Source organism: Nicotiana tomentosiformis, chromosome 2 (assembly GCF_000390325.3).
Source record: "Nicotiana tomentosiformis chromosome 2, ASM39032v3, whole genome shotgun sequence".
Taxonomy (NCBI): Eukaryota; Viridiplantae; Streptophyta; class Magnoliopsida; order Solanales; family Solanaceae; genus Nicotiana; species Nicotiana tomentosiformis.
This window is the reverse complement of record NC_090813.1, coordinates 174230008-174299111: the sequence shown is the minus strand read 5'-3', so window position 1 is coordinate 174299111 and position 69104 is coordinate 174230008. Positions and strand designations below refer to the sequence as shown.

Below are 69104 nucleotides of genomic sequence, written 5' to 3'. Positions count from 1 at the left end.
TATTTCGGTTACTTCTATCTATACAGAAAGAAATTGTTCATTGTTTTTTTCTTGGAATTAGGATTTTGTGTAAGAATCGATCAATCAGTCGACTCACCTCGGTAGTTCGTTTTTGCTGACAACGATTTCAACTTTGTTGAACCAAAGCATGGCTAGAAATAAAGAAATTTCGACAATAGATAAGACAACCCTAGATTCTACGAGTCCGCTATACATGCATCCGTCGGAGAGTGCCACATCTATGTTAGTGCTGGTGGCTTTTGACGTAACTAGCTACAGATCCTGGAGAAGATGAGTCCTCAGAGCACTCTCCGTAAAGAACAAAGTAGGCTTCATTATCGGAAAGTATAAGAAACTATATCCCAATTCTGTTACCCTCGACTAATGGGAACGATGCAATGACATGGTGACCTCATGGATCCTAAACTCACTATCTAAAGACCTAGCAGACAGTCTACAACATATGCCTTCTCCATTCTCAGTCAGGTGGAAAAGCAATGGGAAGTTAAGTCAAGTACTCATTTTTCGATGGATTTTGCTTCCTTGAATGCAAATGGTTCAGGAAGCAATAGTTTTAGGACAAACTACACTCAGCAGGGGAACAACAACACAAATAATGGATATAGGGGAAATCAGTTCACTAACAGACCCCGATTGTTCTGTAAGTATTGCAAAAGGCCAGGGCACACTAAGGGAAAGTGTTATAAGCTTCACGAATTCCCACAAAACTTCAAATTCAATAAAGGAAAAAGGATTGCATGAAATGTGCTTGGGTTATCAAGTGAAGGAGCTGCATCAATAGATGATGAAAATAATTCTCAGAGTCAGGAGCAAGGTCGAAGTATGCACAACCTAACTAAGGAGTAATATGGACAGCTACTCAGCATCTTGGAGAGCTTTCAAAGAGGAGGAGACAAATCTGGAAACACTACCATAAATGGAGGAGCTGTGAACTTTGCAGGTATCTCAGCTTGCTCTACTCATTTTGATTCTAGTGATCAATTGTGTGAGAATTCAAATTCAAGTGCTAATTCTTGGATACTTGACTCTAGAGCCACACACCATATGACATATATTAAGTCATTACTAACCAACATCAGAACCTTAGTCTATCTTTATCCAGTTACCCTACCTAATGGTTACAAAGTAAAGGTGACATTAATTGGTGATGTAATCCTTAGCCATAGGTTCAGTCTCAGAAAGGTTCATTTTGTGCCCAGTTTCAAGCTCAATTTGATATCAGTCCATTCCTTGGCAGTCCAAGTTGATTGTATTGTGATATTTACTAAGTTTGTTTGCATCCTTCTACAGGGCCCTTCACTGAAGAGGTCACTGGAGATTGGTAAAGACAAGACTGCTTTATACTTCCATTGTTCAGACAACTACAACACTGGTTCTACTCCCCCCGATTCATCTAGTGCATCTTTTCCATGTCATACTACTAATAAGGATGGGGCATACTTTGCAGTTAACACGCCTAGTTCAGTTTTTTCCTCCTCATTTAGCTAGCACAAATAAGTCACATTCACTTTCACATCTGCATCATTTTATAAATAACTCCAGCAATAAAGTGATTCTTATGTGTCTGATGACTCCTAAGCTACAAAGAACTTGCTTGATATCTTGTGGCATAACATATTAGGACATGTACCTTTTGTAAAAATGAAAAGAATTTCTTCTATACTTGTTACTTTTGCACCTAAACAGCCTTTCCTTTGCCTTATTTATCCAATGGCAAGACAAATCAGATTTCCTTTCCCAGAAAGATCAACATTAACCACTAAGATCTTTGAGTTGTTATACATTGAACTATGGGGTCCCTATCATGTTACAATTCATGACAAATATAAATACTTCATCACACGTATGGATGATTACAGTAGGTCCACATGGACTCATTTGCTAAGCTATAAAAGCAATGCCCTACATACTATCAACGCATTTTCTGCCATGATAGAGAATCAATTCAACATTAGTATCAAAACTATATGAACTGACAATGGCCTTGAATTTACCAGTTTTGAAGCCATCTCATTTTTTCACTCAAAAGGCATCATACATTAGAAAATATAGCCATATACACCACAACAAAATGGCGTGGTGGAAAAAAAATATAAATATCTGCTAGAAACAGTCAGGGCACTCTTGTATCAATCTAAATTGCCCATACAATATTGGGAAGAGTGTATCTTGACCTCTACCTACTTGATAAACAGATTACCCACATCATCACATAAGACTAAATGCCCATTTGAACTATTGTACCTGAAGAAACCAAATTATTCCCATCTTAGAAGCTTTGGGTGCCTATGTTTTCCTACTACCCTCAAAACTCACAAGGATAAATTTGAACCAAAATTCACTCCCCATATTTTTGTGGGATATCCCTTTGGAACAAAAGGTTACAAGGTACTAAATCTGGCCACAAAGAAAATAAGTGTTTCAAGAGATGTAGTATTCTATGAGAATGTGTTCCCATTTGCTTTGTCTACTAGTCCTAGTAAAGTATTCTTTTCATTTCCTCAAATGAGATCACATCTATCAGATGAGCTCTTCCCTGCCAATGATATAGGAATCACTCCACATTAAGTAACTGAAAATCACCATGAAGTATCACCAAGAACTTTGTCTAGTAATGAGCAATTGTCTGAATTAGATCCAATCTCACCTCAACCCCTCTCTTTTGGTAATAACTCAACATTTTCTCAATCACCTTTGGACAGTCAGACATTAGGAACTTTTCTTATTGCTGATAGTCCAACTATCTCAAATCCAGACCAAAACGTTTTAGTTTCAGATCGGAGTAGACCTTTTAGAACTTTGAAAATGCCTACTTACCTTAAAGATTATGAGTACACAATTCCTAAACTACAACATGCTCACCATGACCACTCTCCATCTTCCAGTGATAGCCAAAGCACATCATCCTTTTCTTTTACTACTTCTACACCTAGACTTCATTACAATTCCCTTAATGCCTTAAGTTCTAACAATCAACACTTGATGGGAACTGCCTCACATGAATGTGAACCTAGTTCATATGAGGAAGCTGTTGTGAAGCCTGCTCGGAAAGCAATAATGAATCAGGAATTCCAAGCATTATATGCAAATAAGACCTCGAATTTAGTTCCTCTTTCAGCTGGAAAGAAGGCAATAGGGTGTAAGTGGGTGTATAAATCAAACATAAAGCAGATGGTAGCATAGAAAGGTTTAAGGAAAAATTAGTGGTAAAGGGTTACACACAACATGTTGGGATAGATTATACAGAGACCTTCTCACCAGTAGTAAAGATGATAATTGTGAGAGCTTTGATTGCAATAACAGTCAAGAAAGGATGGCAAGTTTTACAATTGGATGTCAACAATGCATTCCTCCATGAAAATTTCCATGAAGAGGTATACATGGAGGTGCCACCAGGGTTGGTTGTGGAGAGGCCAGGCGTGGTGTGCAAATTAAATAAGTCTGTGTATGGACTCAAGCAAGCAAGCAGACATTGGTATGCGAAACTAACTGAAGCATTATGTTCTGTGGGGTACACTCGTTCAATGCTTGACTACTCCTTATTTTATAAGAAGGTTGAAGGATGAGTAGTGTTTGTGGATGTATATGTAGATGATGTTCTTGTCACAGGTACTCACTTGCAAGAGATTGAGTCCCTGAAAGACTTTCTGCACAACACATTCAAAATTAAAAGTTCTGGGGAGGCTTCACTACTTCATAGGCTTAGAGGTCCAATACACATACAAATGAGTGTTGATGTCACAGAAGAAGTTCATTGTGGATCTTTTGAAATAATTTGGTTGTATAGATTTTCCTCCTATCACTTCTCCTCTGGATTCATATGTGAAGCTGAAAGCTGATGAAGGAGCCTTGCTTACAGACCCTTCCTACTACATGAAGTTGATTGGGAAGATCAACTTCCTCACTAACACTAGGTTGGACATTGCTTATAGTGTACATCATCTCAGTCAATTCATGCAAAGTCACAGGGAGCCACATTTGAAGGTTGCATATCATGTTCTAAGGTACTTGAAAGATTACCCAACCTTGGGAATTTTTCTTACTAATAATGCAGACTACACAGTCAAAGCTTTTTGTGATTCAGATTGGACAACCTGTCCCCAATCTAGAAAATCAGCCAGTGGATATATTTTTCTACTTGGGGACAACCCTATTAGTTGGAAATCAAAGAAGCAGTCTACTATCTCTTTATCTTTTGTAGAAGTTGAGTACAGCTAAGCTAGGATGGTTGTTGGAAAGCTTGTTTGGCTTGCTAGGCTTCTCACTGAACTAACTCCGGTCGTTTTGAGCTTGGCATTTTGTTCTGTGATTCGAGACTTTGAGTATATAATGATCCGGTCAGTCGTTTTGAGAATTAGTATCATGTTCGGTGGCTTTAGGTCTCGAGCAGCTTCGTAATATGTATTATGGATTGCGTGTGCGGCGAAGTTCGGGTTTCAGAGGATTCGGGGTCAATTTAGAAGAATGATTCTTATTTTTGAAGCTTAAGCGGTAAGAGTTGACCGGATTTTGACTTTTGTGTAGACGACTCCGGAATGACGTTTTTATGATTCCAATAGTTTCGTATGGTGATTTTGAAATTAGACATGCGTACGGATTTGGATTTGGAGGTCCGTATGGTAATTTGAAGTATTTCGGCGAAAATTAGAAAGTTGAAGATTTGGAAGGTTGAGAGGTTTTACCGAGAGTTGACTTTGGTGATATCGGGGTCGGAATGTAATTCCGAGAGTTGAATTAGCTCTGTTATGTCACTTGAAATTTGTATGCAAAATTTGGTGTCCATTTTTTATCTTTTGAGCTAGAAACCTCGGATTTGAGCGATTTTTGAGGGGTTCTTCATGTGGTTGATTGGGGTAAGTGATCTTTACCCGGGTTTGATTTTATTTCATGGTTTTATCTTTGTTTTCATCGATAAATTATAGAATTAAGTTGGAAATTTGTAAAATCTTTCAAAAGTGTAAAATGATGATTTGAACGATGAATTCATATCGAAAGTTGATAATTTTGGTATGGTTGAACTCGTATCGGAATGAGTGTTCGGGTTTTATGAATTTTATTGGGTTTCGAGGTACGGGCACGGAGGTTGACTTTTTAGTTCTTGTTAAAGATTGAAGCCTTATTATCCGGAATTATTTTTTATGAGTTTTATTTATGATTTGAAGTTATTTTGGCTAGATTTGAGTCGTCCGAAGGTTGTTTCATTCTAGAAGATCATTTTAAAGTAACAGTCTAGCTTCCTTGAGGTAAATAGCTTGCCTAAATTTGTGGGGGGAACTACCCCTTAGGATTTAAGTCATTTGTGCTAATTGTGTCATGTGAAAGCTGTGTACGCGAGGTGACGAGTACGTGCTCAGGCTTATTTGTGGAAATTTGACCGTTAGAGCTCTTAGTTTCATATGTTCATTAGATATGAAGGTGTTTGCATGTCATGTTAAATCCCCCATTTACTAAATTCACCCTTACGTGTCTTAATTGGAATTAATTGCTTCATGTTCTACCCTTATTGCCGATTAAACTCTTATGTGCCTTAACTCAGGTTGTTGCCTCTTTTATCGTCATGCTATCCTTTCCGTAATTACTTAACCTTAATTGAAATCATTATTATCTCTTCTATAATTGCTTAGCCTTAATTGAAGTTTGTTATCTCTTTCATTGTTGACATATTCTTATTTGGGGTCATTAATTCATGCTATCTCTCTTGATGTCGAATTGCACTTTCGTGAAATCATTGTTACACATTACCTCTCCCTTGTTGAACTATTCTTGTTGAGACTATTATTTCCTTGTTGTGTCTTTCTTTGTGAGTTCGTTCTTCCGTCTCTTTGTGTTTTGAAGTTCCTGAGTTGATTTACTTATCGTATTCTCGTATTATTGTTACATCCCGTACTTTAATATTAGGATAAGTCGTAGTAATCCATATGAGCTTGAAGGGATTAAGACCATTCATGATATTATAGAGGATTTGTCACTATGTTATTATAAGACCCCGTAAGTTTAGCAACCTTGATACCGTTATATACATTTTGATATGGTATTTTGAGTGAAATATTTTTGTAAAGGAAAAAAAATGGTTTGAAAAATATAATTTTATATAATTATTAATATTACTACTTTCGAATATGTTTTAAATTATACACATAATATAAGAAAGTTTATGAGATTTTCTTTATTTTAAAGATAGAAATTATTATTTTTCACAAGAAAAGGAGGTTATCTTTTTACCATTTTAAGAATTAAGCATACGAAAATTTATAATCTTTATATGAGATTAGAAAAAAAAAATAGAAGTTGAGAAAATATATGTATTTTTACATGGATGTTTTGATAAAATAATAATGTGTGTATTAATTTTATATGGTACTATAAATTATTAATATTTTAATAGTAGTATTTTATATAAGTTGAGATAATTCTTAATTATGCGAATAATTGAGTAATTAATAATTTTTAGTGGGAGATTAATTAAAATCTTTGGATAATTATTAGGGGTGGAAAATAATCCACGTGGGATTATGAGAAAATGGCAGCAAAGTGCCAATCATCCTTACGTTTAAGGAGGTGGTGACCTCCATGCACACTTTTTGTTTGAAAGATATGATTAACAATGCATTGCAAAAGTCACAAATTAAAATTCTTGCCAAACAATATTCTCTTGCCACTTGAGACAGACAGGTATTTTTCTCTCTCTTTATTATTTGTTCCCTATAAATATTTGTTCATTCATAAGAAAACTATTAACGAAGCCTTAATAGAAGGAAACATCATTAATTTCAACTTATGTTGCTGCTCTTCTGGAACAAGAGCCATGCTATTTGGAATATTTTCTCAATCCATCTCCCTTTTATTGCCATCTTTTATGCCAGCACAATTCTATTTTGAGATGACTTGACCAAAGTAGCACTCGAAAGTTGAGATTGTAAAGAAGTATTTTAGGATAATTAAAGATGAAGAAGTAAGATAGAAACATGCATGCACCACAAGCTTAATCCTACAAGAAGGATGAATTAAAAATCAAGATTTAACACAAAGCAAAGGCATGTCCCGTAGAATGGTGACTATTATGTGTCGGGTGAAGCTTCAACAAGAAACTCACATGAAACTATCGCATAATACCAACGGGAGTAGTAATTTTAAGAGAATCGGATCAGGTATGTTAAGGCTAATCCTTCTTTCTTTTGGCATGATCTAAGTAACGATACGTAAACGTAATGGTATTTCATAAGTATTTCTACTCTTAGCAGTTAAGGATGTCTATGTTAGTTATTCCTGTAAAATGATATTCAAGCATGTCTAAGTATGTCCCTAAGTCCCTAATGAGGTATATGATAGAGATGTTAATGTTTATAATATAGTGATATATGTACATGCATCTTCATGCATTTACCACCGTGCTACGGCCAGTCGGGCAGTTGCCACCGGTTGAGCAGTTATGTATCATTATTTACCACCGGTTGGGCAGTCATGCATACACATTTACCATCGAGCTACGGTCGGTCGGGCAGTCATGCATTTACCACCAAGATACAGCCGGTTGGGCAGTTACACATTTACCACTGAGCTACGGTCGGTCGGTCAGTTATGCATTTACCATCGCGCTACGGCCGGTCGGGCAGTTACCATTGATCAGTTGAGCAGTCATGCATCATACGATATGGATAATAGTCTCAAAGACAAGCATATATATATATATATATATATATATATATATATATATATATATATATATATATATATATATATATATAGTATATATATATGAGTATAATAAGTATGCATATACGGTGGCACTTCAGAGATTCAGGTTGATTCTTATATGCCTTTAATTAATGTTGATTTACTGTTATGTTTCAGTTCTGCCTTACATACTCGGTACATTATTCGTACTGACGTCCTTTTGATGGGGACGCTGCATTCATGCCTGCATGTATAGATAATCAGTTTGACGAGCCCTCATAGTAGACGAGATTGGCATTCAGCGAAGGATCGGTAAGACTCCACCTCATTCGGAGTGCAGCCGAGTCTATGAGTCATCGTGTTAAAGTTTTACCACAGACTTATGGGTGGGCCGGTACCCTATCCCATTTGATGTCAAATAATCTTAGAGGCTTTGTAGACAGAGGTTCATTTTGTACCGTATGTCAGAGGCCTTGACGGCCCATATGTATTCATGTTTTAAGAAAAATGAGTCAGTAATATAGTATTTTCCCATTTACGCTTGTACATTATGAGTTGTGGCCATGTTGACCCATGATAGTTGCAAAAGGAATGAGTTCAGCCAACTCGACATATGTATATTCTAGTTTTGGGTCGAATGATCATGAGTTACAAAGTGGTTCACTCGGGCCAGCACGGCAACGGGTGCCAGCCACGCCTCCCCAGGTTTGGGGCGTGACAATTATTATCGTTGTTGCTGTATTCAGTATTGCTAAGCCGAGGGCTATGCGTGGTTGTGATATTGAAACTGTTTTTGAGGAAATGTTGTGTCATGTGGGCACATATTGTGAAAGTCATTTATTTGAGTTGTTATGTTTTGGCATACGTGTTATTCTTGAGATAATTGTTATGTTGTTTGCACGAGGTTTCTGCCGTGTTGTTGTTATTGTGTTGCATAGGGTTTCTGTCATGTTGTTGTTATTATTGATACGCATGTGGTGGTATAAGGTATGGATGTTGAAACGTATGCAGTGAGATAAGGTGGGCTTAAAACACGTGGCTAGTAGGGGAACTACTAGAAGTCATGCGGTGTGATAAGGTGGGCTAAAATGCGGGATGCTATTTCGGGAAAAATAATTTTCAAAAATTAAATATAAAGGCTCTCGCGGTGATAAGGAAAGTTTATAATTCATTTTATGATTTGAGACTACGAGGCGGTACCTCGGTAGGGCTCTTGTTGTTATTTCCTCAATTTTTTGTACTTGTCTTTGATTGTTGTCTTCTTAGCATACTATTAATTATCTTCCTCCATGTTGCACTATTTGCTTAGTTCTATGTAGCTACTCTTGTTGTGCTAGTCGTTGCTTCAACTTCATTGCTGCCTTTATTACACTGTACATTTTGTGGTGATAGTTTCTTATGTGCCATTCATTGTCTCTGCTCTTATTTGTTGACTTGAATTATGGTAAAACATTTGCACAAGCATACACGTAGTTAAATCACCCTTATCGGTTTTAGAAGATGAATTTTGACGTAGTTGAACATCATACATACTCTTGTATACTTGCCTTATGTGTGAGGATTGTCTATTAGCACGTGAGTCGTTTGTGCGGTTATGAGTTGTAATGTGGACACAGGATGCCAAATGATTAGGGTTCATGAATTGGGACCCGTGAGCTGTGATTACGAGGTTCGGTACCTCGTGGAAATGCTTGAACAGATACGGTGTGAAAGTGGTTGTTCTTATTGAGTTGTTGCTGATTTTCCTTTATTTGGTTTCATCGGACTTAGACTGTGATTAGCTTACTCTACAACATTATTACCTGACTACTTGTTGTTAAATATTGATGTTACTAATGCATCATTGCAGGTATTATTTTGTATTCCTTATCATGCTTAACTTTATATTAATATTGTTTCTCTATTAGTTCACCTTCACACTTGTTCAAGTTGTTTAGTCCGGTAGGTGTCATGACTGTCCCTCATCACTACTCTACTGAGGTTAGTCTTGATACTTATTGGGTACCACTGTCGTGTACTCATACTACGCTTCTGCATATTTTTGTGCAGATCTAGGTGTCACGGTTATTGTTGATTATTAGCTGGCTCATCGAGCATTATTGTGGAGACTCGAGGTAAACCTCCCATCGCGTTCGCAGCCCTCAGAGTCATATTCTGATATTTTACTTCTACTATTTAATTCTATTCTGAAAAGTTGTATTTAGAGATTTTCTAGCAAACTCAGTAGAGCTTATGACTTGTACTACCGGTTTTGGGGATGTTATTTCATGTTGTAAATGTTGAGTTCATTTAAAAATGTCCGATTTCTGCTTAATAGTTCTTTTGGTAGATTTCTGCCAATTTATTTAGTAAGTGCTAGGCTTACCTAGTCGTAGAGACTAGGTTCCATCACGACATCCTACGGAGAAAAATTGGGGTCGTGACAGAGTAGATTCATATGATATATTATGACTTGCGTGTATGGTTTATTTTTATTTTTGAGAGGTTTGGGATTGATTTTGTAAAGTAATTCTCCATTTGAAAGCTTAAAGTTAGAAGAGTTTACCAAGGTTTTTGAATAAACACATCGAAATCAGAATTTGATAGTTTCAATATGTCCGTATGGTGATTTTGGACTTGGGCGTATGTTCAGATTTCGATTTGAATGTTCCTAGAAGGTTTTGGAGAAGTTTGACCGGAAATTAGAAATTTGAAGACTTGGAGAGTTCATAGGTTTGACCAAGAATTGACTTCAGTATTATCGGGCTCTTACGGAGGTTGTGAGACCTTGGATATGTTCATTTGGTTGATTGGAACCTGTGTGCAAAGATTGGTCTTCGATTCTTGGTCTTGATATTATATGTGGTGTTTCGAGTATTTGGATAAGTTTATTTAATGTATTTAGACTTGTTGGTGTGAGTGGACGGGGTCATGATGGGCTCGGGTGTATTTCAGATCATTAATTGAGAGACCTTGGATAGGTTCATTTAGTTGATTGGAACTTGTGTGCAAAGGTTGATCTTCGATTCTTGGTCTTGATGTTATTTGTGGTGTTTCGAGTCTTTGGATAAGTTTGGTTAATGTATTTGGACTTGTTGGTGTCAGTGGATGGGGTCTCGATGGGTTCGGGTATGTTTTGAGTCATTAATTGAGAGACTTTAAGTTAAAAATTTAGAGTTTGGTCACGGTCAACATCGGGTCAAGAAGACCTATTTTCATTTTTTTGAGTAAGCGAGCGGCTTCGTAGCGTGTTCTATGATTCAAATGCATATATGGTTTGTATCCGAGAGGTTCCGGATGAGCTTTGGTTGTTACAAACTAATATTTGCAATTGCTAAGTCTCTGGTGCGATGATTTTAAAAATAACGGTTATGTTCCTAAGTTAGTCCATAATTTTCCGACTTCCTTTAAAACTTTAAAACATCATATCTCTCTCATTTTAAGGCTAAATTGGGTGATTCAAAAGGCTATCTTGGGTGGAATCTCGCAAGTATTATGTTGGGCTTGTCAAAGGTGAGTTTCGGGATCATCTAGCATCTGATTTGGGTTGGGACAACTACTTTGTTTTTGTAGTTATTTTGGAATTTAGTCATTTTTTCTTACAAAGTTTTGGAGTTCGGGAAGAGGTGATTTTTAGGAGATTTTCATCACTACCTTGTGGGTAAGTAATTTCTACCCGTTTTGATATTATTTCAAGAATCTACATGAATTATTAACACCTGTAATATGACATTTTGAGATAAAATTGAGGGTTTTTACTACACTTTAAGGGGGGGTGTTTTTAGGATTTAAGTGTAGACTTGGATTCGATTTTGGAATCCAATCACGTATTTGGACTTATCAGGTTATGTGTCATTGAGATTTGGTATTGGTTCCAGATTTCGGGCATGCGTGCTCGGGTTGACTTTTATTGATTTTTTGGGATTTTTTAAAGATGGAAACTTTATTGATCAGGATTGCTTCATATGACATTGGTTGACTTCCTTGAATGATGTTTGGTTAGATTTGAGCTGGTTGGAGCTTGAATGATGTTTGGTTAGATTTGAGTTGGTCGGAGGTGATTTCTCAAGGAAAAGCGATGTTGGAGCTTTGGGCTAGCCTGGATGAAGTAAGTGTCTTGCCTAACTTTGGTTTGAGGTAATTTTTCCTTATAAATGATATTGTTTACTATATGCGAGGGTGATGTATATGTGAAGTGTAACAGGTTTAAGACCATAAGTTACAAAAAAATTTATAGTCACACAAATTATTATTTAAGACTACATAAGGTCTTCTATTCTTTATTATAGTTATAGTTATTATCAACTTCAAATTAGGATAATCTCTTCGAAACAGATGGAGCGGTTATAGGTGAAAAAATCATCCTTTTTTTTTAGGTCGAGAGAAAGAGAAATTCCATACTAGTAGCCAGTGGGTGACAAGAGGAGACTCCAAGACTTCTTTCATACTCTTTTCCTATTCTTCTTTAGTGTCTTCAAAACAGAGACGAAAAACGAAGCAGAGGTGAAGAGCAAGAGCCTGTAACCATTTTGTTGGGTTGGTAAAAGCTCTTCAGTTCTGCGCCGGAAGAAAAAATGGAAGTTAACGACGATCTTCACGCCTTACTTGACGAACAACGCCGCGAAATCGCCGCCGCGGAAGCCGCCGAGAACGATCTCCTCTTCGCCTTTGAACTCCAAATGGAAGAAGCCATGTACAACTCTCTCCCAAAAGAAAATGCCCCTTCAACTTCAAAGCTCACTTTTTACGACGATGACGTCATCCCGAAGAACACCGTCGCCGATCTCTTCGCCGAGGAATTGTCAAACTACGAGCAGCAAGTTCGCGATTGTAAAAAAGCGGAAGCGGAGATGAAGAAAATCGAAGACGATCTCAACCGTCGAATCCACGATCAGGCCTTCGCGCGTGAGATACAAAACGTGCCGGATGGCGAGTGGAAAGAGACTGGGGATCATTTTCATAGGCCGTACGGTGAGGGCTCGTCGAAAGGTGGAGCCCAAAATGGGAATGGGGAGTGTTTTAGGGTTTATGTGAAGGGTTTAATGGGAGAAGATGTTGAAGAAGAGAGTGTTGTTGTGGTTGTGGGACCCAAACAACAAGTTGCTGGGATTGGAGTTGCTGTGTGTGATCCCAGTGGTATTTTGGTGTTTGAAGTGAGTAAGGGTTTGGGTGAAAGCACTACTGAAGTGTTGAATGATGAAATTGTGGAGCTGAAAGCGCTGATTGAAGGGCTTGATGTTGCGATAATGCTGGGTTTGAAAAGGGTCAATGTTTTTTTGGATAGTCAAACTATCTTGCAATATGTGAGTCCCTTTGACACCTTAATTGATGTGTAAATTTATATACACGCACCACTGACGATTTCTTCCTATCCACCTAAGCCTTGATGGGAAGAGTTATTTATTCTGATCCTGACTGTTTTTAATGTTTAGAGCAGTTTTAGATATATTTTTTTTCATCTTTTGTCATAAGAATATAATTAATCAGGTTAATGGTTAGATGCAGTAACCTTGTAAAATTTGACACATGCTAGAATGAATAAGTCAGTGTTAGAGTGATTTTGGGAAGAAAACAAATTCATCATCCTTAAAAATCTTATTGTAAGGAGAATATGCCTCCTCATAATTGAGGATGATTTTGTTCACTCAAAAGTGCATTGTTTTAAATAATTATATGTTCTTGGGTATGTCAAGTTTTATCTTGGAGGACAGAGTACATTCTAGTTTATACGTCCACTCTCCTCTATCGCGCACTAACTGGAGAACACCTCGTGCACAGGGTTGAGGCAAAATACTACTTTGTTACCTTAAATCTGAATAATTTATTAATATTGTATAATTCCCGTCTTAGTCTGTCAATAAGATTGGTGTATGTTTTTGCAGGTTAGGGGCAAGTTGCATCCAGGGGAGGGTAATATTGCTGCACTTGTTGCACAGGCAACTTCTTGTTTAAGAAAATTTACGGATTGTACACCATTTCTTGTGTCGCCGAACACCGTCAACTTTGCAGTTAAACTTGCTACTGATGCAATAGTCTCTCAGGTTAAGCGACCATTAGAAAATACTCGAAAGAGAAAAAGCATCACCGAGACTTGTGTTATTTGTCTGCAGGACACTGATATGGACCATATGTTTCTAATTAATGGTTGCCTACATTATTATTGCTTTTCTTGTATGAATAAACATGTCGAAGCTAAGCTCCTTCAAGGAATGCTGCCTGAATGCCCTCATGATAAATGCAAGTCTATGTTGAAATTAGATAACTGCAAAAAGTTCTTGACGCCTAAGCTATTCGATTTGATGAGTGAACGTGTGAAGGAAACTACTATTCCTATCACGGAAAAGATTTACTGCCCAAATCCTAAGTGTTCTACATTGATGTCAAAAGCTGAGGTCCAAACTTCTGCCCAAGCTGGGGCCAGAACGTGCACCAAATGTCGCCTCATTTTCTGTATCAATTGCAAAGTTCCTTGGCATCAAAACATGACTTGCATTGACTATAGAAGATTAAACCCTTACAAGTGCGTAGATGACCCAAAGCTCAAGTCTCTTGCTACACAAGAGTCTTTGGCGTCAGTGTGTGAAGTGCAACCATATGGTGTCCCTTGCGGAAGGTTGCTATCATATTTATTGCAGGTCCTTTGCTTCTCCTTGCTTCTTACATTCTTGCTGTACATGTTGGAGTTACACTAACTTGATTAGGTAATAGGGAAATGATGACTTTTTGGAATGATTAACAAGAACTTATGATGTTACACGCATAACTAAGTTCATTCTCCAGTGTTTTCTTTTGAATGGGAAAATATAAATAATTTTAAAAGAAGGCAATTAGTAGCATACACTGCTTTCTTTTTCCTTGGATATTTAGCTCTAGACACTGTTAACGATTGGTAGGAACCTACTCAGAAGATACATACTTTTGTGTTAAGTTGCCGATTAAGCTTGTCTGACTTAATTGGTAATTACCTGGTAACGTTTTAAGAATTGCCTATTTGACTGATTGGTGCTGCTTTAAGCTGATAAACTGTAAACTGAAGAAAGGAATATAGTGCTTTGTAGCTTAAATAAGTAGCGGATTTTCATAAGCCACACAAAATTATGTGGCTTGTATTTGCTATTAAGCTAGTTAGTCGAACCAAAACTTCATTTATTGAAGATATTGATGATATTCCTAGTTAAAATCATGAAGTTTATAGTCTGGCTAGGAAAAGGAAGATTAGACCTTAGGTTTACTAAAAATAAAAAAGAAAAAAATGTATCAATCATTTCATTTGAAGTTTTTACCCCATTACTCTGTCCTCCCAACTTGTCATAATTTTGGGGGAAGTTATCACATTTGTTTAGATAGCTGGAGTTACAAGTGATACATTCTGCTTTTCATGACAGAACTTTTAAGTTCTTGCAAGTTTTCATATCTTTATTAGGTGAGAAACTTTTTTAACCATGGCCAATGGAGAAGGGAAAGAGCATCTGCTTTAAGGAGGTGCACTAAACAGGGATAACTTGTAACAGAAACTTATAAATAGAGTCATTTAATGGTATGCTGGTGGGGAAAATAATCCATTGGTACATTATATATAAGAGCAAAGAAGCAGGTGGACGTTGTCATGCTTCGAAGGATTTATCTGGTATTTCAAATAATAATGTGCTTTAAGTTGATAGTAAGCTAGCCTATCATGCTGTACATTGGTTTTAATTTGACAAAGACACCGGGCTCTTTTTCCAAAATCCCTCATGTATCCTCTGATATAAAAGACGGAGGGCCGCCTTAATTATGTGGTGCACTTTTTTGTTGTTAGTGACCAGCCTGCTCAGAGGCCAGTTCTTAAATTCATTTTTTGCCTTTGATGGTTGTCGACTCAACCCATGTTGTAGAAGAGGGTTATAAATTGATTCACTCAACTGGCATGACTAGCATCTTTCATCCGTATAATCTTTGTTTTATTGCATTTTAGAAAGGCCTTGTATACTTGTTGGTCCAAGAGTACGTGGAAAGCATCGTGCACCCAAGGGTGTAGCAATGTAGCATGGGAGACTAGAGTTCAAATCTTATCCTAAGCAAAAACGTCTAGGTGATTTTTTATCCATATGTTTAGGCCTTGGTGGAAAGAGTTACCCAGTACTTGTGTTGGTGTTGGTGGGAGGTCTGAGGTAGCAGGTACCTAATGAATTAGTCGAGATGTTGCAAGCTTGTCCTTTAACGGGAGCCTAGTAGCAATGGTAAAATTGTTTCCGTGTGACCTATAGGTCACAGGTTCAAGCCGTGGAAGCAGCCACTAATGCTTACATTAGGGTAGGCTGTCTACATCGTACCTCTTGGGCTGCGGCCCTTCCCCAAAGTCTGCTTGAACGTAGGATGCTTTGTGCACTGGGCTGCCCATTGCAAGTTGGTCCTAACACCACCGCTATGAAAAAAGTATATGAAAAAACATCGAATGAAGACTTGTGAAGTAACTTGCCATTAAGAACAAAAAGATAACAAATAGGACTTGAATTTTTAATCCTTAGAAGACCAAAAAAAAAAAAAAAATCCTTAGAAGACATCATTTATGGCAGGATCAGTTCTCTTTGTTTGATACTTCCAAAGCCTTTGATCTTTGTGTAAATATATGTGATCCATGACTCTCTTGTCTCTCATTCTTGAGGACTTGTATTCTACTTCTTAGTTGTAAAGAATCCTGCTGTTCGCAAAAAGAAAATTGTACTGCGAAAAGTATAAGTAGGAAATAATTTTTTTGGTGATCCAGATATATGAGTCTCTTTCAAAAACCATGTCGTTATGAAGAGAGAATCCTTAGGAATTGCTGAATGGGTTCAAAAGGAGGGGAAGGTTTTAGGATTGAATCCCACCTATGGAACAGAAACTGAAAGACCTCTTAGACGTTAATGCAAAGTTAATTAGTTGATCCTTCTTTCCTTAGGTTGCTTTGAATTTTTTCACAACTGTCAATTTTATTTCATGAAATGAAAAAGGACGTTGGAATCTCTATCCGAATCCAAAGAATAAGGATCTTTTTATTTCATTTGTGGTAGAAGGTAATCTCAACGATTGTCTGTTTGAGCAAATTCTGTTGTTTCTTTCTTCTTGGGTAGGCAATAATTGTTTCTAAATAAAATAGGTAAAATCTGGATAGTGTGAGTTGGGATATATGCTAATTCATGTTTTTCCAGATGTGGCTACGAGTTCTGTTACACATGCGGAGCTGAATGGAAGAATAAGAAACCAACATGTTCCTGTCGACTATGGGATGAGCGAAATATCGTTTATGGCCAACCAAGAAGAGGCTGATCGTGGAACAGTCTATTTTGCAACTGAAATTTTGCGGAGACTAATCAGCAATGAAAGGAGATGGGAGTAAATATAATCTTTGATATGTGCACTTCTTTTGTAGTATTACATTGCTGCAAGGATGCCAGTAGTAGGAGATATGAGATATGTGCAAACAACCTTACCTTGACTAGAAGAAGTTTTTGGATAAACGAATTTCTTTTGTAATCAAGTCAACTAGCTAAAAAGTACAATCCATCTCTGACGGTTGTTCCATTCTATTCGAAATGGTATAATTTGGCTCTCCGTTTTGAACTAAAACTTATACTATTTGAGATTATGAGATTACATTGACTATTTTAAAAGACAACTTTTATACACTGCCAATTTCTTGTAATATAAAGTTTAATTACCAACACTAATTTTATAAATTGAACATTTATTCACACTTCCTTTTAAGGCTGTCCAACGGGACGTCCCGTCCCATTTAATGCTAAACGGGATTGACCCATGTTAAACGAGACACAGGATGGGACTGGATGGCTATTTCGTCCCGTCCCGCCTGTCCCGCCCGTCCTGTCCCATCCCGTCCTGCCTGTCCCGCGTCCTATTTATTTTTTGTGCATTATATACAAGAAACTTATAATCCTGTTTTTCAAGGGTTTCCTAAGACCACATTTAGAAATGATGTTTTTAAATTTCAAACCGAATATCTTCAGTATATTCGTTGTGTATTTTTTCACTTAGATTGTAAAGTGTCTATCACATATGATATAGGTCGTAGTCCTAATGGTTACATGTCATTGGGTTGATCATCGCTGGAACATGCAAAAACGTATTATTGGTTATAAATTTGTTGATTCAAAACACATTGGAGCATATATTGCAACTATTGTTTTACAAATTATTGATTTTAATGAACTCATTGATAAAATTTAACTATCACCTTAGATAATACTTCTGCTAAGTGCTAACACAACTGCAACAACTAGCTTAATGAAATGATTGCAAAATTAATCCAACTAATGCACCGTCCATTAATGAAATGATTGCAAAATTTTAAAAGTATTTTTTCTCTATTCCCCAAGTTTATTTAATTTCTACTATACTTAACCCATCTGTAAAATTAAGAGGTGCAAATGGACTTTTTCGTAAAATTTATGAGAATTTAGCAATTCAAGAAAATGAACAACCACCTCTCGAAGACTGGCAAACTAACATATATTCTTATGTTAGATCAATGTTTGATAAATATAAATCTATGGAAACAACAGGTGGTGAAACTAGGGAAGAAGAAGAATACAATGAGATACTTAGCACTGGGAGCTATGACGGCATGGAGCTCATGGAACATCAATCAACATTGCCAATTCTAGAACAATGTCCGAGAGAAATTATAGATAAGTTACAACGAAGTTATATAGGAGCTTACAAATATTAGTATGATAATTTGTAATTGGCTACTAAGAGGCCTAGTTCAAACAGAACCCTTCCTAGAAGTTGGCTGCGTAGATTAGGTGCTCTTCAAAAGAATTATATTTATATGTGAGATTTGAAAGTTTTATTAATAAAATAAAAGGCTCTAAGCGTTTAATTATTTTTATGAATTGTCTTACACTCTTACTTAGTTACTTAATGGCTTGAAATTATAATAAATAAATTATAACTCTATTATAAATTTATAATTACTAGAATATTTCATTACGAGTCTTTTGTTTTAATATTTTATAATTCTTTACTTAGTTTTTTAATTTTCGTTTAATTTTTAAGTTTATTAAATAAGTCTAAAAGCTATTTTTTGCAAATTTTAAAAACTTAGTAATTGTCAAAAGAATAGACGTTGCCAAACTCAATGCTTAAATAAATTTTTTTTTAAACGGCACTTAAGGCCCGCGAACCCGTCCCGTCCCATCCCGTTTGTTAGCGGGATGGGATGGGCCTACCGTCCGTTCCGTCCCGTTTCGTCCCGTCCCGTCACCGTCCCGACTAAATATCGTCTCGTTCCGTTAATTTTGTCCCGTCCCGTCCCGTTGGACAGCCATACCTCCTTTCAAACTATTGTACCCTCGATTGAAATCTAGTATAACTTAAATTTACTATAAGTAATGGAGTATAACATATTAAGGTATAAAGAATTGGATTTCTTTTAGCATATCATTCATAGGGTTAGTAAATAAATCTATTTTTACTAATGTTGGAAAATAAATTTTAACATAGCTATATAAGAAGACGTACATGATTCCATGTTCAAAAAGAATAACTCATGCCTAATGCATAAGGAACTAGAAGAGAAAAGAGCTAGTACATCTGTACATGTCATCGTTTCTTATTTGTTAAAACGTGAAGTCTTCATACTACTTATTTTCTTATTGTTGTTAATTTGTTATTATACTTTTCTCGCACATCCAAATCCCCCTCCCCCGACAAAGTAAAAAATTGGGGCAAAATTATCCTATTTTGAATAGTTCAAGGGCAAAATCAACCTTTTCCCCTTGTCTGGGGCAACCATTAGTGGGAAGAGTATTTTTGAGTTACTTGTCTAATCACTAATGGAAACAGCATTTTGAGCTAGTTTGCTAATAGTGAGGGCATTTTTGTGCCAAACGAAATGGAGGCTAAATTTATCTTATTACGAATAGCTCAGGGATATTTTGCTTCATTCCAATTCCAAAGCAGTGGAGATTTTTCTTTTGGCTAAATCGTGAGACATGATCAGTTTTCTCCTATTAGATCAGGATTTAGATTGTCAATAAAAAAAGGGAATGATTCCTCATCGGATTTAAGTAAATAGATTGACAATGTAATTAATTTTTTATATCACTAGTTTAATTTAATTTAATATTACTTTTCATTTATTCTAGGTTATTAATCATTGTTATTAAATAAAGTTTACTTTTACAATTACTCTCTATCTAAAGAATGATAGATTTCGAAAGTCTAACTAGTTAAATTTGACCGCAAATTTGGACATAGAATTTTTAAGTTTATTTTTAAAAAAAATTTAAATATTTGAAAATTATATAAATATTATAAATTTTAATAATTAAACAATTCAAAATATTTAAAATACAAGCTTATGAAATCTAAGATCAAAGAATAATTCGTTGGACTTATAAAATGTATTATACTCCACCTTTTAAGTAATGTGATGGTGTAAATGGAAGAGTTGAATGAGTGCTGACCAATTAAAATAATATCGTTCAAGAAAACGATTCATTCCTTTTTTTTTCTTTCTAAATACAGCAAACATATTCTTTAAATAGCACAATGTAATTTGAATATTACAGTCTTTCTACTTCCAAAACTTTTTTCGAAGCCTTTAGGAAGAAGGTAATAAATCCTTTACATTCAAAACAGAAACAATTATATTACCTGTACTAATTAACAAGAACATTCAAATAGTGCTGCAGAAACTCATTGACCATATTTTTGTCGCGACTCCAAATTCCCTCCGTAGGATGTCGTATGACACCTAATTTCTAAAACTAGGTAAACCTAACAATGCGAAATAATAATAAATATCTGAAATAAATAAACTACAATTCAAACAATTTCAACTCCCAAAACCCGGTAGAAATAAATCACAAGCTTCTAAGAATTTATTCTCAATGTCTCTATATATCAAGGTCTAAATAAAATATAAGGAAGCAACATAAAATGATAGAAGGGGACTCCGGAGTCTGCGGATGCTGGCAGATATACCTCGAAGTCTCCGTACGCAGGTAACTCACTGACGACTAGGCTGGTAAGATGTACCTGGATCTGCACAAAAAGATGTGCAGAAGTTAGTATGAGTACACCACAGCGGTACCCAGTAAGTGTCAGGCCTAACCTCGGTAGAGTAGTGACGAGGTCAGGTGAGGCCCTGCTGGAATATAATAATAGAATGGTAAACTGTTTAACAATATAGTAAAATAAAATGACACTGGAAATGAATCAAATAGTATGTCACATTTAATGATACCAAATAATTGCAAATAATATCTCGTGGAATCAAAACAGAACTTCTTTCAACTTTATGAAAATCACAACAATTAATCGAAGGCAACTATGGCTATAAATCAATATTAATAAGGGCACTACCGAGGTACCGCCTCTTAGTCCCAAATTATAAATAATTTCACAATATCTCATTTCCTTATATCACCGGGGGAGCCTTCACAATTTATTTAAAGAAAATATTTTTTTTTTCCGAAATAGCTTCCCGCGTTTTAGCCACCCTTATCACACCGCATGACTTCTAGTAGTCACCCCTACTAGCCACGCGTATCAAGCCACCCTTATCTCACCGCATGCATTTCAACACCCATACCTTATACCACCGCATGCGTATCAATATCACAATATATCACAATTTGCACCTCAAGTGCCCAATATTTTAATTTTCCACGAAAAAACAATCTCACGAAAATATTCAAAAATAAATAATTTAGGAAAATAATATTTCAAATTTTTAATACGTTGCTTCAATATCAAAATTAAAAATGTAAAATACTTTATATTAATAATATTTAATTTAAAAAAAATCAACCTTCAAATAATGCACAGTATGAAAGAAACCAAGTTTCAATTAAACAGGTAAAACAATTAGCAGGAAAAAGGCAAACAAATTTAAAATATATATCACACATCAATGATGAAGAATATAACAAGGTAAAATAATTTAATAAATGCGCAACAATGATCTACACAATTTTAAAATATAATCTTTCACATTTAGCCCGTGTACACACTCGTCACCTCGTGTACACGACTTTCAACACATTTCAATAATCACATTAATATCAATTCTAGGAAAAATTTCCCCACACAAGGTTAGAGAAGTCACTTACCTCGACTTGCTCCAATTTAACCAAGTATTATATTTTTTCCTCGATTTTTCGACTCCGATCGACTCGTATCTAGTCATAATTAATTCGATACAGTCAACAAAAATTATATTAATCAATTTCATAAGAAAATATTACATTTTCAGTAAAATTCGAAATTAGCTCAAAATTTGCCCGTGGGGCCCACATATCGGAATCCGGCGAAACTTACAAAATCCGATAACCTATTCAATTACGAGTCCACCCATATCAATTTTACCAAAATTCGATAACAACTCGACCTCCAAATCTTAAATTTTTATTTTTGGAAGATTTTGCAAAAAAATTGATTTCTCTTCCATAAATTCACGGATTCATGATGTAAATGTGTATGGAATCATGAAATATAATCAATATAGGATAAGGAACACTTACCCCAATATTTTTCCTTGAAAATCGCCCAAAAATCTCCCAAGAACCGTGCTCCAAAAATCCAAAACGAAATGAATGAAATGACCATTTTTGATCCTCAAGTTTCTGCCAATCCGTCACTAAAAGTCCATTTTCCGTCACTAAAAGTCCACCAGAAACTGCTCTACCAGCCTTCCTTCAATCGATCATAGCTTTATGTACAAATGTCCAAATGATAAATGGTTTAACTTTCTGGAAACTATAATCAACCGACTACAACTTTAATGTTTTGCAACTCTTCCGATTCCTTATGAATTGCGAGATATAAGCTTCCAAAGTCGGATCCATGCATCAGAATTTCTGGCCAAACTGCTCTACCAGCCTTCATTCAATCCATCATAACTTTCTTTACAAATGTCCAAATAATGAATGGTTTAACGTTTTGGAAATTAGAAACAAACGACTACAACTTTCATGTTTTAACAATTTTCCGATTCCTTATTAATTACGAGATATAAGCTTCCAAAGTTGGCTCCACAATTTCTGGCAAAATTTCTGCAAATTTCCAGCAACCTTCTTTGTCCGAAATCCATTTCGTTTACCTTCCGAATTCCACCCGAGACCTTCGGGACCTTAACCAATTATTCTAACATGTCCCAAAATACAATATGAACTTAGTCGATGCTTCAAACCACATCAAACAACATCAAAACGACTAATCGCACCTCAAATTAAAATCTATGAACTTTCAATTTCTACAAACAACACCGGAACTTATCAAATCCAGTCCAATTGACCTCAAATTTTGCACACAAGTCATAAATGACATAACGGAGCTATGAGAATTTTCAGAATCGGATTTCGACCCCGATATCAAAAAGTCAACCCCTCGGTCAAACTTCCCAAAAATTCAATTTTCGGCATTTCAAGCCTAATTCCACTACGGACTTCTAAATTAAATTCTGATCACGCTCCTAAGTCCAAAATCACCATACGGAGCTGTTGGAATCATCAAAATTCTATTCCGGGGTCATTTGCACATAATTCGACATCCAGTCACTATTTAAACTTAAACTTTAAATTTTTCGTCAAAATTTCATATCTCGGGCTAGGGGCCTCGGAATTTGATTCCGGTCATACGCCCAAGTCCAATTCACGACACGGACCTACCGGAACTGTCAAAATACTGATCCGAGTCCGTTTGCTCAAAATGTTGACCAAAGTCAACTCAGTTGTGTTTTAAACATCTAATTCACATTTTAATCCATTTTTCACCTGAAAACTTTCCGGAAAATTTTTACAGACTGCACACGTGCAGTCGAGTAATGGTAAATAGTGCCTAGATCACATAATTAATCATTAAATTTAAAGATGACATTTTGGGTCATCACAATCTTCTTGGGACGAAAACTTGTAGACTTCATCACTTAAATCCTACAAAAATTTAGAATATACAAAAACATGAAGGGATGTTTTTCTCAAAGCATTGAAACGTACACTTGCCAAAATCCATATTCATTCCCGAAATCAAACAACACACGTTCTTCATCAGCCACAGATTCTGTAATTTCATAATTCTCAATAGGAGTATTATTCTTCAGTTGCAGAGAATTGTTCTGATTTTGGAATTCAAGTGGAGGATCGTTCTTGAATGGGGGATTGACTTTCTTGAATAACAACACTGCTCCCGTCCTTCTATGTCTAACAACTTGCAAACTTGAAGTTTCACTTTCCATGATAGAAAACTCGATTATGTTTTTACGTGGCGAACAGGCATTGTATATATAGTTGTATATATACTGGTGTTATGTTACAAAGAAGCCTGACAACTTGTTTGGATGATTGATATTGTACAATATTGTTATTTTAGATATAAAATTTTATTTGATTGTTACTTAAAGATATTAAATTTTATCGTTAAAGTTATTACAATAAAAAGATCCATTTTATATAACAACGAGTTTGAACTTTGGAGTGCTTGGATCATTACGTTATTTCTCTTTCCCGTTATGCTCTTATTTATTATTTCATAATCCTATTTTACACTTTATCCTATTTTTCCATTTAACTTCACCTAATCCACCTAAGATTTGTGGTTAGTTTGCTTACACCTTTTTCTTTCTTATTTTATCACTCTCCGTCGACCGTTTTTTTTTTTTTTTTTTTACTTTTTTTTTTTTTTAATGATTTTGGTTGACCAGTTTGTTTTTGATTAGTTTCATTAGGAGTTGCATACAAGGCATAATTGATGATAATTTTTTTAAAAAAAAAAGGAATTTGTCCTAAAGTATTTTTATAGTAGTAATTATTGATAAATTTAATATTTATAATAATGAAGGATATTTTAGTAAATTTAACACAATAAAAATCGGAAAAATAATAATTATTAGTCATCGTACAATAGGTTACAATCAAACTAAACAATAAAAACATTTGTACACAACAACAAATAATACAGTTTATTTAAATATTGTAGCCCCAAAAGAAACAATACAATTCGCTATGAGAAAAATTTGTAACATCCATCCAAACTAGCTATTAGGAATACGTTCCCATTTAAGTCGAAGCTTGGACATGGCAGGGAACAAATAAATCTATTCCTATTTCTACTTGGACAAGTGCTGTCATTGGGTAACTGTGAAACATCGCTACTTAATTAGTGAAATTATATTCTCACATATGACTATTTACTTCTATGAGAGAAAAAAGTTGGGGGAATAATAAGAAATATCAAGGCTTATTATTATTATTATTATTATTATTATTATTATTATTATTATTATTATTATTATTATTATTATTATTATTATTATTATTATTATTATTATTATCTTTGTCTTTTCTATATCCATACGCAATTAGGACAGCTTCACCTCTCTTAGTTGAATAAATTTGGATAGTTGTATTCTTTTAAAACACGGGGCTTGTTTTCATTTCTTGTCACCGAGACGACAGTAGTTATTCTTTTGAGTTGTAAAACTATAGTTACTCATATATGATGCATAAATGAAACATCATTTACTTTTAACGTATATTTCTTTCGTAATGAAAATGAGTTGTTTTAAATCGTTCATTCTCATGCATGAATTTCATAGTTGAAAACTTGAAATGGTCGTATTTAAAAATATTTTGCATGCATGTTGTAAGTAGGGATTCTTTTATGGGCTCGGTTTGCTCGGATCCAAATGTCAGTCACGTGGATTTGGAGCTGACACCAAAATTTGAACCTCCATGAGAATTTAGTTAGCAATTGAAAATTTTGCACTATTTTTCCTACGAGAATATGAGTTGACCCCTGAATATACGATGTACTTGACATAGACATCTATTTCATTCAAGTGACTCAACTCATTTACTATCCTACTTGCACATAAATCTTTCGAGATTCGCTTTCGGCCAAACTCAATCGGCAAGGATACTTCAATTCCACTATTCAAATCAGCAACTCTTATGCATCAGCTGATAAATGATACAAATTCGCACATGGAATTGAAAATAATTTTCTTAAAAACAAGGTAGCATGTTGAAAGCCTAGTAATTTAATCCTTGAACGTCTAAAAAGCCTAGTCAAATTGCAAAAAAGAGATCACGATTTGCTTCATTCATGGAATTTTGATCAAACATCTTTTGACTCCAATGCAGGGCTACATTAGGATGTCCAAGTGATCGAGATTCGCTGCAGTTGACATTTCACAAAAAGATCGAGAAAACGAAACAAAAATGTATTTCTTTTTCTTTTATTCCTAACCAGGGATGAACTTGGATAATCCATCCGAAAGTTGACCCAACAACTAGTAGCCCCAGTAATCATTTCGAATTTCATCATCAAACTTCTTCTTCAGCTCGGGATGCTTCTCGAAGTATTCTTCAGCTGTCATGGTACTAAGTTTTTTCTGTTCATCAAAACAAAACCATGGAAATGCACAATGGCAGACATACATTGGGTTAGATAAAGGGGTAACTGATATGAATACATGAAGAGAAAATTAGGGGGCAACTTCGCATCACCTTCAACTCTTGCACGTCTGCAATTTCTTTTTCTAATCTTTCAGATTCCTTTAGAGATTTCTGCTCGGCTTCTTTCAGCTCCACCAACTACAATTTATTGCAATAGAAAAGAACAATCCAGAACATGTTAATTTAACCATATCATCCTTGTGTTAAACTTAGCATCAAACTTCTGAAGAAAAAGGTAGGTTCAGGGGGTGATTTGGCATCAAATCACTGTGTCAATTTGGCTTCAAGCCGTGCATATTGTAATTGTATTCTATCAATCCGTTGGCAACAAAAGAGAATATCTGGAATTAACTTGCTAGGGCAAATTACATGATAAAATGATTCTATTGAAATATGTACGTCATGTATTTTTGATTATTTTCAATTTGCTCGACACCTAGACTTACTTTTATGCCAAAAGATGGATCCCTTTCTAAGGCAATAGCTACGATTTATAAGGATTCAGATCAATACAAAAGAGGAGTTTGTAGGATTTGAGCAATTGATAATTTCCCTATATTAATTTTCAACCAATTATGTAGTAGTATGATAATACCAATAACAAATACTCCCTCCAGTCCATTTTAGTTGTCATGTTTCTTTTTTACACGTTTCTTAAGAAACTAATCCTCCCCGTTTCAATTTATGTGAACTTATTTGACTGGGCACGGAGCTTACGAAAAAAGAGAATGACTTTTGAACTTGTGGTGTAACATGAAGCACATATATTTGTGTGGCTATAAATCATTGCATAAAGGTAGATTATTTCCAAATATGGAATGGGGTCATTCTTTTTGGCACGGACTAAAAAGAAAATAGGTTCACATAAATTAGAACGGGAGAGAGTAATAAAGGTTTTTTTTGACTATTATGCCCTTATTCACTCTTCAAATTTAGGTTTTCTATGTTATATAATCAATGTTTTTTAGTATCAAGAACAATTAATACTAAGGACAAAATGGGAAAAAAATAATTAATTGCATCTTGATTTTCTAAAATGACAAGTATTTTGGACTAGTTATTTTAAGTAACCACGACAATTAAAATAGACCGGAGGGAGTAGTTAGTGAAAGATAAAAAAAGGTAAGGAACGAGAGTATTATTTTTCTCTTACCAAGGCATCAAATTTGGGTTTATATTGAGGAGTCACTGTATCCACAAACTTGGGGATCTCAATGCCTGCAAGAAACATTGTTCAAAAACTACAGAAACTTAGTACAAGAACAAAAGGTATTCTTTAGTCCAAAGAGAACAACTCAGAAAGTCAGACACAGTTAAGACGAGCCATCAAATATCATTGGAGTTTGGAATATGGTTATAAGCTCCATTAGTCCAATAGTAACAGAGCCTTGTATAGATGAAATACTAGATTGCCTAGACTTCAAGATGCAGTTTCATCTGAACTATGAGACCAACAGTATTATACAAAGATGGTGCAACTGTTAAACCTTTTTGGCTTTGCCGCTTTGCAGTGAATACTTAGAAGGAATTTGAGCAACAAATCTAACAGTATTAGAGGATTGCATTGAAAATGTTTTGAGTTGAGCTAGCAAATTTTAAGTCAATATATAATTTTGTTAAATCATAATAAGCTAGGTGACTGAAGAATAATGTTAATATCCACGGTGGATTCAAAGTATGCAGGAAAATAGGAACACTCTTTCAGATATCATGAATTGTCATCTATTGTTGCTAAAGATCCAAAATAAGGTATTAATAATCAAGTGCAGAAATGAAAAGGATCTGGCAAGAATTTTGATTAAGAGGCAGGAGAAGAGGAGAATGCAAATTGAACTGGACGTTCCCCGCTCCAGTCTGGATTAGGGGCAAATTTAAGGAATTTAATAGGTCGGGGCACAGATGTATTACACATACAAGTCAATGAACATTTCTTCCAGCTTAAAATTCCCTGACAAGACACTGTAGGACTACGAATACATGTGACTTAAAAGAGGATACGGAAAGAACAAACAGAATGTAATGGGCGTAAAAATCTGTTCCCAAAACTGGTCAAACGCCAGATCTAAATCGAATGTCTCTTTCTGAAAAGTAGATCCAAAGTAACAATTTTTACATTGCATAGCATTGGCTTGATTCGAAATTGTGCTGCTACATTGGTTGGACAAGCTGTAACTTGTCCATTTCTTCAAATAATCTAAGAATCAGTTTTCCAAGATGAAAAAGGTCTCTCGTGGTTTTTCTTGTTGTTTGAAGAAAGGATTTCTCATTTACAACGAGACCAGTGTTATTAACCCCACCAGTCTTTCTGCGACCCAAAATTGGGCGTTAGATCCATTTCGTACATCTTTTTCAGTTCTTAATTGTGCTCAGCTTAAGTACATACATTGTTCAATATAATCTTAAGGAAAGCATTCAGAATATATGAGAGTTAAAAGTATTAGATGTTTTTAACTGAAATAGGTCAGTACAAATTGTTCATCCAATGTCTTTCTCAAAAAGGAAATTGTTCATCCAATATGCATATCGCAGTAGATGCATCAACTGATGAACTACTCGGGCACCTGAAACTCAAGAATTAAGCCACTAAAGAGAATGAAACTCAAGATTTAAGCCACTAAAAACTTAAAGAAAGCTACAGACCAATTCGAATAGAACCATTTACTTGTACATCTGACTTACATAGAGAACTATCATCAATAAATCCTGCACCAGGACAATCTTACAACCCAGGACAACTACACTGCTCAGTAGTTTAGTAGTTTTATCATTTATGGCGGACAATTCTACAATAGATAGTAGTTCTACAATCCAGGACAACTCCTGTACATGGCTTGGGCCTTCGGAAACACATTTGCAGCTTATGGCCTTTGCAGGCTTTGCTTGAAACTAAAACTAGAATTTAAGTGGTCGATGATCGGAGGACAAGATTCTGACAGGACACATGGATTAGCCATACTCCACTTAGGTCGGCATATAATGATGCAGTTTTTCCACTAATATAGAATGCCTTGTATCCCAATATTGGAATTGTAACAACTGATGTGTTAATTTGAGAAGAATAAGCCTTAACTGGGAAGTTCCAAGATTGGCTGTCTTGCCACAAGATCTGGACAAGATGAATCTAAATACTGATGAACCTAACCAACTAATCTGGCAGAGGCAATAAAATGGTGTTTTTTCAGTGGGCATGCTACAATGAGTTAAAACAAGGAGCTGGATAGTACTCCTAATTGGACTTGGAAGATGTTATGGAAAACTAAAGCTCCTCAAAAGGTAGTCAGCTTTATGTGGCAGCTAGGATGGTTGATTGACTCAAGGCAATTGACAAAGACGGGGAATGAACATTTGCAGTAGATGCTAGTTGTGCAACAAGGAGGAAAACTTCAGCAGTCCTCTTTTTTTGCAGCAAGGCAGTTATGGAATTTGTTTTTAAATCCTTTCAAGTTGTCTTTTGGCATGCGTTTCACTATGAAAGACCTGTTGACTGTTCGGGACAGTTGTGGGATCACGAAATCGGTAATAAGTCTGTAGATTACTGTGCCAAGTTGTATCTGTTGGGTTTTGTGGGCTGAAAGAAACTCCATGTGTTTTGAAGGGAAAGCTGTTTCCGTACAGATGCTAGAACTTAAAATGACTTTGGCCATTGGCTTTGGTGCAATATACAGGATCTAAAGGATGAAAACAGCATGTTAAATTTCATCAAGTCGCTACAGGAATAGAAATCTATACAGATAGGATCCTCTCATTTAGACCCCACCCCCCCAAACAGTTTTTTTTTTTTTTGTACAGAGACTTCTTTGAAAAGTATCTACAAAACACTGTCTCTGTGTTTTTCTGTTTATATCACTAATATACTTACTTAACAGTTCAGAAAAAGTTTTCTGGCCAACAGTTCCAAGTAAAATATGCTGCAAAATGGCTCTTGTTTTATACTTGATTAGAGATTTCTCTATGAAAAATAAGAATCGGAGTTTGACGGCGGGGAGGGAGAAGGAGTCCTTGACCCACAGGATGATTTATTCAATCACATAGTTTGGGCTCCTAGAACATGGCGCCCTAGTATTGAAAGGCCCAATTCTCAAAAAAACGAGAGATGTAACAGTAACGGTACAACAAGAGCATTCTAATAAAGCAAGAAAAAGATTAATCATTACAAAATTAATAAGAAAAAGATTTGACGGAGAAAACGAGAATCTGAAGTTGCACATACTCTCGTAGGCCTCTTTGTACATGTCTACCAAGCGAGAACCAATTCCTTTTCTGTAATACTCCCAGTTAATAGGTTCAGGTTCCTGTTTGGCATAGAAGCAAAGAACACTGTTGTGTTAGAGCCTCTAAGTGTATTGTCCAAATAGAGAAAACATATCTATTTTGAAAAAAACTTATAAAACCAGTGATTAATCGAATACTACACTACTCCACATATTATCCTTGGTTAAAGAACTTCTCCAGTTGTTTTGAAATTCACAAGTGCCATTTGGTCAAACCAAAAAACAGTTAAACAAACTCAACAGAGACAAAGGCTAAAAAGTCACTTCGCAAAGGTCCGTACAAATTACATTTATGCAATAACTTTTTCTTTTGTCAAGGCAGCCTACCAGCCTCGACATTTATACAATAACTCTTCCCATATCAAAATTTTGATAGCTATCATTAACTGAAATATTCTATAAAATGAAAAACAAACTCATTGTTCTCTTTTTTAACAATAAGTAAAGGGGTCAATGAGCACCCGAGACTTGGCAACAACGGGGTACTGCTCTATACCACAAGTCCGCAAAAGTACGGCAAGAACGACAGCATATACAAAATGATTTGGTCAAAAGCTTTCGACAAAATCATTGTGCTCACTTAAGGAACAGTGGAATCTCTATTGCTATTGGTTCAGGTCATTCTGGGAGAAGCGGATAATTTACAATGAAGAGGATGAGTTTCAAGAAAATGATCTGGAGTTCTTGCATAGTCCCCCAACAAAGCAGGGTCCTCAAGGACCAAGATATGAATGCTGGACGTAGCATTTTCTATCCTCTTGACCTTAGTATGTCTCTTTGGGTTAACTGAGGCAATTTAGAATTTTAGTATGGGTTTCCATATTATGCAGCATGTCTTCCTTTACGAGGAAACAGAAGATTCATCCACAGCTCTTTCAGTTACAGATTTCATTCCTCCGATTGCAGAAATAATGGAGTAACAAGCTCAGGAGCAATGCAAATATAACCTAGTAATGGTTCTTCTGCCTTTCTAGAGAAATGTAGCAGTTAAAGTGTTCTGCCGAATATATGACACTGGGAAGCCCAAAGACATCACCCCACCCCCCCCCCCCCCAAAAAAAAAAAAAAAAGAGAATGGTTTTGCCACTTGAATTGTTCTACGAACAAATGTATTAGTGAGTTATGGCAAAAGATTTTCACACACACAAAAAATACTTCAATACTTCACAAACATGAAACACCTCTTGCTTCAGGCAACCAAATTACCATACCAAAACGATTAATGATTCCTTGGTAAGCTACCTAATAATAATCCACAAATGACAAACCGTAGAATGGAAAAACCAACAATCAAAACCTAGATCCACATAAAGATAAACAAAAAATTACTTTAAAATTCGGAAAAAATCGTTAAACTATTAAAAAAATATACAAATATTGGGGGAAATGAACATATAGAGAAAGAGGAGAGGGAACCTGGCTGAATTTGGTCTGAAGTTGAGAGTTGACATCATCGAAGGCGCGACGGAGATTAGCAAACTCCTTGCGAGCTTCATCGGTAACCAGAAGCTTCGCCATTCCTTCCCAATCAATAGTCTTGCCGGCCTTGAATGTCACGTCGGCGATCTTCTTCACTGTTCCGATCATTTTCTTCTCGCACTCTAAGTGTTTGCTAAAATGTCTCTGTTGTTCTGTAGTGTCGATCACGTTTGAGGCAGCACCAAAAATAATGCGATTATGATACGAGGGCAGTCTGCGTATATGTCTATAGTATATGATGAAGGCCTCCAGGATATTATTCTCATTTTCCTTTATTACTTCTTTATATTTTTATTTTTATTGTAAAAAGTTGAAACTTGCTTTTGTGCTATTAAAACCCAGAAAATAGTTTTATTCGGATGTGCAGCTGTACCCTATATTTGTGTCACCTTTTAACATATACCATATTTTTAAAAATTATTGATTTGGTAGCTATCTCACAAAAATTCCGTAATAATATGACAATTACACCCCTAATAAAAGATATAAAACGATTTATTCCTCTCCACTCAGCAGCTTTATAAAAAATCAGAAATTTGTCCAGATTCATCTTCAGAATCACACTTGCATGAAGTTGTTTCACCTTGAAGCTAAAACTTCATGCGAATGTAGCATGAAGTTGTTTCACATTGAATCTAAAACTTCATACTAATATAGCATGAAATTGTTTCACATTGAAGCTAAAACTTCATGCTAATTCATGCTGAAATTATTTATCCTGCAGTCTACAGTTTTGCCATGAATTTTATCCGAAATTTCAGTCTAAACATGCTGAAGTTATTTAGTTCATTTGCTAAAACTTCAGACTAAACATGCTTAAGCTATTTAGTTCATTTGCTAAAATTTGAGACTAAACATGCTTAAGTTTTTTAGTTCATTTGCTAAAATGTCAGACTAAACATGCTTAAGTTTTTTAGTTCATTTGCTAAAACTTTAGACTAAACATGCTTAAGTTTTTGTCTTGTAGTATGCAATTTTCTAATGAGTTTTTGCTAATGCATGTTGAAATTATTTAGTTCATTTGCTAAAACTTCAGACAAAACATGCTGAAGTTATTTAGTTCATTTGCTAAAACTTCAAACTAAACATGCTGAAATTTTTTAGTTCATTTGCTTAAACTTCAGACTAAACATGCTTAAGTTTTTGTTTTGTAATATGTAATTTTCTAAAGAATTTTTGCTAATGCATGCTGAAGTTATTTAGTTTATTTGCTAAAACTTCATACCAAAACATGATGAACTTTTGTAATGCATCTACAGTTTTGTCCTGAGTTTTATCCGAAACTTCAGTCTAAACAAGCTGAATTTTTTAGTTTATTTGCTAAAACTTCAGCCTAAACATGCTTAAGTTTTTGTCCTGCAGTTTGTCAGTAGTCTTTTATTAAAGAAGGGCAAAATTATCTTTTTCAAACGCTTTTAACAAAAAAAATGGGTACGAATGCAAACGGAAAAATAAAACGGGTATAAGTTAAAAAGGGGCGACCAAATAGGGCGCCCCATGCAATTTTTACGTCCTATTCGACCTTTGCTATGGAAAATAAGTTATACTACTTGTTATACTTTTGAGTTTATTTTAGAGCAATTATCACTTCTAGCCATCCGGAAAAAACTAATGACAATCGGTAGCCACAAAATACACCATACAATTCATAGCCTAAAACCAATTATAAGGGCTAGCAATTGCAACAAAAAAACTAGCGGCCGCCTAATCTTCAATTCCTTTTACATCCATAAAAAAGTTCCTTTTAGGTTTTAAGAATTTTTTGTTTGTTTGTTTGTTTGTTATGACACACGGAAAATCATTAATTTTTCAAGTTTCAAACACTTTTATCTCCTTTTATGTTTCAAATTTCTTTTTTTTGGATAAAATTTGAGCACTTTCACCTCTACAACTTTCAAACTCTTCCTAGTACACATAAATTATAAAAAAAAAATTATCTTTTACTAAGAGCCTAAATATTTTATTGATCTAATATAAAAAAAAAAATATGATACTGCATAAGCAAAAATACTCATGATATAAGAAGAAAAAGAAGAAGGTGATGTATACCTTGTACACACAATATACACATTTTACACTAGTATAAAGTGTATATACACTTTTTATACATCATAAAATAATATATATATATATATATATATATATACGCTTCTTATGCATTGCAGAATAATATATATACTTTTTATACATCGTAGAATAATATATATACTTTGGATACTCTAAAACGCTTAGAATACACTAAAGATATTTTATAGGTACACCAAACAATATAGGATACACTTTATATATAAAAATTATACAATGTATTAGTGTATATACAATCTCATCTCTTTTTTTTTGCTCACCAAAAATAACCCAAAGACTGAAAAGCTTCTCATAGTTGTATATATATATATATATATATATATATATATATATATATATATATATATATATTGTATAATTAATATATACTGTATAAAAACTCAAAGTGTATATAGATACATGACCTTTAGAATCCATGGAAGAAGAAGAAGAAGATAACAACAACAACCACCTGCACAAATACACTTCACCCTTTACTTCTTCCCAGGAAATGCACATAAATTCATCCCAAAAGAATCATGAAGCCTTAACCTCCGAAACATCTCGCAAAATACCGACAACCCACCAACAATATTTACATTGTATAAATAGTGTATATAAATTGTATAATTGTACATATACACTTATTATATACCATATATACATTTTTAAGGTCGTTGCAAAGAAGTCAGAGCCATGAATATACACTAATGATACTTTAGGGATACACTAAACTATAGAGGATACACTTTATATACAAACTTTATACAATGTAATAGTATGTATACAATTTTTATACATTTTATATATAAATTTTTATAATAAACATTGAAATATACAGGATACTTATATACAAAATTTATACAATATGTATATAAAATATTTAATACATTGTATAACTATATATATGTATATATATAATATTTATATAAAGTTACATATAAGTAAAATTCAACTACCCCATTAAATCCAGACCCACCATCGATACTCACTGTAAAAGATCTTCACTCACAAAGCACTATTATGACCAAAGAAAAATTGGCATTTATTTGATGATTTTAAAAGAAAAATTGGGAGTTTTTGTCTAAACTTTCCTAAAGTGGATTATTGAGTTTTGAACATCGATTCAGAGTCGAATTTGAGTGAAATTAGTATGGTTGGACTCGTATTTGAATGGGTTGTCGAAATTTATAAGTTTTATCGGGTTCCGAGGTACGAGCTCAGAGTTAACTTTTTGGTTGACTTTGAGTATTTGATTAAAGATTCGACCTTTATCGTCTCGGTTGGTTTCCATTGGCATTATTTGATATTTTTGAGTTGCTTTTGGCTAGTTTCGAGCCGTTCCGAGGTCGATTCGCGCAGGATGACATTTCTAGAGTATTGTTTGGCTTGATCGGTGCTTAATTTGGTTCGTTCGAGGTAAGTAACATTTTTTAAACTTGAATTTAATGGTAATCATACATGGGAACTATGTTATTTGTGATGTGATGAGGTGACGCACACGCTAGGTGACGGACGAGTGGGAGTGCACCGGGGTAATCATGATCCGAGTTGACTTTTAGACTATTAGTGGACTTATTTTGCTATTATATCTTGTTATATCCGTGTTCTCCTTACTTATTTGATTATCTGAGTTGTGTTTCATGTTAGAAATTATGTTTAGGCTATGTGATTATTTGGTTGAGACTTAAAGAAACTATTTCTGTTGTTTTTTGGCTATCTGATTTAATTGTAATTATATATTCAGTCATAATTCTTCATTTGCATATCATATCTCAATCTTTATTCATTATTTGTTGTTACATCACACGTTGTTGTTACTTTCCATATGTGGAGATATGAGATTGAGAGCAGACTTGAGAGGTTGATGACTAAGGTGGGTCTGAGAGCCATGTTGAGAGAGTATCATTTGGATTGGGTTGCATGCCGCAGCAGGTCATATTGGCTTTATTATTATTTGGATCGGGTTGCACGCCGCAACATGCCTTATTGACTTATTACTATGTGGATGGGTTTGGACGCCGCAACAGGTCTTATTGGATTAATATTATTTAGATCGGAATGCACGCCGCAGCAGGCCATATTGGCTTTTGATTAGCGCTTGGGTAGGATCCGTCCCTACAGAGTCTGATATACCAGCAGTGGGCGCAGGCGCAGTGATATGTACACGTGCTTTGGTGAGGGGCTTTTGAGCCAGGCACAGGTACAGTGCTGAGTGATTGCGTGTGTGTGCTTGAGTGGGGGCATTGAGTCAGGTATCTTGAGTGGACTGAGAGTGAGGGTACTTGATGATATCACTGTGAAATCATTTATTTGACATGTACATTTGACATGTAGGCATAAAGATGTATTTTTCTCATACTAGATGGTATATGACATCTGATGACTTGACATGTATATTTATATGTAGGCATATTTGTGTAGTTTCCTCATGCTATTTGGAAAACGAAAAGTCTTATCTGATGTTATAAATTGGAAAACACGGTTTATTTTTGATAAATACATGTTTAATCGATTTCAGTGGTAAGATTTGATCTTGACTGTTATACTTGAAAAATATGTCTACTTTTCTGTAGCTGTGAATGAGCTGAACATGATAATTCCTTTGAGCTATTTGTTATTATTGTCATCATTATATCATATGTTGTTATTGTTGCTGGCCATTGATATTGGACTTTCCGAGCTCGTCGTTGCTTTCAACCTGAGGTTAGGTTTGCTACGTATTGAGTACATGGGGTCGGTTGTACTCATACTATACTTATGCACCTTGCGTACAGATTCTGGAGCTGATGTTGTTGTGTATGGTAGGAGCTGGCATTGAAGATTCGCTTGTGTTTCGGTTATAACTGTCACTTGTCCTTGGTAGCTTTAGATTTGCAAATCTGTTTATGTATATTTCGAACAGTTGATGTATTTATTTCGTACCAGCTTTGTAAATCTAAGTGTTAGAAACTCATGATTTGTACTACCAATCCTTTTGAATTGTATAAAAATTCAGTTATTTTACTTATTTGCTCTTATTATTCTCATTTGGAGTTGTGTTGATTGTTACTTGACTTACCTAGTGGGTTGGGTTAGATGTCATCACGACTAGATAGATTTTGGGTTGTAGCAATAAAGAACAAAGAAAAACTACAAAAAGAAATAATTATATATAATTGTGTATGTACAACCTCTTACACTGTCATGTATAAATTATACATTGGCATATATATAATTATACAATATTATACACATGTATATATACTGTTTAAAAAATATATATATACATCATATAACCATTGTATAAACACCTGTTATACATATCTACACAAGAAAATTGCATCTATCCACCACTACACCTCCATTTCAATACCAAAATCACCACATGCACAACAATTAAGGGGAAAAAAAGAAGAACAAGAAGAAGATCAAAATAAGAAAGAAATTTTCAGAAAGGTCCTCAATAAGCAACACATAGAAAAAAGTGAGTGGCTTCTTCCATTCGAGCTTCGAAGCAACCTAGTGGTAATTAATTTGCTTTAAAGCAAATATAAATATATAGATTTATAAATTCATCCATATAGATCTTCATCAATATAAATGTGTAGGTTCATCCATATAGGATTTCTTTTCGCTTCTCAAATCTAAATCTTTTCCGGCATTAAAACAAAAAACTAAAGGAGAGAGAAACTTAAGACGAAGAACAAAAGAAGGGAGAAAGAAGGAATGTTTTTAGATCCTTGCAATATGAAGGTTTTCTAATTTGTATGTTCTTGAATTTATTATTTTTGAGTTGATGAATTTTTCGATCTGTGTGTATTTGAGTTTTTCTTCCTTATTTTCTTCTTTCTCTTCAACTTTCGTTGTTGGTGCTGCATTGTCTCTGTCTTCTTCTTCTTCTTCTTCTTCTTCTTCTTCTTCTTCTTCTTCTTCTTCTTCATTTTCTTCATTTTCTTCCTTGTTTTTTTTCTTCTTCTCCCTCTTCATCTTCTTTTTCTTTTTTTTTTTAGTAGTTTAAAATATGCGAGAGAAGAGCAAAATATAAAATACAAGGTGAGTATTCTGCAAAATACCACTCGAGATATTTTGAAACATCCCTAAGATATTTTGTAAAATATCCCGAGTTGTTTGAAACATCCCCATGATATTTGAAACATCTTTTGGGATGTTTAAAACACCTCTCGAGATATTTCTTTTGCTTCTTCCTTTTTTCTAGTAGTTTGAAATATGAGAGAAAAAGAAAAAAATGATAAAATTTGGTGAAACATCTTCTTGTATGTTTCAGACATTCCCACAGATGTTTGTAACATCTCCACAGATGCTTGAAAAATCTCCACAGATGCTTAGAACATCTCCCTAGATGTTTGAGGATAAGGAGTGGCTGGAGGATAAAGACGAGCATTGCGAGATGGAGGAACAAGGGGAGGAAGAGTGGCAAGAGGAGGATGGGAGTGGGAGGAAGAATAGGGGGTGGAGGAGGAGAACTTTATGTAAATAAAAATAATTTGGGGTTTTAAAAAATTATGTCATTAACTAATCATAAAAGTGTCCCTCCTACTCCATTCATAACACTTTGTCCTGAATTGATATAAGTTTTCAAGTGTCTAAAAATTTTAGTTCCAACATTTTTGAAAATTTTAATATTTATCCACAAATTTTCCTATTTTTAATCTAACCATGACCCCCTTTAATCACCCTTCTTTTGTTAATCAAAATAATTTTTCAAATTCTTACACAAGACTTTAAATGTGTGGCGTTCAGATTAAAAATAAGAAAATTTATGTGTAAATATTAAAATTTTCAAAAATTAGAAAATACCCACACCCATTCAAATTATTTTTAACTTTCATTTCCCTCTTCTTTCTCCTCTCTACTTTTTCTTCTTCTCCTTCTTTCTTCTTTCTCTTCCTCGTTCTCTTATTCTTCTTCCTTATTTCTTCTTTCTTTTCAACTTTCGTTGATGTTGCTTTGTCTCTACATCTTCTTCTTCTTCATTTTCTTCCTTGGCTTTTTTTAATTCTCCCTCTTCATCCTTTTTTTCTTCTAGTTGTTTATAATATGCGAGAGAAAGAAAAAAATATGAAATTTTACAAAGTGAGTATTCTGCAAAACATCCCTCGAGCTATTTTGAAGCATCTCCAGGATGAGTATTTTGCAAAACATCCTGAGAGATTTTTGAAATATCTCTCGGGATGTTTGAAACATCCCCATGATGTTTGAAACAACTCTCGGGATATTTGTTCTGCTTCTTCCTTTTCTTTTGTAGTTTGAAATGTGAGAGAAAAAGAAAAAAATAATAAAATTTAGTGAAACGTCTCCCTGTATGTTTCAGACATCTTCATAGATGTTTGAAACATCTCACTAGATGGTTGGGTCATCTCCACAGATGTTTGAAATATCTCACTAAATATTTGAGGATAAGGAGTGGCCAGAGGATTGAGAGGAGCATTGCGAGATGAAGGAACACGGGGAGGAGGAGGAGTGGGAGAAGGAATAGGGGATGGAGGAGGAGGGGAAACTTTATATAAATAAGAAACTTTGGAGTTTTTAAAAATTATGTCATCAATACTAATCATAAAAGTGTCCCTCCTATCCCATTCTTAACATTTTTGTCTTAAAAATTGATATAATAATATCTCAAAAATTTAGTTCCCCCGAGTCTCTATGTTCATTAATGCAAAAGGAGAGACAAATGTGCAACAAAACAAGAATCAACATGGGCCTCAACAGTGAAGTGTTAGCATGACTAGTTTATATAACTTCAGCTACTTGCTTTATTAGTCTGCATATTGTAATATCATTGTTGAGTATCATACTCAACATTGATAATAGGGATTATGTTATCATCAAAATTTATTTATTTCACCTTGTAAAACCTCCTGATATTTTATTTGGTTTTATTTTTTGAGTTATATATATATAAAATAAAAACTAGCCCTAGGCACCTTGCCTAGTGGATTGCTAAAAAAAATACATGTGACTAGACCTAATTCTTTCTTTTTATTTGCTTTTAAAGACTCCAATTGTGTAGCTAGAACTTTCCTTTTCCATAATGCATCTGCCTCTTCTTTGGGTATGTATCTTCTATGATCCTCCATATATCTCTCGCAAACTCCTCTGCCTTGCCCTGCCTTTGTATTTCCAGCTCCATGTCTTGAGTATACTTGTATCTTGTAGTCCATTTCCAATGTGTAGGATCCAGTAGTACACCTGCAGTATCATAAAAAACAGTACAACCATACGCACCCTTATTTGCTTTTAAGATCCAGTAGTTTTGCAGGATAAGGCATAGATACAACAACTTCTCCTGCAAAAAATAAAACTATGTTAGTATAAAAAATCATCAACATGCTCTCCTTCAAAAGGATTCGAACATGATGATCAAATATGTAACCTCCTGTAGCCTCCTTTTTCTTTGATAACCTTTCTTCTCCAAATCCTAGTTCCTTGCTACTCTTACTCGTAGGTATGGACATTGCATCTTATCATTATTCACCAACCTTTTTCCTTGTAAATCCAGTTCACCAAAACAGTGACATTGTATAGAACCAATATTTAAGGCATAGTTTGCAAGACGATCTGCTAAATTGTTGCCTTCTCTAAGAGTGTGTGTCACTGTCACATTTCCTCTGGTCATCAGCTCTTTGATCTCCTCCACATGTTCAGTAATCAACCATGGTGCCTTCCACTCCCCCGCAATCACATTCTTTATCATCATTGAATCAATTTTAAGATCAATAAGCACATACTCATTTTTCACACAAAATCTCAAGGCTTCTAGTATTGCCTTAGCTTCAGCTTCGGTGTTTGTCCCTTCCTGTATCTACTTCCCACATGCTTACGTGACATCTTCCTCTTCATTTCTCAATACAAAACCAATAGAACTTCTACCTGGATTGCTCCTAGAATCCCCATCTATATTGACTTTTATCCACCATTGCCTTGGATATTCCCACCCCACAGTACCTTGGTATACTTCAATCCAGGTGTATATTTCTCCATCATGTTTAGTATATCTGGCCACTTATGAGGGATGTTCTGAATACCTGGCTTCCTAAATTTGATGAGTGATTGTAGAGTAGAGGAAATCTGATAGATGACCCTGCATACAGTGACAACATCTCCATGCTTGTATCTATTCCTTCTCTTCCACAATTCCCACGCTATTACTGATGGTAAAGCTTGCATTGTAGGATGTAATCTTGGTATAAAATCAGCAGTCTAACATTTAATCATTGCCCGGTGAAATGTGATTCTATCCATGATAATTCTTGCATGACCAAGAAAATATTTCCATACTGTATTGGCAGCAGAGGATGTGAAAAAAAGATGTTGCATTGTCTCTTTCTTTGTCTCAACACAACACCAGCATTTAGATGCCATTTGGTACCCCGGTTTCCTAAAGAAATTATCCAGCGACAGCTTAAGAAAGCAATCTTGAAAGGCAATCCTTTCACCCAGATTTTCCTATAAGCATTGCAAGGTTCTTGCCTCCTTCTTAAGTACTCCAATGCTGATATGACACTAAACTGTCCCCTTGTTTCTAAAATCCAACAGGGCCTATCAAGGACATTACATAGCACTGTTGCCCTTATATTTTTCAAAATATGGTTTGCAAGGTCTGCTGGCAGTATCTCCCTAATCTTTACCTCATCCCAGTGTCCATATTGCACCACATCATATATGTTTTGTATAGTTTCATCACACACAAAATCTGGAGGTGTGACAAAATATAAAGCACCCAATCCTGTCCAATTTTCAAACTGGAATAAAGAAGATCCCATCCTAGGTTGCCATAGTATTTGATGTTCTATGATATCTCTATATTGAAGTAACTTTTTCCATACCTGAGATCCATGCCTCCAAGACACCACTATATGATTAAGTTTTTTGCAGTCTTTCTGACTCATAAATGAACTCCACAAGCTTGATTTTGTGCTGAAGTTCCACCATAGTTTACAAAACAATGATGTAGAGATATCATGAAGGGATCTAAATCCTACTTCACCTTATTCACATGGCAAGCATAAAGTGTTCCAAGATGCCCAGTGTCTGCTTGAACCTCCAACAGAATTGCACCAAAAGAATTGTGCAAATATTTTGTGTAGCTTGTTAATCACATTTGTGGGAGGATTTACTGAAGAAAGAATATGTATAGGCATACTTTGAAGCACACGAGATATTAAAACAGCCCTTCCCCCTATAGATAATAATTTTCCTTTCCAAGTCTGCAGCTTATCCAAAGCCTTATTAATGAGACCTTGGTAGTAATCCATCCTTCTTCTAGAGTATAATATTGGACAACCAAGGTATATAAAAGGAAAATCTTGTCTGGGAATACCAGTCATCCTTTGTACCTTGCTGACCACATATGTACTGGCAGAATAATGCATGTATATAGCTGATTTACTCTTGTTGATTAGCTGGCCAGAAGTAGCTTCATAAGCTGCCAAGACTTCCATTATCAATTGCAATGAAGTAGTATCAGAGGATGAGAAGATGATGATATCATCAGCATATGCTAGATGATTAATCTTGGGACTCCATTTGGGCAATACAAATCCACATAAATACAAATTCATATGTAATGAATTCGGCCCTCTTGACATTGCCTCTGATGCCAGAATAAATAGAGTGGGTGACAAAGGGTCACCCTGTTTGATACCTCTTGTTGATATAAAAAAACCATGAGGTTGCCCATTAAGCAAAATAGAATACCAATTATTTGAAACAATCCCATACGCCAAACCTATAAATCTTTCTCCAAATCCCATCTTCCTCAATACTTTTGTCAAGAAAAGCCAGGATAATCTGTCATGTGCTTTTGTCATGTCCAATTTGATCACAACATTTGGACTTTCCTTGATTCTCAATCTAATATCTGTAATTATTTCTTGTGTTAGAAGAACATTCTCCACTGTGCTCCTCCCTTTTACAAAACCAGCTTGTTCATATGATATTAAATTAGGAAGCATGCCTACCAACCTTTCATGAATGACTCTGAAAAATACTTTATTGATAAAATTGCTGAGACTGATAGGTCTCATGTCAGAAAAGGTCACAACTTCCTTCTTTTTTGGTAGTAAAACCATATTTGTATGAGTTACAAACCTAGGTAGTTCATGACCATTGAAGAATGCCTTCACCATATCGACTATATTATTCCCAATTATATCCCAGCATGAGTGAAATAAACATCTCGTAAAGCCATAAGGACCTCCAGCACTTTCCCCATTTAAACCAAACACTGCATATTTGACCTCCTCCTTTGTAGGCTGTTGTATCAAATCTAGATTTTGTGTACTGTCTACCATTGTAGGAATATGATCTAGAATTCCAAAAGCTATAGGGACTATATCCTCATGGAATTGTGCTTGAAAAAACCTTACTGCTTCCTCAGCCATTTCTGCATTGTCCTCTAACCAATTGCCAACATTATTCTGCACCCTTTTCAGTTGTAATCTTTTTTTTCTACCATTCACTTGTGCATGGAAGAATTTTGTATTCCTATCTCCATCTTGAAACCAAGACATGTCAGATTTTTGCTTCCAAAATTCTTCCTCTAGAGCTAAGTACCTGATCAGTTCAGCTTGCATCTTCTATAGCATTTCTCTATTTTGATATGTAGGATGAATCTCAAATTAAGACTCATGTACTAGTACCACTTCCTCTAAGCTTGCTATATTCTAAAAGATATAACCATAAGTTGCTCTACTCCATGTTGATAAAGCCTTCTTTAATCTCTTTAGCTTGTGTTTGAAAATAATAAAAGGATCCCCAGCAAAGTCAGCTTTCCAATTATCCTTCACCACATCTTTGAAAGTGTGATTTTTTGTCCAGAAATTGAGAAATTTGAAGGACTTCTTAATTGGTGCAGCAGTAGTGTTACATGTCAACAGCATAGGGCTGTGATCAAACCCTATTTTTGATAAGTGTGTGACCTCTATTCCTGGTAATTTCTGCTGAAATTTCATATTTGCCAGGCAGTGATCCAGTCTCTTTAAAAATGCAGTCCTCTTCAGCTCTCCCATTCCACCAAGTATAGATACTTCATTTAAAGCCTAGATCAAAAAGGTTACATGTGTTGATGCAATGTCGAAATTCATTAACTTCATTCGGTGATACCGGGAGTCCACCAAACTTCTCTTCCTCATCCCAAATAACATTAAAATCACCCCCTACAAGCCAATGTAATGACATATCTTTAGCAAGATTATACATATTGTCCCATAGTTCAATTCGTTCAGTAGCATCACATTTAGCATAAACAAATGTGATAATGAACAAGATTTCAGTATCCAAATTTATCAGCTTCAATGTCTTCTATTGCTCCATATCAATCAGTACATCTAACCCATGATCCTCATCTACAAACACCCATATCTTATTTGATATATTGGCAAAAGTTTGTAGCAATCCAATCCGTCTTATATATCCTTCTAATTTCCTTGCCTTCTGCATTGGTTCCATGATCCCTATGAATTGAAAGCGATGTTGTCTACTCATGTTGACAAGCCTTTCAAAGGCTTTCTTTGTATTAACGGACCTCACATTCCAAATGATAGCATTTATAATTAATTGTGAGATTTAGATTGGTTCCTTCTTTTTTGAACCCCAGAAACTAAACTTTGATTATCTTTTCCTTGCGTTTTCTTTCCCCTTCCAGGCTCCAGCTGATTTCCCTCTGTCAATGTGCCGGGGTGAAAGATCACCTTGCCTTGCTACATTCCTGCAATTTTGTGCAGTAAATTCTTCATCAAGATCTCTCTCTCTGCCTCCAACATTTTCCTCGTCACCAGTCTCTTCCACTTGAACTGCCAGTTGATTTCTCGTAGGATTAGGGATCAAATCTGTACTCCCTTTCTCTTGAATTGGTTGTCCTTTGACTACTTTAGGATTTGTATTTTTGGATGACCTTGCTTCCCCATTAGGACTAGATTGCATAAAACCCGATACACCTTTATTGGCATTCATAATCCCTTCCTCTTTACGTATGTTTGTTGCTTGCATTCCAACAGATTTGATCAGGAAATCAGTATCCCCAGTTGGTTTTACTGCAGCTATATTTGGCTTAGTGGATTCTTCATCAAGGCGCTTACCAACTTTGTCCATATTTTTCTCTTGTTTAATAATGTTTAGTAGAGCCACCGATGTGTTCTTAGCTACCTTAGGTATCATGGTTCCACAAGTATTCATCTTTACCAGGCTCTCACGTTGCATCACTATATTTTGTAATGGAATAGTGCACCTAGTTTTTTTAATTACACCTAACTCTACCTTATGTTGTGCATGTTGCATATCTTTGTTTGCCAAACTATCTCCATCATTTGAAATAGCACCGCGTGCATATGCATCTCCCTGAGTGCCAATTGTTCCTCCAGGATCAATATTATTGTCATCCTGTTTTCCAGCATTAGAACTGCTTATACCTGTTTTTGTGTTCTTTGTACCAGACTATTTCAGCTGATTATGATTAGGGATCTTCTTGTTGTTTGATTCATCTACCTTCTTCATACCAGTTATCTTTTCATTAATCAATTCATCATCATCATTGGATTTTAAATCTTCCCCATTAACACGTTGTTCCTCTTCTTCTCCCTCTTCATCTATTGATTCCTCTTCATCAATGACACCTTCTGGGAGCTCACAATCCTCTGAACCTTCTTCGACCTGATCACACCACAACTTACTAGCACCTAACTATTTTCTGTCAACTGCATTGTTCAACTCACCTATTGCATTTGAGTCAATGGTTTGTGAAGGAATTTCTTTGCACGATTGATTTGTAGTAACACCTTGCCCAAAAGTTCTAGTAACCCATTGTGATGTGGACTCATTTTGCGATGCTGAATTATTTCCTTGTCCACCAGGAGTAAACTTATGAGCTTTATGGTTAAGCTTCTTGGTCGGAGACCTAGTGACTTATTTCCTTGTGAATTAGGATAATTCCCACCCACCTTCTGCACTTATCTTGCTTTTTCAACCATTGTCACTTGTCGATTCTGGTCAATGTCTTTCATTACCTCTTCAAGTAATGCAAATGTATTTGCAACAGTTATAGCTTCATTAGCTATTGTTTCCCCTGTTGCATCAGTTATAGCCTCGATCAGAGCAAGTTCCTTACCAATAGTGTCTTTGTCTTTGCAATTAGTGTTTGCCTTTGATCTACTATCTTTGACTTGGTTCTATGTAGCTCTAGGATTAACAAACAGAGCAACACCTACTTCCATGTTCCCTACATCCAACTGACCAATCTCTATTGGAATAACAACAGAAACATTGTCTGTAGCAGCCTGTTGGACTCCATCATTTTGCCCAATTTTTTTTGCATTCAATAACTGTCTAGCATCTCCCTTATATTGCTCAACATTGCTCATCGCATTAAGCATACTCAGTACATTATCCCCAGCCTTTTCAGTTGCATTACTCTTCCCCTGCATCGCACGACATGATCGTGCTTCATGCCCTTGATGTTTACAATATGAGCAATATTTTGGTAGATTATCATACACAACCTGCTGATAACATTCAACAACTTTTCCAGTTATTTTGTCAATAATTTTAAATTAACTTTATTAGGATGTTTGTCTAGTAAGTCAAGCATCACCTTAACCCTTGCGACACTTGGTCTTGTACGATCTTTTGTTGCTTTATCCACAGCAGTGGCTTTTCGACTACTGAAGCTATTGATAGTAGAGATTGTTTTGCAAAGAAGTTGGGATGTAGTTCTGGAAAGGAAATCCAAACGACTGCTTTCGATGTTTCCTCCCTAGGATTGAATCCTAGCGTCCATGGAAAAGTCCGAAAGAAAAATTTCTCACCTTTGGCTTTAACATATCCTGTCGACCTTGATAAGAACTGAATATAATCTTCATATAAATCAAATCTTACCAGTATATGACGAAATTCAAGCTGCCCAATATTACAAAAACCATGGAGCCCGAACTATTTTGGAAAATTCTGTCTAAGGTCACGCAGATTTGGTTTTCCATAAGAAAATTTGACGATAACGACTTGGTGTAATCCTTCTGCGATAGTGAACTCATTAACTTCTTTCATGGTCAATTCAATAGTTGGTTCTCCATGGATAATTTTAATCGGAATTAAGTCAGTTTTTTAAATTTTTGTATCATATTTCGTTGGCAGAACCTGGGCAGCATATGATTGATAGCATTTTATATTTTGGTTTGGTTCATTTGTGTTTTGGATATGCTCTCCCACAGTCAAAGGCTGGGGAGATATCGAAGCAGCCATGGCTGCTCAAATTTCCATCGAATCGCCTAGAGAGAGGAGAGAGGTTTTCCACAGTTTTGGGTTTCTATCAGTCACATGAGTTGGTTTAATGAATGAAAAACTTTTATATTTTATACACAATATGGGTTGTTTCGGATTTTTTTTAAAACGATATGGGATTAAATGAGTAGGAAAAGCATCCAATATGTTTTTCTTGTAATTTGGTTTTTTTAAATAGAACAAGACTCCCTTAATGTCGAAGGTAACTGGTAAAATTAGACACAAAATATAACAGAAGGAAAAGTTAAATCAAATTTGACCCTTTGCCCTATTTTATTTTACTATGATATAGTTGTATGGGCAAAAAATTATATTTGATATGATTAAACCGTATCAGCATTAAGATGGTCTTCATGGGCTGCCACGTGTTACCAGTATGACTTCGACAAAGGCCTGCCCAAGGTCGAAGTGGTCCCTTGAGAGATGAAGGGCGGGGTCGATGAGTCATTAAAGATCAAGGTCGAGTCGAGCATTCATCTTAAATAGAGTAATAACGGTTAGTTTTAGGATAAGATACTAAAGAGAATATTCTAGTGGATATTCTTTGTACATGTACTATCATGGTTTTTAGATATATATGTTCCCTATAAATAGAAAGAGACATAATTATAGGGGACATAAGATACTCACTTGTAAGAAAACACATTGACTTTCTCTGTAGAACTTAGCTTTATTGCAAATATACAATATATACCTTTTTTCTTGAGATTCTTGTCTAACTTCTTCCCACGATCCGAATATTTAAAGGTCTATCAATCATTCACCATTGTCGGAAAGAATATCATCAGATCTCACCCTTTTCGGGTTACTCACATGTTCTTATTTACTTAAATGTCATTCACTGCTATTTATTATTATTTAATGTAATCTCCTACTCCCTCCGTTCCAATTTATGTGAACATATTTGACAGGGCACAAAGTTTAAGAAAAAATGAAGACTTTTGAAATTTGTGGTCCTAAATAATTCAAAAAGGGCCCAGGGTATTTGTATGGTTATAAAAGCTTCTCATTAAGGGTAGAATTGTAAGTTTAAGCAAAATTATTTCCAAATTTAGAAAGGGGTCATTCTTTTTGGAACGGACAAAAAAGGAAATAGGTTCACATAAAATGGAAACAGAGGGAGTACCTTTTTGGATTATTGGACATTGCTAGTGTTATCGTTATTTATTACTAGCTAAGTAAGATATGTATCACCATACTACAAAGTCAAGTAAATTATCTTTTGGACATTAATATTGGCTAAGATTGACTCTATTTTTATTAAATCTAATTATTTAAACCTAGATCTGAATTTTGGGTCAAACCGTTTGGCAACGTTTGTGGGAACTTCTTAACTAATCTTTTGGTTTTCATTAGATCTACAACTCGCGTGATTTTTCTAACCTAATAAACCACAAAGTTTTTCTACATCTCTGAACGTAAAGAAATTTACATGGCATGTAACCAAGGAGACATACCTAAGGTGACAGGTGACAACCCGGCAACCTCATGAACGCTATCAACGAGAGCTATGAGACGTTGGGTGATGATGTCACACCCACTGCCTCCCCCAGGTGCGAGAGGTCGCCTCTCCCTCATTGTAGCACTCCTAAGTTAAACTTACAGATCTTACCTCGATTTGGTCAAGTGACGAGTTGAGGAGGTGGACTACACTATTATCCCCGATTGTGATGCTTTTGGTGGTTGCGACCAATTTGGCAAGGCCGACTGCTTCGGTATTTTGGGCGCAATTGTATTATTACTTACTTGCAAGACGGCACCCTCCCAAGCGACAAAAATGAAGATAGAAAACTAAGAATGCAAGTAGCCAGATACAACCTCTTTCATAACGACTTATATAAGAGGACATATAGTGGCACTCTGGCGAAGTGTTTGGGTCCAAACCAAACCCAGCGCGTTCTCGAAGAGGTCTACAAAGGCCATTACGGCGCTCATTCTGGTAATCGAACACTGGTTAAATGCCTCATACGGGCCCTCAGAATTCGTGAAAAAATGCGAACAATGTCACAAATATGCCCCAATAATCCAATAAGTGGGCGAACACCTTCATTTAGTCCCCTCTTCATAGCCGTTTATCAAGTGGGGGATGGACATCGTGGGTCCCCCTACCACCAGGGCGTGGTAATGTATGATTCCTTTCAGTTTTAACTGACTATTTCTCTAAATGGGTAAAAGCATGAGCGTTCACCCAAGTACGCGAACAAGAGGTAATCACCTCCTTATGGAAAAACATCATATGCCGATTCGGCCTACCTAAAGAGATTAGCTGCGATAACGGACCCCAGTTCACGGAAAAGAAACCGCTGAATTCTTCGAGCAATGGCACATTAAGAGGATACTTTCAACCCCTTACCACCCAGTGGTCAACGGGCATGCAGAATCCTCCAACAAGTCCATATTAAACATCATGAAGAAAAATCTTAAAGAAGCCAATAGACTGTGGCCAGAAATACTCCCTGGAGTATTATGGGCGTACAAAACCACCCCGAAGACGAGTATAGGGGAGACACTCTATTATTTGGTCTACGGAACAGAAGCAGTTATATCAGTCGAGGTCAGAGAGCCCAACCTAAGGTACTCCCATGAAAGCAGCACCAGCAATGATGGGAGTAGAAGGCAAGAGATTGTTGAGATCGACGAACGAAGAGACATGGTGTACATAAGAAAGGTCACCCAAAAGCAGAAAGTGGAATGTTACTACAATAAAGGCAAAGGCCAGGCCGCTCAAAGTCGGGGACTACGTACTCAAAGTCACAACCCAAGCAAGCAGAGATCCACGAGAAGGCAAACTGGGAACGAATAGGATGGCCCGTACAAAATTGTAGGCAAAGCAAACAAGGGTTCATTCCAACTAGAAAAAATGGAAGGAAAACAGTTACCGAACAATTGGAATATCAGCCACCTCAAATACTTCAACTTCTAAAAAAAGAGAAGTGCCCCCCAAGTCGTACTCTTTTTCCCTTACTTGAGTTTTATCCCATTAGGGTTTTCTCAAGGAGGTTTTTAATGAGGCGACAGAAGGGACACTTCAAGTCGAAGTATGTGAAGAACAGACTGATTTCTCTTTCATTGCCCGACTCCTCATAACTCTCTAAGTCAAACAATGAAAGGACTAGTTAGACCGGGGCTGGGACTGGAATGCCAGCCAATGCCCAAAGTTTGTAACTTTCTGCAATTACATAATTAAAGCAACAACATCAAAGTAATAGAAACTAACGTTTATCAAAACCACCTTACCAAAAGGTTAAGTTGTACCAAGTTCGAACAATACCTACCGGCCCTCGGCCGTGATTTAACAATAGGTTATGTTCGACCCAACTCGAACAACACCTACCGGCCCTCGGCCACGATTTAACAAAAGGTTAAGTTTGACCCAGCTCGAACAACACCTACAGGACATCGGCCACGATTTAACAAAAGGTTAAATTCGACCCATCTCTAACAACACCTACCGGCCCCCGGCCGCAATTTAACAAAAGGTTAAGTTCGACCCAACTCGAACAACACTTACCGGCCCTCAACCGCGATTTAAGCCGATTTAACAAAAGGTTAAGTTTGATCCATCTCGAACAAACAACTATCGTCCCTCAACCACAATTTAAGGAAAGATAAGTTCGACCATGAACGAACAAACACCTACCGGTCCTCGGCCACAACTTAATGGAGGGTCAAATTCGACCAAGTTCAAACAACACATATCATCCAAATCTAAACGAAGAGACATAATCGACCTATGCAAATAAAGGGCTAATAAGGACTATAGATATTCGGCTCCAAGGCTACGACCAGCTAGAAGACAACAACAATAAAAAGAGTAAAAAGCATAACGAGCAAACAACAAAAGCAAAAATATACAAGTGCAGAAATAAATCACATGAATGAATGAAGGTGCAAGATACAACTTTAATATTACACATGTAAATAAAGAGATTTTTACAAAGGCTCTTGAAGACGCCGATAAAATACACAAAAAAGCAAAAATGAAATACTACTGGCCATCGCCATCACGGCTTTCTCTGCCCTCACCAGATCGATATCCAATGATGTCATCACCCCAGCCACCGATACCCTCACCGTCTCAGTCCCCAGCATCCTCTCCACTCTCGCCCTGAGAGTAAACAGAACCGTACCAAGCGTCCTCCTCAAGCCAATCTATGCCATCTTCCCCATCCTCCTCGTCAGGTCAAGGTGTAGCAGAGTCGTACCCACATGCGACACGAGCTTCGCGAGCCTTAACTCGGGCATCCTCAAAGGCCGCCTAAAATATGAAGCTCGTTGTGTACAAGTCCCGAAACACATCTAGCCGGGCCTCGGCATGGATCCAGTCTTCGTACAACTCCTGAGGGACGCTGGGGAAATCAGAAGCATTAGAAAAAGTCTATGTAGGTAGTTGGGCCCTCTCAAACTCTAGAGCAATAACTCGGTCATAAAGGTCGTAGTTTTCCCTATCCAGCTCCCTGATCCTCTCCTTGATCCAGTCCTCCTTAGCCCTCGCCGTTAACTGATCATTCCCGCTCAGCCCGAAGAGTCTTGTTCGCCAACTCGAGGATGTCCACCTTCCTCTGAGCGTCTAACCGAGTAGACTCCGCCTTCTTGAGCTCCTCATGCTTCTCAGCAATCTCGCCACTAAGAGCCTCCGCCTGGAACTGGCATTCTTCAAGTTGGCCTCACAGCTGGAACACTTGGGCTTGAAGATCGATGCATTAGGCCTCCACGCCCCGCTGAGTTCGAACTCCTCCTCTCTGCTCCTCAACGTCCCCTCGAGGATCCTGCACTTCTCTACAGCTTGCATCAGATCTTAATCTATCTTCTTCAAGTCCTTCCTCAGGGCCCGCACATCGCCGCCCTCACGAAGCCGACTTTGGAGATCCCAGTATTTACTGCGGTACTCAGTATATTTCCCTTTAAACTTCACAAAGATCTCTGTGCGCTTTTTCGCCCTCCGGGCACTCTCGATTTCTAGAATAACCGTCTGCAAATCAAAGGAAAAAGGTCAGAACTTAAAACAAGCCAAGGAATTAGAAAAAGGTCGTACATCAGTACTTACCTTGAGATCAAGGCCGGCAATGCTCTTCGACAAAGCACTGTCATCTATCTCCTTGAGGGTCTTACCCTCCACGTCAGAACAGAGAGGACCGAGGGCAGGGACTTCCTCCTCGGTGTTCACCAGCAAATCACGATCTATTGGGATCGTCGTGGTCCTCGAACCTCCCTCCAATCTCACTTCGAGCTGAGTGAGCCCCCCATCGATCATCCTCAAGTCATCCAAATCAACATCGGAACCAGTCGCTCGAGAGGTTGAAGCCTCCTCTTGTCGCAGAAGTGCATGGTCGTCGCCAGCAGCCACCTCCTCAATCTCTCTCCCCTCAGAATGTAAGGGCACGCCTATACCGACTTCTACCAGTCTCGGGGCCTCGAGGCTCGGCTCAATATCATCGTTAACAAAAATTGTCATTGTCTCACTTAACATGAAACTTTCTTCCATAACGTCAACGACCGAAGAAACTCTGCCACCCACATCCACGGACCCCCCTTTTTGAGGTTGAAGATCCTCGTCATTGGTCAAGTGTTTGTCGTCCTCGTCAACAAGTAAAATTAAGGGTGGAGCGGAGGTCGCAACGGCCGGAACAGAGATGGGGGCGGAGGCGATGACAAATAGAATTGGGACGAAGGAAGAAGTGGCAATAGCTGAGACAACGGCGGATATTGAAGGCGTAGTGGCCCTCCTCTTCCGAAATGAGGGTACGGGGGCCCTTGACCTCCTCGCAGCCCCTCTGACTGAACTTAGAGAAAAATTAAGAAGGAAGGGATCTAATCAGCAATATGGGCCACCAACTGGAGAGGTCGTATTGTAGCTGCAAAAAAGGTAGAGCTGATTAACCAACCCACAATAAGAAAAATGCTAAAAAACACAAACAACACGAGCACTTACGGGTGGGATTCCAGGCCTCAGGGAAGCCGGTGACAACGGATACTACGACCTCGGTCCTGACAAAGAAATAATCGAGCCAAAAGTGTCGACTAGCCTTGTCGTCCATCCTCACCACAAAGCATTTCCCCCCACAGTGGCGGAAATTCAGCAACATCGCTCCATAGAAATGGGGGTGAAAAGGTACACCAGGTGGCGCACCGTAATCTTGACGCGCCGTAATCACAACCTCGGCCAATTCGGCAAATTTCGCCAATATTTTGACCACCTTGAAAACGTAAGGGGCGAGCTATGCTGTGCATACGTTATAATGGCGGCATAATTCTTCTACCAACGGTGGGAAAGGGAACGAATAGCCGATTGTTAATGGATAGGCGTAAAGGGTGCAAAATCCGGGATGATGGACTCGCACTTCGTCATCCCCCGCAAGGAACAACTCCACGCAATCAGGAAGGCTGAGCCTAGCCTTAAATTCGGCTAAACACTCGACCATCATTGTAGATCGAAACCTCTTAGTTACCACTTCCGCTGCTTTATGAAAATAGGGTTTGGCATCGGGGTACCTAGGTACAATCTCCTCCACAGTAGGGAGGGTTTCCTCCTCAACAACAACTGCAATGTCTCCCCCCCCCCTGATCAGGGAATACAATAGCTAATGGGACAGAATGATCCTCCATATGGATATCAGATGAGAGGTTCGACATTGTTATAAAGGAAGATAAAGTAAAGAAAGCAACAGAAAAGCAGTAAAATCTTACGAAGGAGAAGTAGGATTTTTGCTTGAGAAATAGAGAGAGTGTGAAAAACTTCAAATTCAACGAGCCCTCCCCTATTTATAAGGTTTGGGGGCACCAGAATCGAAACGGATGGTCATAATTAGCACAAAAATTGAAACGGCAAAACCAATCAAGGGCCACGCGAGAATCGACGCAGTGCGTCGGGAATCAGCCTTATCATGACGCATGACGTCATAACATCACTCCATCTCTTGGACCAAAAGGGTTCCAGCAAATTACCCGGGAAAATCAAAGGTTTGAAATTCGCAGCCCACAGAGAGCCACATTGCCTGCTCATCAAGACGACTACGACCCGTATAGTCTGCTCGATAAGATCGACCACGAATGACATTATCTGCTCATTGAACTCGCCTGCAAGGACGACCTCAACAAGCGGAGGGACTAATTATATGGGCAAAAAATTATCTTTGATATGATTAAACCATATCAGCATTAAGATGGTCTTCATGGGCTGCCACGTATTACCAGTATGACTTCGACAAAGGACTACCCAAGGTCGAAGTGGTCCCTTGAGAGATGAAGGGCGGGGTCGATGAGTCATTAAAAATCAAGGTCGAGTCGAGCATTCATCTTAAATAGAGTAATAACGGTTAGTTTTAGGATAAGATACTAAAGAGAATATTCTAATGGATATTCTTTGTACATGTACTATCATGGTTTTTAGATATATATGTTCCCTATAAATAGAAAGAGACATAATTACAGGGGACATAAGATATTCACTTGTAAGAAAACACATTGACTTTCTCTGTAGAACCTGGCTTTATTGCAAATATACAATATATACTTTTTTCTTGAGATTCTTGTATAACTTCTCCCCACGATCCAAGAACGATCCGAATATTCAAAGGCTCATCAATCATTTCATTCATCATTGTCAGAAAGAATATCCTTAGATCTCACCCTTTTCGGGTTACTCACATATTTTTATTTACTTAAATGTCATTCATGGTTATTTATTATTTTTTAATGCTATCTCCTACCTTTTGGGATTATTGAACATTGCTGGTGTTATCGTCATTTATTACTAGCTAAGTAAGATATCTTTTGGACATTAATATCGGCTAAGATTTACTCTATTTTTATTTAATCTAATTATTTAAACCTAGATTTTAATTTTGGGTCAAACAATAATTTTTATATTTCTAGACATCATCGGCAATCACAGAAATGTCAATAATACCAACTTGGAATTTTACACTTTGGATTGTGATATTTTCTCAAGTTGATGTCGACTTAGTTTTCTCTTCATATATTGATAAAGGTGATGTTGGAGTAAATTTGAGCACGTGGGTATTAGGTACTCGTTATTACCCGTGCTTTTCTCACATTTTACTACGTAATTGCTAGGACAGGTAAATTTCACAAATGATCATATAACTATGACTTTTTTTCACCAAAGTCATATAACTTTGTTTCCTCACACAAACATCATATAACTATGATTTTGTTTTTCACAAAAGTCATATAACTTTGTTTTCTCACACAAAAATCATAAAACTTTCACTAACTCACATAAAAATTATAGAGGTTGGAAAACAAAATTTTTCGGTACTATTTTCTTACTTTATATTTTTCTAATTTTTATTTTCCGTCTAATTAATAATTGACAATTAAAATAGAAAAAATATTAGTATATTTTTAGCCCTCCCAAAAATAATAGTCGATAAAATATTTTTTATATATGTGTGTATTATATACATGTAACATACACATTCTATATATATTTTAGCTAGCAAATGCAATTAATTTTGACCGGTCAGTTAATTTTATATTTTTTTCTTAAAATAGGAATGACCCAACCCAGCCTGACCCAATAATCATATACGCAAGTTAAAATAATACGAAAAGTTAATTCTTCCCCCACAAAAAACTTAGTTCGGAATGCATGAGATTCTAACATAAAAATAAAGAAATAAAACGTATAATTAGAGAGCATTTGAAATAAAAATGCTATCAATTTGAATAAAAATCTTGAAAAAAGAAGAAGATAGAAGTATCATGTTTTGAAGAATTTACTATTCACTTTTAGTATTATTTTAATTTTTATAAATGAGTATTGGGTCGGGTGGGCCAGGTCGAGTTGGGTCATCCCTATTTTAATTGGATTATTATTTATTAGACTGAAAATAAAAAATAAAACCACAAAATAAGAAAATACTACTGAAAAATTGTATTTTTCGATCACTATGATTTTTTGGTGAGTTAGTAAAAGTTTTATGATTTTTGTGTGAGAAAACATAGTTATATGACTGGAGAAAAAAAAGACATAATTAAATGATTTTTGCATGAGAAAACAAAATTATATGACTTTGGTGAAAAGAAGTCATAGTTATATGACCATTTGTGAAATTTACCCTTGTTAGGACACATTTTGGAGTGCTCTTCTCACATTTTACTAATTGTTAGGACACATTTTGGAGTGCTCTATTGCTCTTCAATAGTTTTCACCCACTTTTAAAATTTGCTCAATTACCATGAGGATTTTTTGTTTTTAGAAAGAAAAACTTTCAAAAAATTTAAGGATCGAAAAAGGATAAGGGGGAATAGAATTGAATAATAAAATCGAATTCCTGAGAAATTCTGATTAATATCACCAGACCATAAGCCATGATACTACTAATATAACTAGACCATAAGCCTTCGTATTACAGCTACTCTTGGTTACGAAAAAAAGATTTTTTCTTTCTCATTTCTTTTTACTTTAAAGTGCTGGCGAAATTCTTCACCCCTAGCCACAAGGTATTCATGCTGCCCCATGGGAGTTCGGGTCGTGTCTCAATCCTAGCGAGACCAATTATCAAAAAAGACCAGTTAACTATCATTGACTTGGTCAACCTTTACTTTACCCACTAATGCTCGTTCGTGGCCAGCTCTTAATTAGCTTGGAGAAAATACTCCATCAAAAATGGTTTCGATCATACCAAATACATGATTGAAAAAGAAAACAACTCAGAATGAAAAATCTTTGGTAGAAAGCGCTTACCCCCAAAAGTGAGACTTTCTGGCGCTAATCCGAATTAGCCAAGCCCCAAAACAAGTACTAGATAACGGGTGGGAAACCAAAATTAAAAAAACGATAGACTAGCACAATCAAACAAACAGAGAAGGGAATTCGTGTATCTGAAATCTCCTAGTTGAGGGAGAGTGCTTTGGACACATCTAATATCTACTAGTACTGTCATTCTTGCAGCATGTATTAAAAAGATTATAAGTGCCCCACGAATTAAAAGAACTGTACATATGAAAGACTTGTTTCTGTAAAACTTTAGGGGCAAAATAGACCGGAACGATGACACCTGATCAAGCTCTCCTTGGTTGGTGTCTATTTCCATAAATGATATTTCGCTCATCCCATATTGGGCAGGAACATGTTGGTTTTTTATTCTTCCACTCAGCTCCGCATGTATAACAAAACTGGTGACCACATCTGGGAAAACATTTGAAGTATTCACTGTCAGAAACTTAGCTCTTACAACATGAATGAATCATAAGTCAGCCACCTCTAAGAATAGATATAAAGTTCCGCACAAATTTTACATGATACGGATAGGAAGTGAACCAGCGTACTTAACATAGTTTCAGAGCATAAAATCTTTTGGAGAACGGAGACAATAAGATAGAACGTCAGTAGAACAGCAATGCAGCCAACAGCCCAACCCAAAACTTCACAGATAAAGGATCACATTAAGCAAAATATGATCACATAATTATGTTTCCCAACCCATTAGTTAACACTAGTGAAGTTTGCACCCAAGCCAAAGACGAGAAAATTTGAATGCGATATTCTCTCTTATTCTTTTTCTAATATTTGATTAGTCCCAGAAATAGTTTGTTGTAGACAGCCAACCAAGGAAATCAAACTCTAGATCGCTACTCAATGTGATCAAAAATAGCTTCATGAAGTAGGAAAAACCTAGAGACAGCAAAAGCATTATCAGCGGATTGAACAACCAATGAAGTTTGACTAGAGTTTTTTTTCTTCTTTTTTGGCAAGAGTTGATATTTAAACGAGACAAACAAATTCAAACAGCAATCTCTGCCAATTCAGTTAATAAATTATGGTAATGCATCACCATAATAACAGTAGTATAACTTAAAGAAAATGAAAATAGTGAGACGTTTACTGAACGAGTGCTTTCCATCCTCTTTGTTACCTTTTTGGTCTTTAATGAGGAGTTGCTGTCATATATCTTCATTTAATGAGGTCCAATAAGTATTTAAAGGTGTTTCTTTATATGCTATAACACAAAAAGATTTTATGAATGAAATATGCTAGTCATATCAGTTAAGATTTGTTGAATTCTTTTCTTTTTCGAAAATGTATATGAACATTTTATTAAAGAATAGCACCCGGAGAGTGCAATGGATGAATAGTATAACCCCAGGAAAATGCATCTTAGAGACTTGATCCAAGTCCTACCGCCACCCATTATCAAGAAGAATTTCCACGTGTTTGGCTCATGAAAAAAGAATCAACTCCACATATGAGGAAGGATGTTGAACATAATTAAGTAAATAAAGTGTACTTTCTTTAATAGTTTAAGTTTTAGCTTAGACTATTTGATGAGATGGTCACACACTTCAATATCAATATTATATTAAAAGCACGAAGGCCCTTAACGAAATGTCATTCGTCTATTTTACTCTCTAAAAATAGAGTTCACACTAAACAAAATAGTCTTTTACTAATATTAGGATTTATTTTCCTAATATTTAGGACTTTAAAATAAACTAAAATTATTAAATCTTTCATTATTTGAATTATGCAAGATCCTAATAGTTATGACTTTAAAATTCATTAAGATTTGACCCTATATAAATTATTTCCTTGTTTTAACCAAGTATATAATATAACTATAATACCTTGCATATTAATTTTCTAATATTTAATACTTCGAAATCAACTTTTACATAAAAGAATTTATTTGAAATTTATGGACAATTAAGTTATGTACGGAGCTGAAAAAACATTCCTAAAACACTAGGTAAATAAAGAAAAAGTTAAAAAGAATATGTCCCAAAAATTTTCAAACAAAAATAAAAAAGGAAGGCAACTAATAATAGAATCATAATGCAAATGACTCTAGGATTCTATAATTTTCTTATAGAAATTCTAGAAATGTATTATTTATCTTTTCTCATCACGAAATTTATATAAAGAAATTAAAGTATCTTTCATCTTCAGCTGTTATACATAATGTTGTTGATTATTTTACACTTAATTGCATAATTTTAGCCATACAGTCTAGACTTTTGTCTTAATCAACATTTTTATAGTCGCATAAAAAGTTTTTTTCCCAATACTTTGAACAATTAATGTTCGTGGGGATGAGTGGTTTAACATCACTTTTTTAACACTACCTACGTACAGTAATTCAAACTTAATATATAGATATGCATGCGAATCGTGCGTGTATATACTATTATTTCAGATTTCTAACATTTGAGGTACATTTTTTCAACAAAAAAATTGATGTTAACTATGACCACATATATTACAATAGAGTGAACGTAAAAAGATATTTTTTATTTTTCATTTTGCTGTAAACCTGATAGTTAATTAACCGAAAATGTGGCATTCATGTCGTTTAGTGAAATTTAATAATATGTGAATAATTCAATAAGGCATTTGGGGTTTTTTGTGATGTAAGATTTCTTCCTTTACTGAGTTAATTAAATAACATTCATTATTTTCAGGACTTGAAGTTTTTCCATTAACTTTTCATACAACTTAAATATATTCTTTAATAATATTTATGTGACTTTTAAAAAACATATATTCATTAATAAGGGTGCATGCATTGCGCGTACCCAGAAACTAGTTTATATCACAAATAAGGGAAGGGTACTACGTTCATGTCACACACCTATTATTAAAAAGAATTCACATGCTTGGACCATTTAAAAGAATTAAGATGCACCTACGAGGGTGTGTTCAAGACATAATTAAGTAAATAAAATGTGATCTCTATAACAGCTTAAGCTTTAGCATAAGCTTCTTTCTTAAAGGAAATCAAATAAGCTTTAGAGTAAGCTTCTTTCTTAAAGAAAATCAAATAAGCTTTAGCGAAAGCGTTTAGATGAGAAGGTCACACAATTCAGCAAGTCTTTTTTTTAATATATATAAGTGCCGATATTTATTAAAAAGGTACCAAGATGGTACATAAAAATGTACAGGAACAATTCAGCAAGCTTTGTACTCTCTTTTCCTATTTAGTTATTGATATAACCACACTTTTCCAACACATGCCACCCTTAATAGCATCATGTTTTTTTCCTCAACATAATTCCTATACGTGCAAATTTTATCTTCCCGCTCTTTCCTTAAGGCACTGAAACACTGCCGATTTAAACAGCATTACCTTCTAGCAGATCGAACAAACTGTAAAAGTTCTCTTACCAATCAATTTCTAACTTCTTCTACACCCAGAAGTAAACTTCAGAACTTCAGGAAATAAATATAACAACTCGAGGAAACTGATGGTCTAGCAAGGAGAAACGAGAAAACTGCTCCCCCTATTTCCATGCCATGGAGCTAACCAGGATATGATGAGGATACAATAAGCATTCAATACCTAAAGAGGAGCACCCTTGCGTAAATGAAAAGGTTGGCTGGAAGCATTGAAATTCTACCTTATTGGTATGCGTAACTAAAATGCCTTTCTATTTCTTAGTTCGAAGAAGAAAGAACAAGATAAATATGCAAAATCTAAAGAAGACTAAAGTTTCCTTTATTTCTATTTTTTCTTTTCATTTGTTAGATAATAAGGATTTTACGTCTCTTTTTGCTAGGGCAACAGAAATTCTACGTAATCAGCTCTGAATTTTTTATCCTACTGGTGTCCCGATAAATTCAGAAAGAAAAGACGTCAATGGTGTGTCCATATCCTATGTCTTTAATTGTTTGTGTCCGTATCCTATGTCCCAAAGGCACTTTTCTTTTTGTGATAAGCCATGTTCGAGATGTGTTTCCTGTCCCACAAATGAGATCTATATGCTTCTTAAGAGATTGATGTAACAAGTCCAACTTGGTCACGAATAATGAATGGAGTGAAAACAACTCTAAAGCGATATTTCACACTTGTGAAAATAAACACTTTCTGCTTTAATAAAACAAAAGGAAGAAATATTTTTTTTAAAACTCTTGCTCAACCTCCCCCCCCAAGCCTCCCAACATCGCCACTACCACTCCGGCCCTTAGATCCCGACCTACCCCAAACAGTCAACATGTTGTTCATAAATCGTAGATAATTACCCACAAATGCCAGAAGCTTAAACGTTAAGGTGGAGGACAACAATATGTTTCTACACAATCGTCAACAGTATCAAAACCTTTCTATACAAGGAGAAAAAAGGTGTATATATAGCTTCAACTTATGCTACAGATCACATGATGTTGACTTATATTTTCCCTTTTAAATGAAAACATAGGGAATGAATTAAAGCCGAGCTTCTATCATCTTAAGCTGTTGCGAAGCATTCCAAAAAGTTATCTCTTCCTTATTACCTAATCAAGACAGTGTATATCATGTAAGACAACAATGTAAGAAGGAAGGAGAAGCCGAGAACCTGCAGTAAATATGATAGCAACCTTCGCCAAGAGACACTATGTGGTTGCACTTTACACACTGACGCCAAAGACTCTTTGTGGCAAGAGACTTGAGATTTGCATCGTCTACGCACAAGTAAGGGTTAAGTCTTCTATAGTCAAAGCAAGTCATGTTTTGATGCCAAGGAACTCTGCAATTGATACAGAAATGGAGACGGCATTTCGTGCACATTTGTGCCCCAACTTGCTCGTTTCCCACAAAGACATTTGCAGCAGAAATTTGGACCTCAGCTTTTGACATCAATGTAGAACACTTAGGATTTGGGCAGTAAATCTTTTCCGTGATAGGAATAGTAGTTTCCTTGACACGTTCATTCATCAAATCGTATAGCTTGGGCGCCAAGAACTTTTTGCAGTTATCTAATTTCAACAGAGACTTGCATTTATCATGAGGGCATTCAGGTAGCATTCCTTGGAGTAGTTTAGCTTCCACATGTTTATTCATACAAGAAAAACAATAATAATGCAGGCAACCATTAATTAGAAACATATGATCTACATCAGTATCTTGCAGACAAATAGTACAAGTCTCGGTGATGCTCTTTTGAAGACTACTTTCTGCTGGTCCTCTAACCTGAGAGACTATTGCATCAGTAGCAAGTTTAATTGCAAAGTTGACGGTATTCTGTGACACAAGAGATGGTACACAATCCGTAAATTTTATTAGACGAGAAGTTGCTTGTTCAACAAGTGCAGCAACATTACCCTTCCTCGGATGCAACTTGCCCCTAACCTGTATAACAAATATACATCAATCATTTCAAAAACTTTTAGGTTGCAGTATATAAGCCTACCATAGTGTGACATGTTTCCAACGCCAACTACAAGTAACCCATCCAATAGTATTTGGATACATGCAATACCAAAAAATTGTACATGTTTAAGGTAATGAGATAGTAGTATTTTTCCCTGACTTTTGACCCAAAAAAAAAAGTATTTTTCCTTGACCCGTGCATATTTTCCTATAACATAATCTAAGCATGAAGAAATTTTTCCTTTTTGTTTTTATTTTTATTTTATTTACTTTTGCTATAATTAAAAAAAATGACCTTGACTCTGACAGCAAGCATAAAACTAGCAAAAAAAATTTGGTGGACAAAGTCAACTCCTCCAAGCCCGAAAAAATGAAGAGGGTTGCAGTAGGCTGAACCTATCTTGTTTGGGAGACATAATTGTTGTCGTTTTTTTACCCAAAATAACTTTGACTCTCACCTATTTACTCTAGCATCTGCCAAATTTGTACTAGATTCCTGCATCTACTAGTACCCTGATTTAATATATTTTTACGACAAAGGAAAAAGACTACTTAAAACTGTTCTAACACATTGAAAAATGTCAAAGATCAGAATATACTAATAATTTGTCACACAAAATAAACATAATTGATATCGTATTAAATTTTCACATCAATTAAGGTGTCAAGAAGACTCACATATTGCAAGATAGTTTGACTATCCAAAACAACATTAACCCTTTTCAAACCAAGCATTACAGCAACATCAAGCCCTTCAATCAGTGCTTTCAGCTCCACAATTTCATCATTCAACACTTCAGTAGTGCTTTCACCCAAACCCTTACTCACTTCAAACACCAAAATACCACTGGGATCACACACAGCAACTCCAATCCCAGCGAGTTGCTGTTGTGGGGAAACAACAACACTCTCCTCTTCAACGTCTTCTCCCATTAAGCCCTTCACATAAACCCTAAAACACTCCCCATTCCCATTTTGGGCCCCAACTTTCGATGAACCCTCACCGTACGGCCGATGCAAATGATCCCCCGTCTCTTTCCACTCGCCCTCCGGCACGCTCAGTATCTCACGCGCGAAGGCCTGATCGTGGATTCGACGGTTGAGATCGTCTTCGATTTTTTTCATCTCCGCTTCGGCTGTTTGACGGTCGTGAAATTGTTGTTCGTAGTTTAACAATTCCTCGGAGAAAAGAGTGGTGACATCGTTACTTCCGATGATGCTTTCACCGTTAATGGCCGGTTTTGAATTTGAAACGCTCATAGCCTCTTGCATTTGAAGTTGAAAGGCGAAGAGGAGATCGCCATCGATGGTTTCAGCGGCGGCTATTTCACGGCGTTGTTCGTCCAGTAGGGCGTGAAGATCGTCGTCGACTTCCATTTTTTTCTTTTTGGCGCCGATTCGAAGTTGAAGAGCTTTTTACTTGCTTTGTTTTTCGCTGTGGAGCTTTGCTCTGTCACTTTTTGTTCTCTCTCCTCACTCTTTTTGACCACGAAGACTTGCCTAGGGTGTTATTTGCCTATTTGATACTAGGAATTTCATTTTTCACGAAATATTATTTATAAGGAAATTATTTTTTTGGTGTTTGATTATTATAAATTATATTTCAAGAAAAATATTTTTCATCATAATAGGAAAAATAACTTTCCTCACTTATGGGTGTTAGTCATTTTTTATAAAACTATCTTGACTTTTAACTCATGTCACTTAACAAAACTAATATTTAGGTATTATTATTAATCTTACATATACAAAAGTACGTCAAAAATGCTCTTTGATTGGCTAATATTAGGGGCATCTACATCTATACCCAATTTTTGGATCAACTTTTAACTTATACCTGCTTTGCAAAAATAATTGCAAGCGTACCCACTTTTCGGGTAACTTCAGACATACGGGCCTGAAGTAGCAAAAATTTATGTCTGAAGTTTGAACTTCAGAATGTTTTGCCTCAAGTGTAGCAAAACTTCAAATATTTTCGCCTGAAGTTTGGCCTGAAATCACGCAAACTTCAGTTCATAATGCAATGGCAAACTTCAGCTCAATAAAACTACAGCATGTTTTGGCTGAAATTTTTATTTTGTAATTGTTGAACTTCAGCATTCTAGGAGCTTAAGTTTGTTTTGTAATTTCTGAACTTAAGCATTCTAGGAGTTAAAGTTTGTTTTGTAATTGCTGAACTTCAGCATTATAGGAGATGAAGTTTATTTTGTAATTGCTGAACTTCAGCATTCTAGGGCTGAAGTTTATTTTGTATTTGTTGAACTTCAGCATCCTAGGAGCTGAAGTTTTTGTTTATATTTGCTGAACTTCAGCAGTCTGCACACAGAAATGAGGAAGATAATCTTTCAAAAAAAGAATTCAACAAAAGAATATTTTGTACATAAGCGAAATAGTACTAAACAATAAAAAATTTAATAGATCATGATTAGCAGCGATTGATGCTGTTCATTTCAAAGATTAAAGAATGAAAAATATTTTCGACATGAAAATAAGTTACTACAGATAAATTAGAACCAAAAACCAATGTGCATGTAAAGCTAAAATATCTAAGAGGTTAAATTATTGTAAATAAGACCAAACTGAACATAATGGGACAAGCAGATATATATGAATCATCAGGCTAGAACACATAACAATATCTCAAGCTTCAACATTCAGAAAATGAAGGAAGAGGAGAAAGAAGCATGAAGTTATTTAAAAAGTGGGTACAAGTTAAAACTTTTTTAAAAAGTGGGACGACCAAATAGGGTGCTCCATACAATTTTTACCTAATATTATGATTAATTTGCAATAACTTTTGAACAAAAAATAATTTTCTTCACAATTGTCTCATTTCTTTAACTTCATATTGGTGCTTCAACAAACTCTTCCACATTACTATGAATCTTTAATTCACAAAACTTTCATCAAAACACACATTATTTGCTAATATTATTGTCAATCTTTAACAAGTATTTTAAAACGAACATATTTTCACTCTCCAACCAAATATTGAATAGCATTAAAAAAATGCAGAAAAATCAGCCTTTTTTCAAAAATTAATTTTTGGAAAATGACTCTCGTTAAACCAAATACAAAGTATTAACTCTAACAAGCTTAGAATTAATATCGGGGCATTTTTCTTTTAGTGAGCCTTACGTGGCAAGGCTCATAATTAATCAAGGCCCCAAAATAATACCGAATGAAAAACGGTTGTAAACATATAAATTTTATTGGATTTAAATTCATAAAATAATTTGGACCATATTAAATTCAAGACATTAGTCCAAACAAGTATTGTGGCTAATAAATTGGGTTAATTATATATGTGTTGGGCTAGTCCATTTAATTAGACTACAAATTAAATGATAAGCCTACTTCATTAGCCCAAGGTCCAAATGGCTATTAGCCCGTCTTATAGCCCAGGCTCACGCCATGTGTCAAGTGATGTGGCAATCCAAGTCAAAAGAACGAGCCAACAAAATCATGTCATGTGTCAAATGATGTGGCAATCCAAACCAAATAAATGAGCCAATGATATTGTGCCACATGTCAAGAAGGGCTGGCAATCCAAGTCAAATCAACAACCAATATAGTTGTGCCAAGTGTCTAGATGGTATTGGTCAGTTCAAAAGGACCAATCATATCGCAGAGCCACACCACTCCCTACAACTATAAATAGAGGTTTTCATAAAGTTAGAAAATACGAGAATTAAGAATAAGAAGCAAGCAAAGAGCTCGTAGATCAAAGGCTGCATATTTCTCTATAAGCACTCAAGCTACAAGTTCAAGATCAAGATCAAGAACGAAGGCAAATCAAATACCAAGGCGTTCAAGATCAAATTACTTGTTCGTGATCAAACTTAAATTCAAGTTTAAGAAGGAGATTCAAGACCAAGCTCTACAAGCCCTTGAATCAAAATCAAAATCAAGCTCATCAGGATAGTTTATATTCTTGAAGAATCAGAGAAATACCATAGAGATTGTAACACTCATCATTTACTGAAATCAAATACTACATTTGTTGCGCAATTTTCTAGTCTTGATTATTTATTTTTCTCGACGCAAAAATTTGTTGTTACAAATTTCTGGCACGCCTAGTGGGACAATCTCTACCCCTCATTTCTTCAATTATCAAATTTCAAGAACACAGAAATGGCTCCTGAGAAGATCAACTTCAAACTCACTACTACTAAGGCTACGGATTCCAAGTTTTTATCTGATGTGGAAAACTTGCTGGATTCTACTATGGAAAGCGTAGGACCTGTTACTAGGTACAAGGCAAACTTGATGGGACAACAAGCATTTCAAATGTCGTCTGCATCAGTTCCTATCTCTGATTTTTGATCCTCAAAGGGGGCAAGATCATTTCCAACTTAATTGGAAGAAAGAGCGAACATTGCTGAAATCATTGAGAAGACATTGGCTCTACTTATCCAATCTAGATCTAAGAATCTCATAACACAAGATGATGATGATGTCTTGATCAATGGATCTGCTCCAAGCACTCCACGTGAGTTGTTCCACTCAAAGTATGGTGTAAGAGAAAATTCATGCTTTGCTCCACCATCCACGACAATTATCCAAGCAATGGTGACTAACACTTCAAATGTTGAAGAACAACTCGCAAATTTAACAAAGGCAATTGAGGGGTTGACAAAGCATATGCAAGATCAAGATAATCAAATTGTCAAGCTGACAGATAGAGCTGAAAGCATGATAGGGGGAGATTCAAGTCATGCACCTAGAAAGCTCCCTATGATGCAAGATAAAGGAGACTCATCTGCAAGGCAGACAATGACTCCTAAAGAATTTCAGATTTCATCTGATGGGGTTATTCACATTGACCAATTGAAAGACTTCATCATGGGAACCATCAAAGATAAGTACGATGTTGCTGCCAAGTCTTCTCTCGCATATGCGAAGCTATACACTGCGAGAATTGATAGTTTGAAGATGCATGCAGGTTATCAACCCCCAAAATTTCAACAATTTGATGAAAAAGGAAATCCAAAGCAACACATTGCACACTTCGTCGAAACTTGTAATAATGCTGGAACCTATGGAGATTATCTTGTCAAGCAATTTTTCCATTCCTTAAAAGGAAATGCTTTTGATTGGTACACTGATCTCGAGGCTGGTTTCATCGATAACTGGGATCAACTTGAACATGAATTTCTCAATCACTTCTATAGCACAAGGCGCACTGTAAGTATGGTTGAACTCACAAACACGCGTCAATTGAAGGATGAACCAGTCATTGATTTCATCAATCGATGGAAAAATGCAAGCCTCAACTGCAAAGACAGACTTAGTGAAGCTTCTAGAATAGAAATGTGTATCCAAGAAATGCACTGAGGACTCATCTACATCCTACAGGGTATCAAGCCTTAAGTCTTTTGAAGAATTGGCTACACGTGCTCATGATATGGAGTTAAGCATGTCTTCAAGTGGAAATCAAGGGCCACCTGTTTATGAACCTCGTAAAGTGAAGGATAAACAAGAAATAAAGAAAGGAGGCAAGTTCGTGCCGAAGTCTGAGAGCAAGGAATCAATGAATGTTAATGCCTCGCCATTAAAGGTCACTACAAAAGTGAGTAAGAAGCAAAGTATGAAGACAACGTCCTTACAGGATGAAGTTGGCCGAAAATTAAAGCTGAAGGAAATGCAAGCGAAAGAATATCCATTCTTGGACTTTGATATTCCAGCAATTTTTGAAGAACTCCTTGAGTTGAAACTCATTAAGTTACCTGAAATGAAGCGGCCGACGAAGCTGAAAGGACTAATGATCCAAATTATTGCAAGTATCATCGGTTGATTGGCCACCCTATTGAAAAGTGCTTTGTCTGCAAGGAGTAAGTCATGGACTTGGCCGCTGAAGGAAAAATCTTGCTTGAGTATGAGAAAGACAGTTCGAATCAAGTCTCTTTCATTTTTAGTTCACTTGATCCCATTTTCCTTTGCAATTTTGTCGAAGTACATGAATGTGATGGCATCCAAACTGCATCATCACCAAATATGATTAAATTTGGTACTTTGAACCTATGGATGTGAGAAAACCATTTCTTCTCCCTATAGTGTATAAACTAATAGTGGAGGAAAGATCTCAAGAGGAAGGTGAATCACGTGATGATCAAACTGATGATAAATGTTGGATTCTTGTGACTCAGCAGAGACATTGCAAGCCAAATTCACAAAGGGAATCAAATAAGCAGTTGACTAGGGGGAAAATGGTGAAAATACCCAAGAAGCAAATGATAAAAAAGAATTGGAAGAAAACAAAAATGGCGGAGAATCACTATCAAAGGCTACGCCGTCCCGTAACATTGGATGAATTCCTGCCAAGCTGGTTAAGCATGCAAGCTTCATGTGAAAATATCAAGGCCTCATGTTGTAAGATAGATGAAGAAGAGAAAACAAGGAGGATCTATCATTGATGCCACCTCTATTACCTGAAAAACTCACTGAGAATTCTGAAGAAGTGGACATTTGTGATGCAAAAATCACATTTACTAATGATGATCCTTTGCTTGGTGAAACACACCATAATCGTCCCTTATTTATGGTTGGCTTTGTGCGAGAACAGAGAATAAGTAGAATCTTGATCGATGATGGATATGGCATCAATATGCTCCCTATTCGTACTGTCAAAGAGCTTGGCATACCGATGGATGAACTATGTGAAAGTCATTTGATGATTCAAGGGTTCAATCAAGGGGGGCAAAGATACGATCCAAAGATTTCTGCGAATAAATTGGTAGAGTTCTGGTGCAGAAAGATAATGAAGTATACTCAGCCTCCATTAAGGAAAGAAAAGAAGTCTGCTC

At 36.0% G+C, this 69104-nt stretch overlaps 3 protein-coding genes and 1 long non-coding RNA gene across 4 annotated transcripts; 2 read left to right on the top strand and 2 right to left on the bottom strand.

Annotated features, from left to right (window-relative positions):
• Positions 1-11993: 11993 nt before the first annotated feature.
• LOC104109893 (E3 ubiquitin-protein ligase RSL1-like) lies at positions 11994-17262 on the top strand. The gene is made up of 3 exons (XM_070196340.1): positions 11994-12977; positions 13557-14309; positions 16845-17262. Exons 1-3 carry the CDS (start codon positions 12249-12251, stop codon positions 16878-16880), a joined length of 1518 nt encoding a protein of 505 aa, XP_070052441.1. The 5' UTR covers positions 11994-12248; the 3' UTR covers positions 16881-17262.
• An 8288-nt stretch (positions 17263-25550) lies between these two features.
• Positions 25551-32115, bottom strand: LOC104094604 (ATP synthase subunit d, mitochondrial-like). Its single transcript, XM_009600569.4, has 5 exons — positions 31805-32115; positions 30328-30409; positions 27271-27335; positions 26169-26255; positions 25551-26053 (listed from the first exon to the last, which is right to left on the bottom strand). Exons 1-5 carry the CDS (start codon positions 31973-31975, stop codon positions 25952-25954), a joined length of 507 nt encoding a protein of 168 aa, XP_009598864.1. The 5' UTR covers positions 31976-32115; the 3' UTR covers positions 25551-25951.
• Positions 32116-37141: 5026 nt separating this feature from the next.
• LOC138906761 (uncharacterized) lies at positions 37142-38541 on the top strand. The gene is made up of 2 exons (XR_011414397.1): positions 37142-37438; positions 38199-38541. It is a non-coding gene; the product is annotated as an uncharacterized lncRNA (long non-coding RNA).
• An 18459-nt stretch (positions 38542-57000) lies between these two features.
• Positions 57001-63796, bottom strand: LOC104094602 (E3 ubiquitin-protein ligase RSL1-like). The gene is made up of 3 exons (XM_009600568.3): positions 62977-63796; positions 61505-62277; positions 57001-57362 (listed from the first exon to the last, which is right to left on the bottom strand). The coding sequence occupies exons 1-3, from the start codon at positions 63673-63675 to the stop codon at positions 57236-57238; spliced, it is 1599 nt and encodes a 532-aa protein (XP_009598863.1). The 5' UTR covers positions 63676-63796; the 3' UTR covers positions 57001-57235.
• Positions 63797-69104: the final 5308 nt, after the last annotated feature.

Coding starts and splice junctions, on each gene's coding strand:
- LOC104094602 (XM_009600568.3), bottom strand. CDS start 63,675: ATGGAAGTCGACGACGATCTTCACGCCCTACTGGACGAACAACGCCGT. Junction 62,278..62,976: donor GTCAAACTATCTTGCAATAT/GTGAGTCTTCTT, acceptor TTTGTTATACAG/GTTAGGGGCAAGTTGCATCC. Junction 57,363..61,504: donor TGCTATCATATTTACTGCAG/GTTCTCGGCTTC, acceptor ATGTTTTCCCAG/ATGTGGTCACCAGTTTTGTT.
- LOC104094604 (XM_009600569.4), bottom strand. CDS start 31,975: ATGATCGGAACAGTGAAGAAGATCGCCGACGTGACATTCAAGGCCGGC. Junction 27,336..30,327: donor GTACAAAGAGGCCTACGAGA/GTATGTGCAACT, acceptor TGTTTCTTGCAG/GCATTGAGATCCCCAAGTTT. Junction 26,054..26,168: donor CAGACGTGCAAGAGTTGAAG/GTGATGCGAAGT, acceptor TTTGATGAACAG/AAAAAACTTAGTACCATGAC.
- LOC104109893 (XM_070196340.1), top strand. CDS start 12,249: ATGGAAGTTAACGACGATCTTCACGCCTTACTTGACGAACAACGCCGC. Junction 12,978..13,556: donor GTCAAACTATCTTGCAATAT/GTGAGTCCCTTT, acceptor ATGTTTTTGCAG/GTTAGGGGCAAGTTGCATCC. Junction 14,310..16,844: donor TGCTATCATATTTATTGCAG/GTCCTTTGCTTC, acceptor ATGTTTTTCCAG/ATGTGGCTACGAGTTCTGTT.